Source organism: Oreochromis aureus, linkage group 12 (genome assembly GCF_013358895.1).
Source record: "Oreochromis aureus strain Israel breed Guangdong linkage group 12, ZZ_aureus, whole genome shotgun sequence".
Lineage (NCBI taxonomy): Eukaryota > Metazoa > Chordata > Actinopteri > Cichliformes > Cichlidae > Oreochromis > Oreochromis aureus.
Window position 1 is genome coordinate 11,224,477 of NC_052953.1, and position 72,089 is coordinate 11,296,565.

At 40.5% G+C, this 72,089-nt stretch overlaps 2 protein-coding genes and 1 pseudogene across 2 annotated transcripts; all 3 read left to right on the forward strand.

Annotated features, from left to right (window-relative positions):
* Positions 1-25,431: 25,431 nt before the first annotated feature.
* Positions 25,432-38,487, forward strand: LOC116329740 (granzyme A-like). The gene is made up of 5 exons (XM_039620684.1): positions 25,432-25,500; positions 25,706-25,847; positions 35,299-35,437; positions 37,448-37,705; positions 37,839-38,487. The coding sequence occupies exons 1-5, from the start codon at positions 25,437-25,439 to the stop codon at positions 38,001-38,003; spliced, it is 768 nt and encodes a 255-aa protein (XP_039476618.1). The 5' UTR covers positions 25,432-25,436; the 3' UTR covers positions 38,004-38,487.
* A 5,957-nt stretch (positions 38,488-44,444) lies between these two features.
* On the forward strand, positions 44,445-49,229 carry LOC120443045 (granzyme A-like). The gene is made up of 5 exons (XM_039620683.1): positions 44,445-44,513; positions 44,719-44,860; positions 46,484-46,622; positions 47,822-48,079; positions 48,641-49,229. Exons 1-5 carry the CDS (start codon positions 44,450-44,452, stop codon positions 48,803-48,805), a joined length of 768 nt encoding a protein of 255 aa, XP_039476617.1. The 5' UTR covers positions 44,445-44,449; the 3' UTR covers positions 48,806-49,229.
* Positions 49,230-57,377: 8,148 nt separating this feature from the next.
* Positions 57,378-59,002, forward strand: LOC120443046 (annotated as a pseudogene).
* The last annotated feature ends 13,087 nt before the right edge of the window (positions 59,003-72,089 follow it).

Sequence of the window (72,089 nt, forward strand, 5' to 3'; positions counted from 1 at the left end):
GAAATGTTGAATTCTATAAGGCCAAGCCTGAAATATGTGTGTCCGAGTCTCCTATCAAAAGTTACAGCTGTCTTTATGGACAAGGTGAAAATCGCCTTATTTCGGCGAGACAGTGCGTTTCTCGCCTGAAACACATTATGGGTTTTCATTTTGTGAATAACTTGAAAATCTTAGCTCACACAGCTGCAAAACCTATTTCCCCAGCATGGAAATGGTGAATTTATAAGGCCAAGCCTGAAATATGTGTGTCCGAGTCTCCTATCAAAAGTTACAGCTGTCTTTATGGACTTGGTGAAAATCGCCTTATTTCGGCGAGACAGTGCGTTTCTCGCCTGAAACACATTATGGGTTTTCATTTTGTGAATAACTTGAAAATCTTAGTTCAAACAGCTGCAAAACCTATTTCCCCAGCATGGAAATGCTGAATTCTATAAGGCCAAGCCTGAAATATGTGTGTCCGAGTCCCCTATCAAAAGTTACAGCTGTCTTTATGGACTTGGTGAAAATCGCCTTATTTTGGCGAGACAGTGCGTTTCTCGCCTGAAACACATTATGGGTTTTCATTTTGTGAATAACTTGAAAATCTTAGTTCAAACAGCTGCAAAACCTATTTCCCCAGCATGGAAATGCTGAATTCTATAAGGCCAAGCCTGAAATATGTGTGTCCGAGTCTCCTATCAAAAGTTACAGCTGTCTTTATGGACTTGGTGAAAATCGCCTTATTTCGGCGAGACAGTGCGTTTCTCGCTATTACATGCATTTGAATGGAGTTCTCGCCTGAAACACATTATGGGTTTTCATTTTGTGAATAACTTGAAAATCTTAGCTCAAACAGCTGCAAAACCTATTTCCCCAGCATGGAAATGCTGAATTCTATAAGGCCAAGCCTGAAATATGTGTGTCCGAGTCTCCTATCAAAAGTTACAGCTGTCTTTATGGACAAGGTGAAAATCGCCTTATTTCGGCGAGACAGTGCGTTTCTCGCCTGAAACACATTATGGGTTTTCATTTTGTGAATAACTTGAAAATCTTAGCTCACACAGCTGCAAAACCTATTTCCCCAGCATGGAAATGGTGAATTCTATAAGGCCAAGCCTGAAATATGTGTGTCCGAGTCTCCTATCAAAAGTTACAGCTGTCTTTATGGACTTGGTGAAAATCGCCTTATTTCGGCGAGACAGTGCGTTCTCGCCTGAAACACATTTTGGGTTTTCATTTTGTGAATAACTTGAAAATCTTAGCTCACACAGCTGCAAAACCTATTTCCCCAGCATGGAAATGGTGAATTTATAAGGCCAAGCCTGAAATATGTGTGTCCGAGTCTCCTATCAAAAGTTACAGCTGTCTTTATGGACTTGGTGAAAATCGCCTTATTTCGGGAGACAGTGCGTTTCTCACCTGAAACACATTATGGGTTTTCATTTTGTGAATAACTTGAAAATCTTAGCTCAAACAGCTGCAAAACCTATTTCCCCAGCATGGAAATGGTGAATTCTATAAGGCCAAGCCTGAAATATGTGTGTCCGAGTCTCCTATCAAAAGTTACAGCTGTCTTTATGGACTTGGTGAAAATCGCCTTATTTCGGCGAGACAGTGCTTTTCTCGCCTGAAACACATTATGGGTTTTCATTTTGTGAATAACTTGAAAATCTTAGCTCAAACAGCTGCAAAAGCTATTTCCCCAGCATGGAAATGCTGAATTCTATAAGGCCAAGCCTGAAATATGTGTGTCCGAGTCTCCTATCAACAGTTACAGCTGTCTTTATGGACAAGGTGAAAATCGCCTTATTTCGCGCGAGACAGTGCTTTTCTCGCCTGAAACACATTATGGGTTTTCATTTTGTGAATAACTTGAAAATCTTAGCTCAAACAGCTGCAAAACCTATTTCCCCAGCATGGAAATGCTGAATTCTATAAGGCCAAGCCTGAAATATGTGTGTCCGAGTCTCCTATCAAAAGTTACAGCTGTCTTTATGGACTTGGTGAAAATCGCCTTATTTCGGCGAGACAGTGCGTTCTCGCCTGAAACACATTATGGGTTTTCATTTTGTGAATAACTTGAAAATCTTAGCTCAAACAGCTGCAAAACCTATTTCCCCAGCATGGAAATGCTGAATTCTATAAGGCCAAGCCTGAAATACGTGTGTCCGAGTCTCCTATCAAAAGTTACAGCTGTCTTTATGGACTTGGTGAAAATCGCCTTATTTCGGCGAGACAGTGCGTTTCTCGCTATTACATGCATTTGAATGGAGTTCTCGCCTGAAACACATTATGGGTTTTCATTTTGTGAATAACTTGAAAATCTTAGCTCAAACAGCTGCAAAACCTATTTCCCCAGCATGGAAATGCTGAATTCTATAAGGCCAAGCCTGAAATATGTGTGTCCGACTCTCCTATCAAAAGTTACAGCTGTCTTTATGGACAAGGTGAAAATCGCCTTATTTCGGCGAGACAGTGCGTTTCTCGCCTGAAACACATTATGGGTTTTCATTTTGTGAATAACTTGATAATCTTAGATCAAACAGCTGCAAAACCTATTTCCCCAGCATGGAAATGCTGAATTCTATAAGGCCAAGCCTGAAATATGTGTGTCCGAGTCTCCTATCAAAAGTTACAGCTGGCTTTATGGACTTGGTGAAAATCGCCTTATTTCGGGGAGACAGTGCGTTTCTCACCTGAAACACATTATGGGTTTTCATTTTGTGAATAACTTGAAAATCTTAGCTCAAACAGCTGCAAAACCTATTTCCCCAGCATGGAAATGCTGAATTCTATAAGGCCAAGCCTGAAATATGTGTGTCCGAGTCTCCTATCAAAAGTTACAGCTGTCTTTATTGACTTGGTGAAAATCGCCTTATTTCGCGAGACAGTGCGTTTCTCACCTGAAACACATTATGGGTTTTCATTTTGTGAATAACTTGAAAATCTTAGCTCAAACAGCTGCAAAACCTATTTCCCCAGCATGGAAATGCTGAATTCTATAAGGCCAAGCCTGAAATATGTGTGTCCGACTCTCCTATCAAAAGTTACAGCTGTCTTTATGGACAAGGTGAAAATCGCCTTATTTCGGCGAGACAGTGCGTTTCTCGCCTGAAACACATTATGGGTTTTCATTTTGTGAATAACTTGAAAATCTTAGCTCAAACAGCTGCAAAACCTATTTCCCCAGCATGGAAATGCTGAATTCTATAAGGCCAAGCCTGAAATATGTGTGTCCGAGTCTCCTATCAAAAGTTACAGCTGTCTTTATGGACAAGGTGAAAATCGCCTTATTTCGCAAGCGAGACAGTGCGTTTCTCACCTGAAACACATTATGGGTTTTCATTTTGTGAATAACTTGAAAATCTTAGCTCAAACAGCTGCAAAACCTATTTCCCCAGCATGGAAATGCTGAATTCTATAAGGCCAAGCCTGAAATATGTGTGTCCGAGTCTCCTATCAAAAGTTACAGCTGGCTTTATGGACTTGGTGAAAATCGCCTTATTTCGGGAGACAGTGCGTTTCTCACCTGAAACACATTATGGGTTTTCATTTTGTGAATAACTTGAAAATCTTAGCTCAAACAGCTGCAAAACCTATTTCCCCAGCATGGAAATGGTGAATTCTATAAGGCCAAGCCTGAAATATGTGTGTCCGAGTCTCCTATCAAAAGTTACAGCTGTCTTTATGGACTTGGTGAAAATCGCCTTATTTCGGCGAGACAGTGCTTCTCTCGCCTGAAACACATTATGGGTTTTCATTTTGTGAATAACTTGAAAATCTTAGCTCAAACAGCTGCAAAACCTATTTCCCCAGCATGGAAATGCTGAATTCTATAAGGCCAAGCCTGAAATATGTGTGTCCGAGTCTCCTATCAACAGTTACAGCTGTCTTTATGGACAAGGTGAAAATCGCCTTATTTCGGCGAGACAGTGCGTTTCTCGCCTGAAACACATTATGGGTTTTCATTTTGTGAATAACTTGAAAATCTTAGCTCAAACAGCTGCAAAACCTATTTCCCCAGCATGGAAATGCTGAATTCTATAAGGCCAAGCGTGAAATATGTATGTCCAGTCTCCTATCAAAAGTTACAGCTGTCTTTATGGACTTGGTGAAAATCGCCTTATTTCGGAGACAGTGCGTTTCTCGCCTGAAACACATTATGGGTTTTCATTTTGTGAATAACTTGAAAATCTTAGCTCAAACAGCTGCAAAACCTATTTCCCCAGCATGGAAATGCTGAATTCTATAAGGCCAAGCCTGAAATATGTGTGTCCGAGTCTCCTATCAAAAGTTACAGCTGTCTTTATGGACTTGGTGAAAATCGCCTTATTTCGGCGAGACAGTGCTTTTCTCGCCTGAAACACATTATGGGTTTTCATTTTGTGAATAACTTGAAAATCTTAGCTCAAACAGCTGCAAAACCTATTTCCCCAGCATGGAAATGCTGAATTCTATAAGGCCAAGCCTGAAATATGTGTGTCCGAGTCTCCTATCAAAAGTTACAGCTGTCTTTATGGACAAGGTGAAAATCGCCTTATTTCGGCGAGACAGTGCGTTTCTCGCCTGAAACACATTATGGGTTTTCATTTTGTGAATAACTTGAAAATCTTAGCTCACACAGCTGCAAAACCTATTTCCCCAGCATGGAAATGGTGAATTCTATAAGGCCAAGCCTGAAATATGTGTGTCCGAGTCTCCTATCAAAAGTTACAGCTGTCTTTATGGACTTGGTGAAAATCGCCTTATTTCGGCGAGACAGTGCGTTTCTCGCCTGAAACACATTATGGGTTTTCATTTTGTGAATAACTTGAAAATCTTAGCTCAAACAGCTGCAAAACCTATTTCCCCAGCATGGAAATGCTGAATTCTATAAGGCCAAGCCTGAAATATGTGTGTCCGAGTCCCCTATCAAAAGTTACAGCTGTCTTTATGGACTTGGTGAAAATCGCCTTATTTTCGGCGAGACAGTGCGTTTCTCGCCTGAAACACATTATGGGTTTTCATTTTGTGAATAACTTGAAAATCTTAGCTCAAACAGCTGCAAAACCTATTTCCCCAGCATGGAAATGCTGAATTCTATAAGGCCAAGCCTGAAATATGTGTGTCCGAGTCTCCTATCAAAGGTTACAGCTGTCTTTATGGACTTGGTGAAAATCGCCTTATTTCGGCGAGAGACAGTGCGTTCTCGCTATTACATGCATTTGAATGGAGTTCTCGCCTGAAACACATTATGGGTTTTCATTTTGTGAATAACTTGAAAATCTTAGCTCAAACAGCTGCAAAACCTATTTCCCCAGCATGGAAATGCTGAATTCTATAAGGCCAAGCCTGAAATATGTGTGTCCGAGTCTCCTATCAAAAGTTACAGCTGTCTTTATGGACTTGGTGAAAATCGCCTTATTTCGGCGAGACAGTGCGTTTCTCGCCTGAAACACATTATGGGTTTTCATTTTGTGAATAACTTGAAAATCTTAGTTCAAACAGCTGCAAAACCTATTTCCCCAGCATGGAAATGCTGAATTCTATAAGGCCAAGCCTGAAATATGTGTGTCCGAGTCCCCATCAAAAGTTACAGCTGTCTTTATGGACTTGGTGAAAATCGCCTTATTTCGGGAGACAGTGCGTTTCTCACCTGAAACACATTATGGGTTTTCATTTTGTGAATAACTTGAAAATCTTAGCTCAAACAGCTGCAAAACCTATTTCCCCAGCATGGAAATGGTGAATTCTATAAGGCCAAGCCTGAAATATGTGTGTCCGAGTCTCCTATCAAAGGTTACAGCTGTCTTTATGGACTTGGTGAAAATCGCCTTATTTCGGCGAGACAGTGCTTCTCTCGCCTGAAACACATTATGGGTTTTCATTTTGTGAATAACTTGAAAATCTTAGCTCAAACAGCTGCAAAACCTATTTCCCCAGCATGGAAATGCTGAATTCTATAAGGCCAAGCCTGAAATATGTGTGTCCGAGTCTCCTATCAACAGTTACAGCTGTCTTTATGGACAAGGTGAAAATCGCCTTATTTCGGCGAGACAGTGCGTTTCTCGCCTGAAACACATTATGGGTTTTCATTTTGTGAATAACTTGAAAATCTTAGCTCAAACAGCTGCAAAACCTATTTCCCCAGCATGGAAATGCTGAATTCTATAAGGCCAAGCGAGAAATATGTATGTCCAGTCTCCTATCAAAAGTTACAGCTGTCTTTATGGACTTGGTGAAAATCGCCTTATTTCGGCGAGACAGTGCGTTTCTCGCCTGAAACACATTATGGGTTTTCATTTTGTGAATAACTTGAAAATCTTAGCTCAAACAGCTGCAAAACCTATTTCCCCAGCATGGAAATGCTTGAATTCTATAAGGCCAAGCCTGAAAAATATGTGTCCGAGTCCCCTATCAAAAGTTACAGCTGTCTTTATGGACTTGGTGAAAATCGCCTTATTTCGGGCGAGACAGTGCGTTTCTCGCCTGAAACACATTATGGGTTTTCATTTTGTGAATAACTTGAAAATCTTAGCTCAAACAGCTGCAAAACCTATTTCCCAGCATGGAAATGCTGAATTCTATAAGGCCAAGCGTGAAATATGTATGTCCAGTCTCCTATCAAAAGTTACAGCTGTCTTTATGGACTTGGTGAAAATCGCCTTATTTTGGCGCGAGACAGTGCGTTTCTCGCCTGAAACACATTATGGGTTTTCATTTTGTGAATAACTTGAAAATCTTAGCTCAAACAGCTGCAAAACCTATTTCCCCAGCATGGAAATGCTGAATTCTATAAGGCCAAGCCTGAAATATGTGTGTCCGAGTCCCCTATCAAAAGTTACAGCTGTCTTTATGGACTTGGTGAAAATCGCCTTATTTTCGCGCGAGACAGTGCTTTTCTCGCCTGAAACACATTATGGGTTTTCATTTTGTGAATAACTTGAAAATCTTAGCTCAAACAGCTGCAAAACCTATTTCCCCAGCATGGAAATGCTGAATTCTATAAGGCCAAGCCTGAAATATGTGTGTCCGAGTCTCCTATCAAAAGTTACAGCTGTCTTTATGGACTTGGTGAAAATCGCCTTATTTCGGCGAGACAGTGCGTTTCGCCTGAAACACATTATGGGTTTTCATTTTGTGAATAACTTGAAAATCTTAGCTCAAACAGCTGCAAAACCTATTTCCCCAGCATGGAAATGCTGAATTCTATAAGGCCAAGCCTGAAATATGTGTGTCCGAGTCTCCTATCAAAAGTTACAGCTGTCTTTATGGACTTGGTGAAAATCGCCTTATTTCGGCGAGACAGTGCTTTTCTCGCCTGAAACACATTATGGGTTTTCATTTTGTGAATAACTTGAAAATCTTAGCTCAAACAGCTGCAAAACCTATTTCCCCAGCATGGAAATGCTGAATTCTATAAGGCCAAGCCTGAAATATGTGTGTCCGAGTCTCCTATCAAAAGTTACAGCTGTCTTTATGGACAAGGTGAAAATCGCCTTATTTCATGAGACAGTGCGTTTCTCGCCTGAAACACATTATGGGTTTTCATTTTGTGAATAACTTGAAAATCTTAGCTCACACAGCTGCAAAACCTATTTCCCCAGCATGGAAATGCTGAATTCTATAAGGCCAAGCCTGAAATATGTGTGTCCGAGTCTCCTATCAAAAGTTACAGCTGTCTTTATGGACTTGGTGAAAATCGCCTTATTTCGGCGAGACAGTGCGTTTCTCGCCTGAAACACATTATGGGTTTTCATTTTGTGAATAACTTGAAAATCTTAGTTCGAACAGCTGCAAAACCTATTTCCCAGCATGGAAATGCTGAATTCTATAAGGCCAAGCCTGAAATATGTGTGTCCGAGTCCCCTATCAAAAGTTACAGCTGTCTTTATGGACTTGGTGAAAATCGCCTTTATTTCGGCGAGACAGTGCGTTTCTCGCCTGAAACACATTATGGGTTTTCATTTTGTGAATAACTTGAAAATCTTAGCTCAAACAGCTGCAAAACCTATTTCCCCAGCATGGAAATGCTGAATTCTATAAGGCCAAAGCCTGAAATATGTGTGTCCGAGTCTCCTATCAAAAGTTACAGCTGTCTTTATGGACTTGGTGAAAATCGCCTTATTTTCGGCGAGACAGTGCGTTCTCGCTATTACATGCATTTGAATGGAGTTCTCGCCTGAAACACATTATGGGTTTTCATTTTGTTAATAACTTGAAAATCTTAGCTCAAACAGCTGCAAAACCTATTTCCACAGCATGGAAATGCTGAATTCTTTAAGGCCAAGCCTGAAATATGTGTGTCCGAGTCTCCTATCAAAAGTTACAGCTGTCTTTATGGACTTGGTGAAAATCGCCTTATTTCGGCGAGACAGTGCGTTTCTCGCCTGAAACACATTATGGGTTTTCATTTTGTGAATAACTTGAAAATCTTAGCTCAAACAGCTGCAAAACCTATTTTCCCAGCATGGAAATGCTGAATTCTATAAGGCCAAGCCTGAAATATGTGTGTCCGAGTCTCCTATCAAAGTTGCAGCTGTCTTTATGGACAAGGTGAAAATCGCCTTATTTCGGCGAGACAGTGCGTTTCTCGCCTGAAACACATTATGGGTTTTCATTTTGTGAATAACTTGAAAATCTTAGCTCAAACAGCTGCAAAACCTATTTTCCCAGCATGGAAATGCTGAATTCTATAAGGCCAAGCCTGAAATATGTGTGTCCGAGTCTCCTATCAAAAGTTACAGCTGGCTTTATGGACTTGGTGAAAATCGCCTTATTTCGGCGAGACAGTGCGTTCTCACCTGAAACACATTATGGGTTTTCATTTTGTGAATAACTTGAAAATCTTAGCTCAAACAGCTGCAAAACCTATTTCCCCAGCATGGAAATGCTGAATTCTATAAGGCCAAGCCTGAAATATGTATGTCCAGTCTCCTATCAAAAGTTACAGCTGTCTTTATGGACAAGGTGAAAATCGCCTTATTTCGGCGAGACAGTGCGTTTCTCGCCTGAAACACATTATGGGTTTTCATTTTGTGAATAACTTGAAAATCTTAGCTCAAACAGCTGCAAAACCTATTTTCCCAGCATGGAAATGCTGAATTCTATAAGGCCAAGCCTGAAATATGTGTGTCCGAGTCTCCTATCAAAAGTTACAGCTGTCTTTATGGACTTGGTGAAAATCGCCTTATTTCGGCGAGACAGTGCGTTTCTCGCCTGAAACACATTATGGTTTTTCATTTTGTGAATAACTTGAAAATCTTAGTTCAAACAGCTGCAAAACCTATTTCCCCAGCATGGAAATGGTGAATTTATAAGGCCAAGCCTGAAATATGTGTGTCCGAGTCTCCTATCAAAAGTTACAGCTGTCTTTATGGACTTGGTGAAAATCGCCTTATTTCGGCGAGACAGTGCGTTTCTCACCTGAAACACATTATGGGTTTTCATTTTGTGAATAACTTGAAAATCTTAGCTCAAACAGCTGCAAAACCTATTTCCCCAGCATGGAAATGTTGAATTCTATAAGGCCAAGCCTGAAATATGTGTGTCCGAGTCTCCTATCAAAAGTTATTTGACAACAGGTGTTAAATTCAAGATTTTATTGTTTCATGTGTGTGCAACACCATGCAATACAAAGCTACTAATCTAAAGGCGATGTGTTATGTGGAGCCAGCCCCATAAATATAAACCGAAAATTGATACGTTTGCAGAGGAGCAGGACAGGCTGACTACACTAGAGAGCAGCACAATAATAATTTTATTAATAATAAAATCTATTTTGACAGGACCTTCGAAACCAAAGTTACAAAGTGAAAGTGTCATGTTTTGTTTATGTTTTGCTCTCTCTCTCTCTCGCTCTGTGTCGTGTGTGCATGTGTGAGCGTCTGGTGCAGGTGTGGGGAGGTGGGGAGGAGTGATTCTCTTTCACTGGTGTTTCTTTGGTGTCCTTTTTCGGGTGAGACAGGCAGCACTGAGCTTTTAGCTCGGTGCGATGGCTGAAAATCATGGGCTGGAGGGCTTTGGAGCCTCTCCCGTCGGCATGGTATTAAAATACCGGTTTGCACTGATTTTTCGGTTGAGGAGTGGGCTTGGCTGTAGGAGAAGTTGTTGGGTGTGAAAGTGTGAAGGCAGCATGTAGGATGAATAATGCAGTTGTTATATAATCGGCTTTGTACCACAGGCCTTCAAGCTGGCTGTAGTTAAATCTTTACTTAAAAAGCCATCTCTAGACCCAGCTATCTTAGCTAATTATAGGCCAATCTCCAACCTTCCTTTCATATCAAAAATCCTTGAAAGAGTAGTTGTCAAACAGCTAACAGATCATCTGCAGAGGAATGGCTTATTTGAAGAGTTTCAGTCAGGTTTCAGAGCTCAGCACAGCACAGAAACAGCTTTAGTGAAGGTTACAAATGATCTTCATAAGAAGATCATTTGTAACCTTCCCCGACATTTGTAAAAATGATGCTTCCCCGACATCATGCCAGCGCATTTTGGGGATGGCATAAGCACCGATTGGTTTTCTATTGCCCATTTGCTGGGAGTAAGGGCGCCCTCCGTTTGCTGCTTGCGGCACAGGGGGGAGAGGGGCGGGCGGCGGGGGATTCTCTGGCTGGCGGGAGCAGCTTCTAATAACCAACTCGCAAAATAAAACAAAATAAAAACCAACAAACACGAAAACACCAGACATCATGATACAGACTTATAATTTGCACCGATGTTTTTTCGAAATTCTATATGCAAAAAGTGAGCGCGAGAGCCCTCGGTGCGCCTGCTTGCTGCTGTGCTGAAGTCAAAGTAAACTTTGTCATCTCTGCTATATACAGTACAGTATATAGCAGAGACGCTCCAGTTACAGCAGTGCAAGTAAACAAACAATAAATTTAAGAAGAGTAAAAAAATAAATATACACTTTAGGATAAAGGGGCGTAAGGGGTGAAGGGATCAATAACAATTTAAAATTTATAATTTACAGTTTGATGATTTAAAGTCTCGCACACAACCTGTCGAAAGGGAGGGGGGGGGCACTGCTTCCAAATAGAGCACATTTCATTCATAATGTTGTAAATCCAAGCCCATTATGTATTCGTGATTTGAATCCTGGGTTGTGCGAAATCCCAGAAATAAACCCTAGACAAAGTGAATCTGTGATCTAAGGTGTAGGTCTATTAGGTTATGTTGTGGTGAACCTCGGGTTGGGGGATGGGTGTTCATACTGGAGTGCAAAATTAAAACCAATGGAAGACGGACAAGAAAAGTTCAAAGCCATCAGGTGCTCAGTTTAGAAAAAAGAGAAAAGAAGAGGAGAAGAAACGAGCAAAAGATACAGATAAGCAGGCGTGTCATTGGATAATGGCAGTTCATGTATCCTGAAACAATCACAATCATATTCAGAATACTTTATTAATCCCTAAGGAAATTATGTGGGTTACAGTTGCTCCAAGAAGAAATTCTAAAAATAGTAACAGTAATAGACTAAACTCCAAACAATACATTATGTTACAGATTCTCCACATTTAAGAACGAGCACTAATATAAACAGATCACTCATTATAAATATCAAGAATTAACAGAGGTGATTATAAATAAATCTCAAGAAAATTGACAAGAATATTACAGAGTAGAAAAGAGCGTGTGTAAAAAGGGTGTAGCTATTGCAGTGTTTACAGTGTATTAGATGGAGGAGTTGTACAGGGAGATGGCCACAGGCAGGAATGATTTCCTGTGTCGTTCAGTGGTGCTTTTTGGTAATCTCGGTCTCTCACTGAACGTGCTCCTATGACTAGCCAGTACGTCATGGAGTGGGTGGGAGGTACTGTCCAACATTGTCTTTATCTTGGACAACATCCGCCTCTCAGACACCACCCTAATGGAGTCCAGCTCCATCCCCACAACATTACTGGCCTTGTGGATCAGTTTAGCAGTTTTATTTAGTCTGTTGGCATCTGTGACCCTCAACCTGCTGCAACAGCATAGAGCGGGGGTAGGCAACCTTTTTGATGACGAGTGCCATCTAAAATTTCCTCAGAATTCAATGTGCCATATAATTGCATTGGCAATAAATTTAATAACGCTCTATATTAACAGTTGCTGCGCTGAGCGGAGAGCTCCTGAAGCATTTGAAGTGTCGAAATGTGGAAATTTCAACATTGCTTGAAAAAACTGAGAACTAGCAACATTCCTCTCATCAGTAGGCTAAGTGATTTTTAGCCAATTACAAATTGAATCTGGTAGTTGGGGTTTTTAGCTAAGATACCGTCATTAAGAAGCAGTACAACTAATGTGTCTATGTGAGCTAATTTGCGATGTGCACCGCTGCCCCGGCCATTTATTTTTTAATGCACCCTCTCAGATTAATTCACTGCGTGTCGTGCCCAGGGCTAGACTGGGACAAAAAAATCAGCCCGGGCATTTTGACTAGAGACCGGCCCACCAGGTATTAAAGCCATAAAGCCTTTGAATGAAAACAAACGCTGTTGTGACAGTGATGTACACTGTCTTGTTGGTATATGTATGATTTCTATACGTTGTACATCAGATAAAAACTTTGGTTGTAAGATTCAGATAATTGTTTAATAAAAGCTAGACATTTTAAATGAGAATAAGAAAGAAAAGTATTTCTTTGTGCCCCCCTTTCCCTGTCAATGCCCTACCTGGCCCCCCTGGCAAAACTTTGCTAGACCCGCCCCATTCACAGTTACCAGCTGTCAGCTACGTAGAAAAGGATCCTGGTGTTATTTGTCTCTCAGAAACAGTTCATAACTTCCATTCAACTCATTCATGTCACCTAAAAGGTAAACCTGTTTCTCCATCACCTGTTCAGCTCTGATGATTCAGTAAGGACATCTCCTGGTTTCATCTGCATGTTTCCCTCTCACCAGATATCCAAACCGACATCATGACCAGCAGCTTTTACAGCTGTGCTCCAGCAAACATCAGCTGATACTAGAAATTAATATTAAATAAATTCTAACAACAGCTGATCAAGCTTAAAGGTGCTGCTGTTGTTTAGCGCGACATCCGCTGGTTTCCTCTTTCTGGCGCAAAGTGGGCAATGAATAAACGAGAGACGGGACTTGCGTCAGAAATACCGATCAGCTGATCATTGATCAGTTTTATGATTAAATGAGAGAAAAAGAGGCAGCTGACAGCGTAAAGACAGAATAAATCCAGCTTTGTGTCTTTTTCCATTCTAGCTGAAGTCCGGGACAGACTGTGTTCCTTTTCACCTCAATACGAAACGCGTAATATTTTCTCTGAATGCGGGACGATTCTGTTTTTACGGGACGGTTGGCAACTCTACTAACTAACCTTATGAATAAAATAAAGTTCACTATCAGTAACATCATAGCACCCACCCAGCTGTATAGAAACTCCGTCATGCTAGCTAGTACGCAGTAGGAGTTATTGTAACTGACTGTAAAAACTCAGCACAACGAAAATAAACTACACCTGAACTTGGTTTATATCTGATCCAGACAGACTGCAGGTCATAACTTCTTACCTGAAGTTCAGTTCACCTGACACTCGGACCGGCGGCGCCTCGGGTCTCTCCTCCTCCTGCCTCACCATTCCCTCATCCACCTGCTGGCCTATTGTGGCAGCTCCGCCATAGCCACCACCAAACAACGGAGTTATTTTTACACATCTGCCAGCATCTGGCCAATCCAAAACCTTTCATTGTTTATAACGTTATAAAAAAAAAAAAATAAATAAAAATCATAGGCCCATAAAAATGAAAAATCACCATCGGCCCACCAGGCAAAGCCCCGGTATGCCCGATGGAAAGTCCAGCTATGGTCGTGCCATCAGTTAAGCCTTCGCATGTCAACTGTGGCACGACACGCGTGCCCAGGGTTGCCGACCCCTGGCATAGAGGATAGCACTGACCACAACAGAGACACAAAAAGATAACATTAATTAGTAGAGATAGTGAAAACTTCTGTTTATGTTTGTTAGCCACTTGGCTATGATAGTAAAGAGCAGACACTGATGTAGCTGACCGAATCTTTTGGACTGTTCAGCACAATATTAATTAGTCATTGTCAACTGCTGATTTGTCATATTCTCATTGTATGACTAATTATAATGGCTTTTTGTTAGCCGTTTGCATACTATGCATACTCTCTCCCTCTCTCTTCGTGTGTGTGTTTGTTTGTATGTTTATCTGGTTAAATTCAGTATGCTTCCAACAACAGTTTTTACAATAAAATAATAAAATATTATCTAATTTGCCGCCTTTCATCAGCGATGATATATTGCTGAAAGAGTTGTCACGTCATGGTCAGATTGTGTCGGCAATGGTTATGCTCCCCTTTGGGCGCAAATCTGCGAAGTTACGGCATGTTGTTTCATTTCGAAGACGGGTGTATATGATTCCAAACAATGAGAATGAGGAGCTGAATATAGTGATGAAATTTAAGGTTAATGGGTTTGAATACACAATCTTTGCAACGACAGAAACCATGAGATGTTTTGGGTGCAATCAGGAAGGGCATTCACTCTGTAATTGCCGTGAGAAGGTGCAAAAAAAGGCTGAAATTGTGCAGGGTTCTGAAAACGCAGGGGAGGGCACTTCAGCAGAAAACTTTCAGCAGATAAGGAAGGGAAAGGTGTTTCTGCAGGTAACGCAGAGAAAGGAGCTCCAGCAGTTACTGTAGGAGAGGAAAGGAAGTCCAAGGTTTCAAGGTATGAAATGCTTAGCAGCCAAGAAAACAGCGAGGTTGCCTCTACTTCTACTTCTGCTGAAGTATGTGATGAAGTTAGCCAAACTACACAAGAAGGAGTGCAGCAGGTTACGGATGTGGATGAAATGGCCCATAGGGAAGGGAATTTGTGCAGGGATGATGAAAGTATTTTTAAGGTACCAAATGTTAAAAGGAAACCTAAAGATTCTAAAGGGGTAAAACCAAAAAAGATGCAGGTGAAAGAAAAGTGTGGAAGAGAGAGTGAGTCTGATGTTTTATCGGATTCTGATTGTTATGCGACGGCTGTGTGCAGGCAGGAATAGGACCCAAAGTGCAGACAGTCAGAGACAAAAGGTGAACTTAAATACAGCTTTAATGCTGAACTCCAAAAAGTAACAAAGCTAAGACTCCAAGGTAAACTTATACAGACAGAACACACAGCTAGACAAGGGTAGATCGCAACAATGACAAACTGAAACACAGGGCTTAAATACATAGAGGGAGCAATCAGGGAATGGGCAACAGGAGGGAAACACAGCTGGGGCAAATCAGGCCTAACGAAACAGGGGAAGCAAAACCAGACACATTAACATAAGACACGAACCTCCAAAGTAAAACAGGAAACATAACACAGACTGAACTTAAAGACACAGACTCACAGGCAGGCACTGCAACAGGGGGAACAGAGACGTGGGACCAGGGCAGACACAGACACTGACTGAACACGGGGATATAGCAGACAGGGGAGACAGCAACTAAGGATTACACAGAGGCATAAACCATAAGAGAACTCCAACAAAGAAACCAGAGACTAGAAATGATAAATAACATAATAAACTCAAAACTCTGGGTCAATGACCCAGGCATCCTAACAGTACCCCCCCCCAAAGGGCTGGCTCCCAGACAGCCCAAACCCGAACAGCAAAACAAAAAACAACCCAACCAGGGTGGGCGGTGGGGGAAACAGGACGGAGGGACCGAAACAAACTAAACACAACCCAGAGATCAAAAACAGAGAACACCGGAGCCCAGAAAACAACCAAACAAAAACAGGCCTACGACAGTTCCAAAAAAAGTTCAGGGGGCCGGCCCGGAGGCTGACGGCACCAAAGTCCAAACCTGGGCAGTTTAGGAGGCCGGCCGTGCGAAAAGCAACGGCAGCGAGGCAAGCGAAAAAGGTCCGGAGGCCGGCCACGCAGAGGGCAGCGGCGGCGACCCAGGCGAAGGAGGTCCGGAGGCCGGCCACGCAGAGGGCAGCGGCGGCGACGAAGGAGGTCCAGGGGCCGGCCGCGACAGCAATGATGTCCAGCCAACGGCCTGGAAAGTGGCCGGACCGGACGAGGACGTGCAGGCGACACAGAGGCTGAAGCCGGACCAGACGAGGCAGGTGGCTGGACGGGCCCCTCGGACCCTCCAGGCGAGGCAGACGAAGGCTGGACGGGCCCCTCGGACCCTCCAGCGAAGACGAACAAAGGCTGGTGCGGTTCCCCAGAACCCTCAGCGGGAACAGAAGGCTGGACGGGCCCCTTGGACCCTCCAGCGGAGATGAACAAAGGCTGGTGCGGTTCTCCAGAACCCCCAGCGGGAACAGAAGGCTGTACGGGCCCCTCGGACCCTCCAGCAGGACCAGGTTGCAGAACAGATGAGCGAACAGGTGAAAACATAAATGGCCGAAAAACACTAACCTTTGCTTGATCCATAAGCTCTGCAATGCCAAGTCCCAGTTCTTTAGCCAACTTAGTTATGGCAGGTGGCACTCTGTTGCCAGTTCTATTTGCCAGCTGAGGCACGGAAAAAGTCATAGGCAGAGTATCTGCCAGAGGAACAAAAGGAGTCCTAGATATAACATCAGCCACAGGGGCTGGCCGGAACACTAAACAGTCACTTTCTCCCAAAACTGGGGTGTGCTCAGTCGTTCTGGAGTGGGAGTGGCGTGAACGCTGTTTACTCCGGGAAGGGGGAGCAGGCGAGCCGGGCCGCGAAGCCTCCAGCTGACCGGGCTGCAAATCCTCCGGCTCACCACACAGGAACAGTTCTCCAGAACCTCCAGCAGAAACACTGTCCTGCTGTGGCAAACGCAGCTGCTTTACAGTGAGCTCCGTCTGCTGCTGCTGCGTTGGTTTGGAGAGAGAGATAGCCAGCTCGCTGGCTCTGACGTGCTCCCTCCATGCAGCTATGGTATGGCTCAGATATGTGTCCATGGAGAACTGATGAAGCCGGGGGTTGGTTGTAATCATTGCCTCGACCGCGCTCAGTCCCACAGCCATAGCCTGTAAGCTATCGGCCTGAGCAATGCGGTCCAGCAAATCGACCAACCTCGTCATCTCAGCCTCAAAGTCTGAGGTGGAACAGTCTGTGGGGCCCATGTTCTGGTTAGTGATGGGACGTTCTGTATCGAGGCTTCGAAGCTTGTGTCGAGTAATGGAGGGGGCGTTTCCGCGATGCGCGTATCGAAGCTTGCTTCATTTATGGGAGGAGCTGAAAATGATGACGTCCGAAGCCTCGCTGCCCGGCTGTACCACGTGACTGGTTCAGGAAGTGGTTCGAACTTTGCCGCGAGCTATGACAGCGATATAAACCCCTCAGACTTCATTCATAATGTGGGTGTTTGATGGAGAGTTGCGGTTAGTGAGAGTTTGGAGTTTTAGGAGAGTGAGGAGAGAGACAGGAGAGAATGAGCCAGCTAAGAGGAGGATGTCCTCCCCTGTGTGGGAACATTTTGATCTTATTCCTCTCAACAAGGTATGTAAATTTCTACAGAAGATGTATTTTCATAATACTGATGGTGCAATACAATTTATGTTAAGCTGTCTTTACCTTTGTACAAGGTGAAGTGTTTGCTATGTGCCAGGGAGCTGGGATATAACAACAACACCTCATCCATGCTTAGGCACTACAGAGCTTTGCATGAGAATAAGGGGAACACCGATTGAGGAGCAAGACCAGGTGAGCCATCAAATGCCATGATAATATAGCATGCTGTAATGTTACTAAATGATATAACAATATTATACAACTGTAATAAATTACGTGTGTGATATTTATATTTGTGCTTTGTTTTTATTGTCTTTCCTCAGGAGAACAATCTCAAATAGATGAAGACCTGGTTAGCATGGTGATTGAGGACTCCCAGCCATTTAACATTGTGGAGGACAAAGGATTTAAAAGATTTGTTAAATCATTAAATCCTAGCTATGTTCTCCCCACTAAAAAGGTCATAAAAGCAGTGAAAATTTAGTTTTTACAGAATAAAATGCGAACAGGCAGGACTGAGGCTCAAAGCCTCAGTGTGTAGCTGTCCATACCTCAACGTTACAAAAGCACAACCACTGTCCATACCCCAACCACACCTCACCTCACAGTAAATGATCATTTCTATTTTAAGCATTTCCAAATAATCATTTTCCATACTGCCAGCATAAATATACACAGTATACTGCCATAACTACAATATACATGTTTTACACGCTCCTGTTGTTGTTGACATTTACAGGCTGTGTCCAAATTGCCACACTCTTCAAATTCATGCCAACTAATATTTTTGTACCCCGCCTCTCGCCCTATGACAGCTGGGATAGGCTCCAGCGCCCCCCGCGACCCTGAAAAGGATAAGCGGAAGCGAATGGATGGATGGATAATATTTTTACGTCCAGTAGATGTCCTACTAGAGCAAATGAAGCTTCAAGAAGCTTTGCGCTGGGGTGAACCAATTGGATGAAAAGCTTCAGTGCTTCATGAAGCTTCATCTGCCCATCACTAGTTCTGGTCGCGATCTTCTGATCTTCTTCTGATGGCTGTGTGCAGACAGTCAGAGACAAAAGGTGAACTTAAATACAGCTTTAATGCTGAACTCCAAAAAGTAACAAAGCTAAGACTCCAAGGTAAACTTATACAGACAGAACACACAGCTAGATAAGGGTAGATCGCAACAATGACAAACTGAAACACAGGGCTTAAATACATAGAGGGAGCAATCAGGGAATGGGCAACAGGAGGGAAACACAGCTGGGGCAAATCAGGCCTAACGAAACAGGGGAAGCAAAACCAGACACATTAATATAAGACACGCACCTGCAAAGTAAAACAGGAAACATAACACAGACTGAACTTAAAGACACAGACTCACAGGCAGGCACTGCAACAGGGGGAACAGAGACGTGGGACCAGGGCAGACACAGACACTGACTGGACACGGGGATATAGCAGACAGGGGAGACAGCAACTAAGGATTACACAGAGGCATAAACCATAAGAGAACTCCAACAAAGAAACCAAAGACTGGAAATGATAAATAACATAATAAACTCAAAACTCTGGGTCAACGACCCAGGCATCCTAACACTGATAGTGATAGAAAGGCATCTGACGTTTCTATTCCTGATGGCCAGAGAAGTGATGGGTACAGTCTTGAACAGATTAGAAGTTTTTTGGAAGTAACTAAAGGGAAACGAGATGTAGCTATACAGGATTTCTTCCGTGATCGAAAGTTGTTTCTTGATTCAGCTAAATGGTTAATAAGACAAAGGACTCCTGATGGCTTAAAGGACACTGAAGTGTATAGACTGCGAAAACTGATGCAAAAAATTAGAGCTCGAGTTTAATGTGGTTCCTGAAGGAAAAAGACAGCAGATAAGATGCTGTATACTCGTTTTTTTATGGCTCTTTTTTTGTGTTTCTATGAGTACCCTTAAAATCTCAACCTTGAACCTTAATGGTACAAGGGATATGAAAAAGAGGGCGATGTATTTTGAACATCTAAAATCTAAATGCATTGATATAGCGTTTGCTCAAAAGACTGAGTAATATTGATGTTGAAGTTGACTGGAAGAAGGAATGGGATGGAAACATTGTTCTGAGTCATAAAACCTCACTGAGTTCAGGAGTAGCAATTCTTTTCTCAAGAAACTTTCTTCCAGTTTCTATTGAAGTAGATGATATTGTACCTGGGAGGTTGTTAAAGGTCATTGTTACGTATGAAAATTTGAAGCTGACATTGTTAAATGTGTATGCTCCAGTCTCTCCACGTGTTCGATGTTTTCTTAGAAAAGTTAGCGAGTACGCTGTTAAGTTGTACATCAACGAATCATTTGATTTTAGGAGGTGACTTTAATTGTACAATTGATGATTTAGATAAGAATCACTTGGAGCCACATATACATTCAAGGAGGATTTTGAAACACGTTATTGAGACTTATAATTTGGTTGATGTGTGGCGTTCTAAACATGGTAAAACATGGGCTCATTGTACGGACAATTACATTTCTCTAGCACAATTAGTTTTATTGTTATGGTCATCATTTACAAATATTTAGATCATGCAACTTGTGTCCATTGGGCTTTTTTGATCATAGTATGATGCAAGTGTGTTTATAAATAGACTAAAACCTAAGAATGCGTACTGGCATTTTAATACGGTTTTATTAAATGATGGCTGTTTTAAAAAAAGGATTTTTCTTTCTTTGAAATCAATGGAGAACTATAAAATGTCAGTTTACTTCCATGCAGTAATGGTGGGATATTGGTAAAATAAAGATCCAGCAGTTCTGTATTCAATACACACAATGTCACAAGAAAGATGATAGAATCTAGGTGGGTCGCGGGTCCGCGATTTGTGTTTAAGGCCCTTTTTGCGCTAGATTCTGAAGCTGCAGGTTTTATCTCTCTCCAAACAATATTGACTGAACCAGCAGCAAAAGAAGATCCAAACTACGCTTCGTCTAAAAATCTGTTTTCTGCGTTATTCCCTTGCTTATTACGCACAAGCTGTTTACAGCGCTGTCAGCCGCTGTTTTTTTTTTTCCTTTTACTTACTTCCGAAAAGAAAGCCAAATTTCTGCCGTTCAATAGACTACTGAACTTTTTAAAAATTATGCAAAATTGCAAAATGCTTAGCTGTGTCTCTAATAAAAGCTCTGTAACTTTGCTCTGCTTCACTTTAGCAATATCAGGTAATGTTCATATGTTGATTAATGGTTTTCTTTCGTTTTTGATCTACTGCAGAATATTTTTAAGGTCATCTGCTATAAAATCCCAGCCCAGGAAAATCACCTTCATGTTTTTCTGTGTGTTATCCTCAGTTATTTTGACACAAAGGCATCTGCTGTGATGCTTACACCTTTGATAAAGTCTCGCAAGTGTCAGCTTTCTTTTTATAGATATAAAAATATTAAAATGTACTGATACTTGATCAGAATTATAATATTTCTGACACCCTGAAGCAAAATTTCCCCGATTCAATTAGAATCAAATCGTGGATTGAATCGATTCAGTGATGATACCCAGGCCTACTTATCATGTTTAACCTGAGTAACGAAAGACCGCGGGGGGTTTAAAAACGATTTGCCGGGAGTTCGCTGTTCTCGCCAGCTCTAGAGAGCCTTGAACCCCGGCTAGCTATCGAGCTGGTGGGTAACAGACGTCTCCGAAAATGTCGGCGCACTTTTGCAAATATGTGATGTCTTGATAAACCGAGCAGATATTTGAAGTTTACACAGCTACATTCTCGCCTGAAAATATGTTAAAAGTTTATTTTGTGACTCAGAAAGAGTAATAAGGCTAATATTAAAACTAAGTAGCTGCCGCCATTGCTGGAAACTGAAATTGGCTGGGCCGCGCTAGGATACACCCGACCCATCCTTCAAATCTGGAGAAATGAAGGACGCATTTGTTGGCCGCATTTGTAGGAGTCTACGAATTTGGACAGCCTTCGTTGCGTCGCTGTAACGTAATCGGCCTACAAAATGCAGCCTCCGAAGGACACAGCTACGATACCGGAGACTGCTTCTTCTTCGGCGTTTAACAGCAGCTGGCATCCTTGTAGATGCATTGCTGCCATCTTCTGTTTCAGTCCATTATTGCACTCTTAAATCCTACTACTTATTCCTGCATCTTTCCGGATCTTACAAAGCTTCAAACGACGCGCCGACTATGAAATTAGTCGTTGAGGATTTTGTTAGTCGAGTAATTGTGGCAGCCCTACTCTGGATAACTGTTTTTGTCATGTAATTGGATTGCACTTTGTCAGGCCTCTATCCTAAGACCTGACCAACTTGGGTGTCCCACCTGAAGGCTAAGCTTCTGCTGGTCAAGCTTTTATGGTCACTAAGGCGCGCAAACCCCCTGACCACGTTAAGGTGGCAATCCCTCAGGGGGAAAACAAAAATAAAATAAAATAAAATAAAATATTCCTCATCAGATTCTAACAACTAAAAACATGACATTTACCTTAATTGGATAGCTTATATCGAATATATTTGAAACCAACAATAACACTTTACACTATTGCCAATATTAACCAAACTAAAAAAGGTAGGCCCGGTTACAAAAAAGAGAATTCACAAAGTCTTGAAAAATAAAACTTAAAAATAGAAATAAAGAATAAAATAAAATAGCCATCCAGATCTTCACAACCAACAACATTAAATCTATCTTAATTGGGGGGCCTAATTGAAATAAATTTGCAAAATTAAGAATAAAATAAGACTGGAGTCCAACTTGAAGGCGCTGGCAAGATGCGTCGCTGGGATGTTTAGCTGGGGGTAGGGGGAGTTCTCTGCCAAGTGCTGTGTGAGCCTGCGCACAAACAGTGCACAGAGGCAAGGAGCGTATGAGACGTGAAACCTATCCTATCATTTAATTTGTGCCTTTTCTAGCAGATTTTTCAGCTACTGTAGTAAATCTTGTCCATATTCAGTTTGTGGGTAATCTATTATTTTCTTTCTAAACTTCTAAAAGTTTGACTTAAGGGGGCAGAACGTTTGTTTAAGGGGGCATTGCCCCATCTTGCCCCAGCATATAGCTGGCCCCGCTCCCAACACAGGGGAAACAAGTTCTGTCAGGGATACCTACATTGGCACTTGTGTAGGTGAGCCCAAAGGCAAGATATGCTTCATCATATTTTCTAGTCTTTGGCTTGGAAGGAAGCTGGTTTGGAAACATACTTGGTGATGCTTCATCTTCTGCTTTGGGTTTGTGTCGGAGCCCCGTCGCGTTTGTGTGCTAGCAGTGTCCAAGCAATTTTTATTCATCCCGCGCCCCCCCTGCAATGGCTCTGCGCCCCCCAAGAATGGCTCTGCGCCCCCCCGCAATGGCTCTGCGCCCCCCCCCTCAGGGGGCATGCCCCCACTTTGGGAACCTCTGGTTTAAATCAATTCTGACAAGTTTGTTAAGTTAACATGTTATTTATTTCTGTTAATTTTAGTATGAACTCACTTTACCTACCTTTGTTCCAGGTTTAAAAGGAGGAAATGTAGCTTCACTTCCTGTATTTATAGTTTCCTGGTTAGTCTGAGGTCACAGGAAGAGACCAGGTGAAGAAGGGGGAGAATCCTTGTATTTTAATAAAGTTGATTTTAGAGTGTGTTTATAGAGAAATTGATTTATTGTTCTAATATGTATTGATTACACTGTAGAGTTTTTATTGCAAGTAAAAATAGCAGTATAAGATTGATAGGGAAATGTTTGTCTTACCTACATAATGGAATAGTCCAGGGGTGAGCTTGTTTGGTTAAGTGGACTATTTATGCAGAAGAACGTAGGTGTTCGAGGAGAAAGGACCAGGTCAGTGTAGCTGTGTGCATATGACCTTAATTTCTGTTGATTCAAGTTCAGTTATGTTTATTTGTACTGAGTTGATCCTATGGAGTTGATCCTTATTTATTGTTGTACATATTGTTTGGTCACAAAAATGGTGAATAAATCACTCGCTACACTGGACAGCATCTGTCTCCTGTCCTTCTTTAGCTGCTTAGGTCAAGTTCTACCACAAGCATATTACATTTGACCACAATCTTATCAGAATGCATCAGTTTCCATTTCTCTATTTTGCTTACTCATGGTTAGACCACATTTTTTGAGCTCAACATAACAAGCTTTGCACGACATTGGTTGTCAGTGCATTCAACGCCTGATAAACGAGAGATACGAAGAAATGTTCTGTCTGAGAAATGTGGATGCATTGATGATTTCTCTGAGGTGTTGTATTTCCATCAGAGATTCACCATACAGCATACATCTATAATGAGTTGGGTTCAAAAGGTTAAATTTATTTCCAAGTTTCTCTAATCCACGCGAGGTCAAAATTATACATACAGACTCAAATATATGCAGATGCCACACGTCAACCAGATGCTTTTTCTAGCCATCAGCTACATCAGCTGTGTGTGTGTGCGTGTGTGTGTGTGTGTGCGTGTGCGGTGTTGGGGAGTAACTGAATGCATGTACCAGAGTTACGTATTTAAAACACAAAATATGACTAACTGTATTCCGTTACAGTTACCGTTTAAATAGGTGGTAATCAGAATACAGTTACTTTGTTGAAATAAACAGAATACACAGCAGTCATTTCCTGTTTCATATGTTAGGCTATCCTCTCTCCATGCCTTCTCCAGTTTTGTTGATTAAACGCTCTTGGGCGCAGGTTTAGCTCAGTTCGATGAGCATGTAGTCATATGTTGCATGGTTGTAGAGTGGCAGGCCTGGGTTTAAGTATGACCTGCTGCCATTCTTTAATTTTTTTTTTACTCAATTTCCATTTGGAATAATACAGTTTCTCTGATTCTGATTGCTGGAAACCCAAACAAAACACGCAATAAGAGGCTCTAATGTAAGCGTCCTGTTGGTGCCATCAGTTACACAATGGACCCAGAGCCAGCACAACAGAGCCAGCAGTGCACGGGCAGGAATGCATTTCTGACACCACTTCATAAGAAGAACGGGATGGGTGAAACTTCAGTATCTTGTTTGCCCTGGTGCAGGTGTGTCGCAGCGGTCATGTCAGTGCAAGGATCTGGGAGTTTCTCTGTGAATGTCACATTCCTGTGGCAGCGTGCTCGGTGCTTGCTTGGAAGATAAGGGGTTTTTCGCTTAAAATTTTTTTTTCTTCCCACGCAGTGTACAGCGGATGCTAATGTTTTTGTCACATTTTACGGAATCAAACTCAAGGTAAAGTCAGTACTTGCACACTTTAAACGCTGCACGGTCATATGCTGTCCATTGTTGATCTGCACACAGCTGTTGCCACGAACATCGCACTCGCTTACGTCATTGTCATAAGACATTCTCACCAAAAAATCACAGTTTTAGTAACACAGTAATACAGCGTGCTTACGGGAAAGTAACAGTAATCCAATTACCTTTTTTGCAATAGTATTCCCTTACTTTACTCGTCATCTCATGCATGTTTCTCTTCATCATCCAGCCAGGCAAGTAATGTCTTCTATTTAATTTTAAAATAAAACATTTTTTCTACATCAGTAATGTGTGAAACATATATTACTATATTACAATGTCATACACCATATGACGTGTAAAACACACACTACATATCTATTATAAAGCAGTTGTCACAGGGTGTTCGTTTCACTCATCTGTTCTTGATTCGATTACACATTCCTCTCAGTTGTCCCATAAATTTGAATGACAATATGTCATGAAATATGGAAGTCTTTAAAGCACAGAATGAAAATTACAATAATCTAAGTTTAATTTAACAGTCATACAAGTACATTGAAGTATTCATCCATGAGAAATACACCGAGTCAAATTTCTCACGATCAAAAAGTGTGTAAGTATATGTGTGTGTTGCTGTTGTTATTGTTGTTGGCGGTAGTGGTGATGGTGAATGGGGTAAGGTTGTTAATGATATATTTGATAACAACCTTAGAAGCGTTTAGGAGCCCATTTTGCAGACTTGTTCATTTCAGTTGTCAGACCACATCCTTTCAGCTCTCTATATAAAGCTGAGCATCACAGTTTCAGTGCATTCAACATCTATGAGAGACAAAAGGCAAAATGTTCTGCAAGAGTTATTTCAGTGTTTTTGTTTCATGCATGCTCCTCATGATCATCCAGCCAGGTGATTCATATTTTTCTATTATACTTTAATTAACTTGTAGACAATTTTCTCATTCATTTAAATAAGCAGAATGCATAGTCAGCATTATTGATATGTTTCAGCATTACAAAAGCAGTTGGTGAAGGGTGTTTGTTTCAATCATCTGTTTTTGACTGTATCATCTGCTGATTTTGTTATGTGACTGGATATTTTCTTTTTGCTTTAGGTCATGGTTCTGAGATTATTGGAGGGAAAGAAGTCAAGCCACACTCGTTGCCTTTCATGGCTCGTGTGACAAGTGATCAGTCTTCGTGTGGCGGGACATTAATCCATCCACAATGGGTCCTGACAGCCGCCCACTGCACTGAGTAGGAACGCTTACTTTTCTTAAACTTTCAAATCAAAATATTGCAATATTTATGTTTAACTGACTGTGTGAAAAATAATAAGTAAAGAGATCTAACAAGAGGTCACAAGGAAAAGGTCTGTAAGGCATGACTTGATCTGACAGCTTGGTAGATTAATGAAAACAGAATGTAAAGAGTAAATATTTGAACAAGACATTCTTCAGGCGAAATAAAGACACTCAAGACAGTTTAGATGGTAACAACGTGCGCACGCTGGGTGAGCGCTGCTGTCTCAGGCTCACAACCAGCGTATGCGGCAGTTCTTTATTTATAGCGTTTCAGAGTATGTGTGTGTGTGTGAAGTTTATGATCTCAGAGTGTGTGTGTGTGTGTGATTCTGAAGAATGGGCCCCTCTTTGTATTTGGGAGTGTAGATAAGAACATCCTGCTCTCCCCTTCCTGGGAGTGAAACGGCTCGTAGAGAGCCAGGTACAGAGGAGATGTACTGGGTGAATCATATCTGAGAACACTATGCCTTTGTCTTTACTTCAGCTTCACTTCTAGTGAAACAGTAAAATCATAAAATACAATTAAATGGAAAGAATAAATGGGTAAACAACTATTAACACTAAAATTAAAGATAAACTTTCAATAACATATGAATAGAAGTGGGAAATCTCTTAACATATCCCTCCTGTTGTTAATTTGTTTTACCCATTTTAACTTTTATCAGCATACAGTCTCTTGACAGTGCATTTTTAACTGTTGCTTCATTATTAACAGGAGTGTCTTTTTTCTTTTAGTTACAGGTTGTTTCTTCATCTTCGTCGTCGGTGTTTGAGTCAGTGTCGGCGTGCTCCAGCAGTGTCATAATTTCTTTTTGGCCGACAGGGTCCGGTGTAATAGCTGTGGCTATCAGTCTGTTGATCATGGATCTTATGCAGGGAATACAACAACAGCCACATAGGGTCAATATGGCTGCAAAAACAGCTATTGACACTAGGATTGATGACACTAGGCTGCGGTACTTTCCATATTTTCTGGCGCCGGCTAAGTCTGTACATCTTATACAGAAAGTGCTTCGCTTTCTTCTGGTGATTTCTGTCACTCTTGCTTCTGGCACTAGGGTGGCTTGTCCTGAGCATGTTATGTTTGGTTGTCGTCGGTAGATGCTGGGGCAGTGCGGGTCGCAGGGGTTGCCTGTGCAGATATTATTTATAATCACAAGGGTAATTGCCAGGAACACGGACCAAATGAACATGAAGCACAGGGTCATGACTGCTGTCAACTGGCATCCTCTTGTCCAGTATCGACGTCGTCTATGTGGTCTTTCATTTAACATTTCCATCTCCATCCGGTCTCCCTCTGTGAGCGTTTCTCCTCTTCTCGACCGTGGACACACCCTTGGCCTCCAATGAGTAGACACCCAGCAAGAGGAGCGAGTGTCTCAGTGTTGCCACTGATAGCCCTTCTCCCCACCGAGTGAACACCAGAGGTTAGAGCGGTCTGCAGTCTAGACTTTACTGCTCACTTTTCTATTCGGGAGATTGTGGTTCTCGGATTGGTTCATTAACATATGACATCTTATATAGGTATGCATGTGAACAAAGAATACCCTGAGTGTGTGTATCTATGTGTGTATGGGGTCAAGATGTAACCCCAGGAAGACTCCCCAAAGCTGGTGCCAGGAGTCTAGCGGTACATCTGAACAAAAGGCTCTTAGACTCAAACAGATATACGTGTGTTTGCTATACCATATATCAGCAGGAGAAGATACGACCTCTCCTAGGAGGTGTGTGATCTATGCCAGAACACTCTGAAGAGGAGTGAACGCACTCCCCTCTTCATGCTACACAGAGTTGTTACAGACCTCCTAGGATGAGACATTCTTTCAATCTACAAATGATTATATACTTCTAAGCATAAATGACAATCACAATACAAATCTAACATTTCCCCCCTTTTGGCAATTATGCTAGAAAAGTACCCAGTTATGATCCCGTCATGTCTGACAGTGTCAATGCAAACATTTTTATACTCAGCATATGTAAACGTACACAGTTTGACAAATATATTAGCAGTTATCCAAGTTCTCATTGATCTCATTCAATGGTAAACTGCATCCTACAAGCAAACAAATGAATTGTTAATGGTCATAAGAGAAATTAACATTTTCAAGATCACTCCAGCTTGGTTGTGCTCCTCTGCAAGACATGTAAATCACACGTCTCTCTGCAGAGTGGTTTAAGTTCTGCAGGGCGTCATAAATGTCTCTTCCAGTTGTTTCCATCACTGTTCATAGAACCAGAGTCCAAATGTATGTAGAATAGACATTCAGACATACCAGTTGAGTTTGCCGTTTGTCAACATGGGTCTCAGCTATTGTGAGAGCTGCAGACCTCTTCAGCACTCTAGTTTTATGGCCTCTGCCAACCCCCATCACCTCACTTCAGGCCCCTGTCCTGTGGGGGATATTTATGCCTCCTCCATTGTCCTCTGCAGGAGAACCCTCTGTGGAAAGGGTGCTAGATCCAGTTATCTTGCTGCTGTTATGATCCCAGCAGTCTTCAGTGTGCCATCGTGTGCAGTATATTGACACAGCATTAGGTGATGTTCATAGGAAACTGCTGTCATCACCACCATAGCTTCTGGTTCCTGTGCTTTTCACAGAATCATGATGCCATTCTTGGACTCCCCCTGCGCTGTCGATGGAGCTTGGCACGCTCCCCTCATCCTTCAGGTGCCCGTATGTCGTCCACAATCTCCTCTGTTGGCCTCTGGAAAGCCCCCTTGGCACAGCTCTCATTCCAATGCAGCTTCGTGGTCCTTGCTGTGGCTGTGGAATCTGATCTCCCAATGGGCCCCAAACAGCTCGACCTTTGACCTCAACCACTGCCTGGGCTGTCAGCTCTGCCTGGAATGAGTTCTCGCTTCTCACTGGGCCTCTGAAGATTTCTCAGGAGATTCCTTTCGGCAATACTTTAACTGCTGCACCTATATTTCCTTGCTAGGAGGAAAAACTTCTATTTGGAGAGCATGTCAATCATCATCAAACCACATTCTTTAGTTCAGTGAGCTTCATTTATGGACCATCAAAGCCTCATCTGAACACAGATGCACCACTTACATAGGTTTAATACCCGTAAATGAACTGTTAATCACACAAATCACACAAAAATCATAAAAAAAAAACATAGTTTAGAAAACATAGAAAACATAGTTTCATGTAATTCTGGACCCCTCACTCTTGACGCATGGACACTCCCATGAGTCAACTCATCAAACCTAGATTCCTGTCTGAAAGAAAAAGGTTAGCTAGATCATGTCCCAGGCACCCTCAGGGCTTCACCTCCTCTGGAGTAGCTCTGTAACCCTACAATAAAAGATGTTAGTGTGTCTTGTATATTAAGTTTGCTTAACATCTGGCTCCGCCTGGAGCCATCATACACACCATCATGGCCTGGAAAACAAGATCTGGAAGTAAAATCAAACTTCACACTTATAAACAATTGTATCATTAGAGTAATAAAGCATCAACAGGACAAGTATCATGTGCAGGTTTTCTCAAATCAGTAGACTACAATTATTGGCATAATTAAGCCCCAAACATGGATCATCCCATGTACTCAGTTAACAGTAATGTAATCGGTGACTTCCCTCAAGCAAAGTCACTCCATGTATTTAACACTAGGAGCTCAGTAGTGGCCAGCTAATGAGCCCCATATCAAACTATTTCACAAACACTGCATCTCTTATTTGCTTTCTCATGTTACTTGTCCGTCTCTGCTGAATCCTCTACATGCACTCTTAGACAAACAAACATCAGCAACACACATGGACAATCCTGGTGGTCAGGCACAAATTGACAGGGTCCAGAGGTGCTATAAAACGACCATAAAGACCATAGCTGTGGACAGAAGTGGCACTAGTTTCAACACAGGGAATGTTTTACATGTTATTCACATCGTCAAAGTAACCTTCACATTTCTCCAACAACACAGTGTAACAGCATCACCAACTCATAACCTGTAAACGCAGTTTTCTTCACACGTAAACCCAGAAATCCTGTAGTAGAAAACATCAACCAGCTATCCTGGTATAAATCACATGATCAAATCACATGAAGAACTGTAATGCTGTAGAAATGTTAGCGCTGCGCGCAGTGTATACACACTTTCTCACAGTTACCTCTGTGAACAACACAAGGTAGTGAATAACACCCTGGTAGATGCACAGACACAGAGAGTGGCATTTAAAAGGCTAAATCGTCACGCAACCTCGAATGTTGCTGTCATCTTTCTGCTCCAATAAAAGAAACACACATAGATTCATCTGCACCTTTGTCAGGTGGGGGTTAACTTCACACAGTGATGTCAGTCAGTCTGTCAGCTTCTGTCCGCTTTTACCAGTCAGTCAGTTTTATTTTCTCTCAGTCATTCATTCATGCATTCATTCATTCTTTCTTTGCTGACAGTGGAAATTATTGTCGCATTTTCATTTCCACTTCTCAGCAAAATGACGTCATTTCAAAAGAAAAGAAGAACTTTATATGGGATTATCTCGCTTAATCCTTTTTTGGGTAGGGACCTATTTTCTAATTGTCCCATATAAGTGGCTTTCCCCAGAGCCCATTGTAATCTTTTGGAGAAACTCACTTGCAACAATTTTCTCGACGACGCATCGTATAGCGCTTCCATTCTAATCGTGCAGATCTGCTCAAACAGAGATTATCAATAAAACTTTCAGTGCACTGTGAAAGTATCAAAATAAAAAGGCCTCGTTAAGTCATGACACAGGCTCCTCATCTCAGGAGGGTAAATCATACCATTAGCCACTATACTAATTGGCAGGCTCGACTTCACAACAAAAAAAATCATCAGCTAGATTAATTCAAAACCAACCATCAGCCGCACAACACACAACATAAGTCTCATGTCTCATTAGCTATGAATTTTAATCCCCAGGACTGTACTTTTTACTCATTTAGGCCACAGATTTTATTTAGTTTTTCCTTTTTCCCCGTCATCATAAAACATGTGACATGTTGTCATGCATTTCACAAAAGACGTTTGTTATGTATTCAGAGTTTGGTATCTGGGTGCAGGATTCACTCGCACATCACAACAGGAACCTCAGTGTTTTAGAGTCTCCATTCCAACACATCCCATTCACTCGTACTAGAATTCAGTCACCTTTCATTAATCTAAGAACCATCAACCAATTTGCATATCAGCTATTAACCCACTAAGCTGACAGGACAACAGAAATGCATGTTCAAAATATTATCACAAAAATAGAATTTCCCTCATACAGTAAATTACTTGTGCTGCATCAGTCAGGCAGAAAGCATCTCCCATTTTACTATATTAACAACTAAATTTATTGTCCGATCACTGGTTGGTCAAACCAGAATCTTTGTTTTTTTCTCACAAAAGTTAAACTGTTGTCCTGCAACATAGTTAGTTAACTGTCAGCATTGGATAAATTCAGCATTTGATAACAAGTGTCTGTTAAATTTACACTATTTTAACACTGATGAGAGATAACAAGCTGATTTTCATTGCATGTGTGTTTGTGTTATTAGGCAGGTTTAATCAATGTGTCTGGAGCTGCATCTCCAGCAGGGCATGTTCTTAAAGCTGCCTTTCCTACACACTTTTCTGCTATTATTTGATCATCATTTTCAACTAATGTGCTATGAGTCCACTGATCTTTGCATCACACTAAGACTTGGACAAAATGATAAACAGACTCACATGCTTAAGATCCTGTCTAATCTTCATGAGCTCTCTTTTGTTTGTGTTAGTAGGGTTAATGCATGTTCTGCTTGTGTGTGTGATTTTGTATATGTTTCTTTTTGCAGTGTTTCAGATTCCTTCACAATTTTCCACTTAAGCAGTCAGTTTTCCTTTCCCCAGGTTTGCTAACCCAAATTTTGATTTCCCACATTAAACAACAGCAATTCCTCTGTGTTCTCACCTACTGCTCTCACTCTGTTGTCCTCTCCCACTTCAACAGTCCAACAGCCGGCAGTTCTCCTTCAGCTTTGTCCTGTGTTCCACTGTCTCTTCTTGCCATCTTGCTCCGAAAGTGGCAAATATCAAACTCCAACAGTCTCCTCAGTTCTCCTCAAACGTTCTTTTCACAAGCACAGTGAATTTGCAGCTTGTTGGAAACACAGTGTCATTCATCCAATCAGTCAGGATGATGGGTTTGCTCTTCTTCTCCACTGCTGTTTGTCCACACTGCTGCTGCTTGCTGGGACTCTTTGCTCAGGACTTCGCTGCTGTCTCTTTATCTGCCATGTTATTGCTCTTTGGAACTGCATTCCTTGTCTTCAGGGAGGAGTGAGAGCTCACTTGTGAGGATGAGGGACACATGGAGCTGTAAATAAGTCAGCCAGAAATTGGCCTGAACATTTCCAATGGTGTTAAACTATAACTTTCTTCCGACTGCTGCATATGGGAAATTGATCCAGGTCTGCGTTTCATCTGAAAGTGACAAAACTAGGACATTTCCATTATTATTCTCATTACTTAACCGACACACAGAACTCTCTCTCTGTTTTTGTGCTCTCCTTTCTTGAAAGCAGAAAATGAGATTGTAGCTGTTCTTGGCTAATAAACACAAAACCTTTTTCCTATGATTTTCATCTACAATGTAGATTCTGTCTCTTTTTTACTCTTTTTTCCTTTACACTAGCTGGTGACCTGCAGAATCACCGCTCTCACAATTGGAGACAATTACGTTTACACAACGCACACACACACTGCGACGTCAGACACATTCACACTCACTTTTTTCATCTGCATAAATAAAACATATGGCTGATGATATGTGCCATGGTGATCCATAAGTATGATCACAAGTTTTATTTAATTATTTTCAACCCAACAAAACAAATAAACAACAACATGATGTTGATGCTATGAACACTCTACACACATGAATCAAGATCCAGGAAAACTGCTGCGCATCTGAAAGAAGAAGCTGAACTCACGGATACGCTACATACTCGAGTTATCATAGTTCTCTTCCCCTTTCTTTGATCAGTTCTCAGCCAGCTCCTGATCTGACAATGTGTAGCTTGCTCATCAGCTCAGAAGAGACAGCAACACAACCTCACACAGTGGTTGCGTGCTTTGCCCACAGTGGCAAAGACTTACACTTTCATATTCAATTCAGCTTCTCCATCATGTAGTTTTCAGCTGTTTCACACAGGGTTCAGCATAATAGTTGTTTTCATAGGCGTACTCTATATCTCAACAATGGCTCATAATAAGATGACAGTTTTCAAACAGGTCAAGTGCCTCTATGCACGCGTCATTAGTTAAAATATTTGCCTATTTTTTTTTTGGGCTTAGAGTTATCAATAATATTTTATTGTAAATTGCTTATAATTTTATTTTTCCTATATTTTATTTTGATTTATTGTATTTGGAAACACCTTGTTTTGCTTTTATTTATTAATACTGCCAACATACACTCTGTGTGACCTTCGCTGATATTAGAGTCGGGGGAGGTTATTAAGGCAGCCTTCTACCCTGGTCTAGACCCAGGGCGGCCTTAATTTTATGCGTTGATGCGCAACCTTGGACCCCTTCTCACCAGTACATCGGTCAACACAGGAAACAGTAAGAGTGGTGCAGAAACCTGTTGTTTCTATTCAAAAGGTCACTCACTCTTCAACAACACATAAACTTCACACGCGGTACTATAATCCTATTTTAATTGACACGTTCTTTATTTACCATTCACTCTTAGAGTGAGATCCCTGACTTCCAGCCTTTTAATTACGGAACGAGTCTCCCAGGGGACTGCCAGTTCCGTCTTACAGGCGAGTCTTAATACCCGACTTCCAGTCCTTAAAGGACGAGTCTTTACCCGACTTCCAGTCCTTAAAGGACGAGTCTTTTCCCGACTTCCAGTCCTTAAAGGACGAGTCTCTTCCCGACTTCCAGTCCTTAAAGGACGAGTCTTTTCCCGACTTCCAGTCCCTAAAGGACGAGTCTTTTAAGAACCGTGTCAACCTAAAAACCAATTGTAGCCGCAATGTGTTCTTGAGTGTTTATATTCACCTGGTTCGAATGAAAATGCCGGTCAGAGAGAATCCTCCTCGCTCCCTGGGATCGTGGACCTCTTGCTAAAAACGCTGGCCAACGGCGAATTCACGTAGTTGGTCTTTACTGTTTCACTAGAAACAGGCTGACAGACTTTGCAGCGTGGGTTCACGAATCCAGGAAACGACGAGGTCACTCTGTTGGAGCACAAAATTAGTTAAAATTCAATGTCCAGAATCCGGCTCGGAGGACCAAATAAATTTAAAGAGTAAATATTTGAACAAGACATTCTTCAGGCGAAATAAAGACACTCAAGACAGTTTAGATGGTAATAACGTGCGCACGCTGGGTTAGCGCTGCTGCCTCAGGCTCACAACCAGCGTATGCGGCAGTTCTTTATTTATAGCGTTTCAGAGTATGTGTGTGTGTGTGAAGTTTATGATCTCAGAGTGTGTGTGTGTGATTCTGAAGAATGGGCCCCTCTTTGTATTTGGGAGTGTAGATAAGAACATCCTGCTCTCCCCTTCCTGGGAGTGAAACGGCTCGTAGAGAGCCAGGTACAGAGGAGATGTACTGGGTGAATCATATCTGAGAACACTATGCCTTTGTCTTTACTTCAGCTTCACTTCTAGTGAAACAGTAAAATCATAAAATACAATTAAATGGAAAGAATAAATGGGTAAACAACTATTAACACTAAAATTAAAGATAAATTTTCAATAACATATGAATAGAAGTGGGAAATCTCTTAACATAGAAGTTGATTACACTCCAAGAAATGACAAAAAGCATTTCTAATCCAGCCTTTAAAATATTCATAAACATGTATAAAAGGTGCCTTTAAAATAACAAATATACAAATAATCCTCTTTAAAGGTATTTTATGTTACCCTTGCTTCAGAACTGGAACAAGAAAGTAGACACTAAAATGTGTCAGTTTATTTTGTCCAGAATGTTTTCAAGCATCATATAAAACACTTTATTATAATTATTAATGTAAAACTGCTTAATGATTGGAGAGGATGAATATACAATATTTGCAGCACTGGGAAATAAGTTATTGTTCATTTTTTATTTATAGTTTATCCATTTTATTGTATGTTGTATCTTCACAGAGTATTTTGTTTGCACTAGTCATTGTCCGAGAGACAAAATTGCACTCAGTTAAAGAATAACAGACAGCACAGCTACATACACATGAAATATGAGATAGATTTCATAATCTAAAACATTTTTATAATGTTGAAATTTTCATTCAGCTGTGGGAAAATATCATGAAATTCATTTAAGGCTCAGTAACAGAGCGGGTGAAATTTTCCAAATATAATGAGGCAACTATGATTATTTTATGATTGTTTTACAAACTCCTGACCTGTTACCATTTTATATACGTGAACTGTTTTTGTTTACAGTATGACTCTAGTGATACTGGGAGCACACTCCCTCAGGAAAGTGGAAGTTGATTCTTGGCAGGTCAGAGTGGTTGAGAAACGATTTCCTCATCCTGGCTATGACAGCGTAACCGAGGTCAATGACCTCATGTTGCTCAAGGTAAGTTGATAATTCACTGTTCAATACCAAGTGAAGCAAAAGATACCCTCCTGAAACCCAGAAGAAAAATAGTTTGATAATTTGATTTTATGTTTAGATGATTTAAATATTTTGTTTCAAAGTAACATGTTGTATCTTATTTATTGTTATTAATTTATCTCCTGTCTCTTGAAGTGGACATAAAGTCTTGTTAGATCACAAAATGATATGATGAAGCAGAGTCATATTAAGAGCTGTCAGGGCCTGACATTAGAGCAGGGCTGTCCAAGTCCAGTCCTCCAGAGCTACTGTCCTGCAGCTTTTAGATGCATCCTTGTTCCGACACACCTGAATCAAATGAATGGCTTGTGTTCAGGCCTTTGCCAAACTTGATGGCATGCTGAAGAGGTAATCGAATCATTTGATTCAGCTGTGTTGAGGTAGAGATGCATCTAAAAGCTGCAGGACTGGAGTTGGACACCCCTGCATTAGAGCAACAAGGTGAAAGTTCAGAAGGAGGACATACCAGCTTTTGAGGACCCTGAGAAGGGGCAAAATGAGGACAGACAGTGTCCATTGTGGATAAGAAGTATTGTATGAGCTGGGGCTTTGAGGTTCTGGAATTTGGTTTATCAACCACAATACAGAAGACAAGCCTGTGAAGAGAAACGTCTTTTCAGGCTACTCAAAAGTTGATATTGTCACGGTCTGGCTGGCAGACCGTGGGGAGGTGGGGAAACAGGACCCAAACGCCGGACTCTTCAGTGCAACAGTGTTTATTTACAGAGGTGGTGAAGTAAACAACAATAAATTCCCCAGTTTCCCAGACTCCCGTGTTGTGTCTTCTTCCCCGAAAAGTCCCAGTGTAGTGCTCTCTGCTCTAGTGTCCCTGCGCTCCCCGTGCTCACTGCTCCTTCTCGTCCCACATTCCTCCTGGGGGAAAACAATAGAGGCAGTCGTTACACACTTTATCCCAGCAGGCATACACTCACACTCTCTATGTTTGAAGACTGACGTGAAGTCAAACGCAATAATCCAGCGTCGGTGGAAGCTCCATCGCTCCTCTAAATAGCTCCCCTGACGAGCCCAGATGAGGAGCAGGTGTGTGGCAGGGGCTTTGGGTGTGGCCATCCTCAGGCCAGGCCACGCCCCTCAGGCCTGAAGATGCCTGTAACTTGGCCACAGAAAACAGCAACACACATACACACACCAACCTGCCTACATACAGATGAGGACAGAGATCAGAGGCAGTGCAGACGACACACCAAATGATGATAATAATAATAATAATAATGATAACTGTCCCCAGTGCTCACAGACCCCGAGTCCCCAGAGCCGGGTCCGTGACAGTTATGTCCTCTGAGTTTTCACCTTCCTGCTCTGATGTCTGGTCTCCCTTCACCTCAACCCCTAACAGTAGGAAGACAGACTCCCCTATTGTATGTTTCTCCTTTTCTCCCTAATCTCCGATTTCCTGAAGTATGGACATTGGTTGGAAATGTGAGGTAAATCCTGCTGTCCACTACAAAGGACAATGAATAAGTTTTGTTTTGGAAGGGGTAAAATTACTGTGCATTTCTGAAATCGTACTAAATCAAAGGTGAGGCTCTGAAATTGAAGAAAAAAAAATTAAGTTTAACTAGCAGAATTATAATATCTGTTTAAAAAAAAAGTATCACTTAACTCCCCCCTTTGGCATAAAATATAGATTGCATAAACAGTGGTTGACAGTGCAGTCTCAGACTCATGTCCCTTACAGAGGACAAAAATTAATTGCTGGGTATTACAAGGAGGATAAAAAGTAAAAGCAGACTTATTCTCTTTAATGTATTTTTGTGTGTGTATAATTAGACTTTTCAGTAAGTTACAACACCTATTTTCCATTTACAAAACAAAATGTATAAATAGATGAGTGGGGGTTCAAGACTTTAGCACAGTGCTGCATGAATATTTACGTTATGTCCTGCTCTGTAAAGGTCAAAATAGACAGTCATTATCAGTATGTAACATGTCCATTTAATTATTGTTCAGCTTAAAAAACCAGTGATGCTAACCAAGACAGTGAAATGTCTCCCGTTGGGCAACACCGTCAAGGAGCCTCCAGCTGGCAGCAAATGTATGGTGGCTGGATGGGGACTAACTGAAAGCGACCAACCATCTGATGTCCTCATGTCTGCCAATGTGACTGTGATCGACAGACAGAAATGCAACTCTTATTATGATGCTGCTATCACCAGTGACATGATATGTGCTGGTTCAACTGGTAAAAAAAAGGTTGATGCCTGTAGTGTAAGTATATAGAGTGTGTGTGTATTTTTATTAGTTTTCTGAATTAAACAGGCATTCAGCTCAACACCCTTTTGATTTTTTCACATCCACAAGTAGTCAAAGAATGACTACCATGTATTTGTTCTTGCTGCAGGGGGATTCAGGAGGGCCACTGTTGTGCAATGGGGTGCTGGTTGGAGCTACTTCTTTTGGAAGCGACTGTCAGAGTAAAGAGAACGTACCGGGAGTCTACGCATTCGTCTCAAACAAACAACTCAAGTGGATCAAAGAAACAATGAAGTCATATGAAATGCCATGAATCCACAGGCATCAATACATATGAGCTAAGCAAGACAAAAATCTTTGATGCTTTTACGCTTAAATCTGTCACTGCTTTCACCATAGAGACTACACATATATGATATCAGCCATCTCATGGTTAGTGCTATCCACTGCAGAAACATAAAGCCAGATCCTCTTTGTAGCCTTTCTCTTGGACAATCATTGTAAAGGTTTGTGGATTATTTAATTTTCCAGAATTGCGTTTTGGCCGCTGTAACTGTAGAGTCTACATAAATGTGGTTATTTCTGAAAGAATTTCGACAAGAACAGTTCCTAAAATAACTTTTTCTTGCAGTGAAAAATGAACTTTACCCTCTTTTTATTGTCTACTTGTGAAAAGATAATACTTACTACTGTTAACTAGAAAATTGACATAAAAATCTTGTTTATGAAAACCCCCAAGCAACATTTTTATATACCTTTTACATTTTCTACTTTCTAATAAAGCTAACAGCATGAATAAAAAAGATTTCTTTCTTTCTTTCTCTCTTTCATTGTTTGTACTGCAATTCTTTCAAAATTTTGTCTTTTTACTCTAACTCTTAAACCTTTAAAAATGTTTGTGATCCAGAACTGATAGTTTAGTCTTTTATTTTTAGTATTCAAATTTAGTAACTTTTAATGGCTAAGAAACATTTTGGTAATTGTATTTTCAGGAAACAAACCAGCAGATGCAAAGTAATCTTCTGCGTATCTATGTCTGTTTTAGGCTAAGTGCCTTTTGTTTAGATGAACTGTTGGACTTCCAGACCAGCAGGTTTAGGGAAGTCTTTACACACACACACACACACACATGCATCCACATTCCAATGTAATGAACAAACACGCCCACCGATGTATATAATAAAGACCAGGGCAATGGGAGAGCAGTCACTGACTGGAAGGGGAAAGCCTTCAACATGTGCAACTAAATGTTTTAAGATTTGTATCAATTAGTTAGTTTAAAGTTGATACAAAGAGCAAGAAGAAAATAAGTGAAAAGAAGTGAAAAAGTATCATTTTTCTTAGGCCTTCTCAGGAGATGTATTCTAAGACACTTCTTCAGCTGCGAATCAGAGAGGAGAAACACACAGTTTTTTACTTGCAGGGGAGCTCTCAGAGCACTCGCACGGAAGTGAAGGCTCCAAGAGTCCGCAATATACAGATGACTATCTGAAGTAATACAGATAATAAAAAACAAGGTAAAAACTAGAGATGGCACGATACCACTTTTTTATGTACGATACCGATATCATAAATTTGGATATCTGCCGATACCGATATGAATCCGATATAGTGTATTTTTTAATCAATAAAACTGTTTTTTGTTTTTTTTTTATATCTTACTGCATTTTGTACAAGTTCATACTCAAGTTTAAAAAAAAAACACTAAAGCTATTCTGTTAAACCTGTATGCAAAAAATACACTGCACCCAAAATATTTCATAGCTCAGCAATACTGATCAATCTAATAAACTTAAACCTACTCCATCCTCCCTATTCTGGTATTTTAAAGAGTGCTTAGTGGAAATATTAAGCAACCTAACTAATAGGGTGGTCAACTCCCAGCAAAAAAAATATAGGGAACCACCCCCCACCCCCCGCCTCGTGATGCTTAATCAACATAATCAACTTTAATTTGATGCAGTGTGAAAAAAAAATGCACAGAAATCAATTATTTTTCAAGAATAATTAAATAGATTCAACATCTTTCTTCAACAGAATTGCTGACTGCACAGATGGTACCTTCCCAAAGGAAAAAGTACTATAGCTTACTAGGGTATAATAGACTTAACAGTTACTATATACAGTAATGAACTTCTATACATTTTACATCAGATTAAAACTTTGGGTGTAAGATTCAGATAATTATTTATTAAAAGCTAGACATTTTAAATGAGAATAAGAAAGAACAGTATGTCTTTGTGCCCCCTTTTCCCTGTTAATGCCCTATCGGCCCCCCTGGCTAAACTTTGCTAGACCCGCCCCTGCACAGTTACCAGCTAGAAAAGGATCCTGGTGTAGAAAGTAATATTAAATAAATTCTAACAACAGCTTATCAAGCTTAAGCGTGCTGCTGTTGTTCAGCCACTGGTTTCCTCTTTCTGGTGCAAAGCGGGCCAAAAACAAACAAGAGAGATGGGAGTCGACAGAAAAGCTGATCAGCTGATCATTGATCAGTTTCATGATTGAAGTAGCAGCAGGAGAGGGAGAGGGAAGAGGCAGTCGCTCCATAAATCGGTTGTTAAGCTTAACGTGGGAATGCGTTACAAACATTCAGAGGTGAACTTACACCCTTGCTTTACTTCTTTCTGGGACAGTTTTCTCTGAGATGAAATGCCGGTTTGGAAGCACTTAGTGAGGCTCCAAATGCTCAACCATACCGCCGACAGGTCTCACACGCCACAGCCGCTCTATCACGTGACGCATACTGCTCCGACGTGCTAAGGTTATGAGCTGAGTTACGCCATGTCGCAAGTTTTGTGAGGTGCTTTCGTGATATTTAATGGATTACATTTTTTATTTCTCTCAGATATCCGATCCAGTAATTTAGGTCAGTATCAGACCAATACCGATACGTAATATCGGATCGGTCCATCTCTAGTAAAAACACAGTTCATAGTACGGTAATATGCATATTTTATTTCTCTCCTTTCTAAAACATCTAACACTGCTATTCTGAAAAAGTAATTTACACCAGTTGCAAATCATGTTATTATGCACATGTTCTCTTGTGAATATGAGTGTGAGTGGTTGTCTGACTCTCTATGGTAGCTCTGTGATTAATCCCAGCTGTGTTTCCCTCCTGGTCCGAATTCCAGTTACCGCTCTGTGTATTTAGTCCCCTGTTTTCCTCTGTCTGTTGTCAGTTCGTCTGCTTCTCTTTCCCCGTTTCCAGTTTTCGTGTTTCATAAAGTGTTTTGTATTTAGCTTTCCAAGTTTAGGTTTTGTTAGTTTGCTTCCTGCCTTTGGTTTGTAATGTTTTGTGCAGCCCTAAATAAAGTCTCACTTTTTGTTAGAATCCTCACTCTGTCTCCATCGTCTACACTTAGGTCCACACTCTCTCCTCTCCACGTGGTCATGACAAACACTACTGACCCGTTTACCTCCACAAATTCTTATCTATTTTTACAATTTTTTGTTACAAGTGTAGCTAAAAGTGTCAGTTATATACATACATGTTTGCATCCACTGTGCTATAAATGGTTATTATTTAAGATAAATTGCAACATTTGACCACAGGCTTTGAAATAATGAAGCATCATTTTCCATTTTTCTCTTTAGCTTGCACATTAATTTTCATGGTTAAACTGCATTCTTTAAAATAAAATAAAAAAGCATTGCTTGTGCATTATGGTGGTTTTCAGTGCACTCAGGGGCCCACTGCTGTGATAAAAGAGAGATGTGAAGAAATATTCTTCTTGAAAAAGCAGAACATTTCTGCACACACAGACAAGTAACACTGTGGACCAGTAAAAAAGCAATACTCCTCACAGATAAAGGATCACTATGGGTTTTCACTTGGGCAGCAGTCGTCCTTCTCTCCTGGATTGCCTGGAGATTTCTTAAGGTGCCTTCCCGGCTTTGACAAATGTCCAGTTGGGATAACCACATTTACTCAGGGCCTTCTTGATATGATGTTCTTCTGCTTCCCTGGCCGCTGTGTCTGTGGGGATGGTGTTTGCTCTGTGTTGTAGTATCCTGATGAAACCCAGTTTGTGCTCCAGTGGATGATGAGACTCAAACCTTAAATACTGGTCCATATGCGTAGGTTTAGGTTTAGGGTACATCAACTTTTATACAGGGAGTGCAGAATTATTAGGCAAGTTGTATTTTTGAGGAATAATTTTATTATTGAACAACAACCATGTTCTCAATGAACCCAAAAAGCTCATTAATATCAAAGCTGAATGTTTTTGGAAGTAGTTTTTAGTTTGTTTTTAGTTTTAGCTATTTTAGGGGGATATCTGTGTGTGCAGGTGACTATTACTGTGCATAATTATTAGGCAACTTAACAAAAAACAAATATATACCCATTTCAATTATTTAGTTTTACCAGTGAAACCAATATAACATCTCCACATTCACAAATATACATTTCTGACATTCCAAAACAAAACAAAAACAAATCAGCGACCAATATAGCCACCTTTCTTTGCAAGGACACTCAAAAGCCTGCCATCCATGGATTCTGTCAGTGTTTTGATCTGTTCACCATCAACATTGCGTGCAGCAGCAACCACAGCCTCCCAGACACTGTTCAGAGAGGTGTACTGTTTTCCCTCCTTGTAAATCTCACATGTGATGATGGACCACAGGTTCTCAATGGGGTTCAGATCAGGTGAACAAGGAGGCCATGTCATTAGTTTTTCTTCTTTTATACCCTTTCTTGCCAGCCACGCTGTGGAGTACTTGGATGCGTGTGATGGAGCATTGTCCTGCATGAAAATCATGCAGACTTCTTCCTGTACCACTGCTTGAAGAAGGTGTCTTCCAGAAACTGGCAGTAGGACTGGGAGTTGAGCTTGACTCCATCCTCAACCCGAAAAGGCCCCACAAGCTCATCTTTGATGATACCAGCCCAAACCAGTACTCCACCTCCACCTTGCTGGCGTCTGAGTCGGACTGGAGCTCTCTGCCCTTTACCAATCCAGCCACGGGCCCATCCATCTGGCCCATCAAGACTCACTCTCATTTCATCAGTCCATAAAACCTTAGAAAAATCAGTCTTGAGATATTTCTTGGCCCAGTCTTGACGTTTCAGCTTGTGTGTCTTGTTCAGTGGTGGTCGTCTTTCAGCCTTTCTTACCTTGGCCATGTCTCTGAGTATTGCACACCTTGTGCTTTTGGGCACTCCAGTGATGTTGCAGCTCTGAAATATGGCCAAACTGGTGGCAAGTGGCATCTTGGCAGCTGCACGCTTGACTTTTCTCAGTTCATGGGCAGTTATTTTGCGCCTTGGTTTTTCCACACGCTTTCTTGCGACCCTGTTGACTATTTTGAATGAAACGCTTGATTGTTCGATGATCACGCTTCAGAAGCTTTGCAATTTTAAGACTGCTGCATCCCTCTGCAAGATATCTCACTATTTTTGACTTTTCTGAGCCTGTCAAGTCCTTCTTTTGACCCATTTTGCCAAAGGAAAGGAAGTTGCCTAATAATTATGCACACCTGATATAGGGTGTTGATGTCATTAGACCACACCCTTCTCATTACAGAGATGCACATCACCTAATATGCTTAATTGGTAGTAGGCTTTCGAGCCTATACAGCTTGGAGTAAGACAACATGCATGAAGAGGATGATGTGGACAAAATACTCATTTGCCTAATAATTCTGCACTCCCTGTACGGTGACCTTGAGTGTTTTGAAAGGCGCTTTCAAATAAAATGTATTATTGTTATTATTATTATTATTATAAAAAGTTACACATGATGTAGTAGATTTTTTTAAAGAAAAAAAGATAATTTAAAAAAGTATCTTGGCAAAATTCGCTTTTACGTATCATCTGTTTCATAATGTCTACAAAGCTTCATACAGTTAAGCACAATCTCTACATGACAGAAACACAAAAATACATTTTAAAAGTAACCTTCCCAAAACTCTGTGTGTGTGTGTTTATACTTGACCACATATTATTAACCATTTGTGTGCATATGTTAATTTTGCTGATTCATTAATTCTGTGGTCATACCATATCCTTGTAGTTCAACATATAAAGCGGAGCATCACAGTCAGTTTCAACATTCAACATCTGATCAAACAATTTCGAAGAAATGTCCTGCCTGAGGAATTTCAGTGTTTTCTTCTCATGCATGTTTCTCTTCATCATCCAGTCAGGTAAGTAATGTCTTCTATTTTACTTTACTTTTAATTTTAATTTTAAAATAAAACATTTTGTCCAACTTGGAATCGATTAAAATGTAATACATCAATAATGTGTGATACATATATTGCTGTATTACATATCATACACCATATGACATGTAAAACACACTACATATGTATTATAAAGCAGTTCGTTTCACTCAGATGTTGATTACACATTCCTCTCAATTGTCCCATGAATTTGAATGACAATATTTCATGAAATACAGAAGTCTTTAAAGCACAGAATGAAAATTACAATAATCTAAGTTTAGTTTAGCAGTCATACAAGTACAATGAAGTATTCATCCATGAGAAATACACCGAGTCAAATTTCTCATGATCAAAAAGTGTGTAAGTATATGTGTGTGTTGCTGTTGTTATTGTTGTTGGTGGTGGTGGTGATGGTAAATGGTGTAAGGTTGTTAATATTTGATAACAACCTTAGAAGCGTTTAGGAGCCCATTTTGCAGACTTGTTCATTTCAGTTGTCAGACCACATCCTTTCAGCTCTCTATATAAAGCTGAGCGTCACAGTTTCAGTGCATTCAACATCTATGAGAGACAAAAGGCAAAATGTTCTGCAAGAGTTATTTCAGTGTTTTCGTTTCATGCGTGCTCCTCATGATCATCCAGCCAGGTGATTCATATTTTTCTATTATACTTTAATTTACTTGTAGACAATTTTCTCATTCATTTAAATAAGCAGAATGCATAGTCAGCATTATTGATATGTTTCAGCATTACAAAAGCAGTTGGTGAAGGGTGTTTGTTTCAGTCATCTGTTTTTGACTGTATCATCTGCTGATTTTGTTATGTGACTGGATATTTTCTTTTTGCTTTAGGTCATGGTTCTGAGATTATTGGAGGGAAAGAAGTCAAGCCACACTCGTTGCCTTTCATGGCTCGTGTGACAAGTGATCAGTCTTCGTGTGGCGGGACATTAATCCATCCACAATGGGTCCTGACAGCCGCCCACTGCACTGAGTAGGAACGCTTACTTTTCTTAAATTTTCAAATCAAAATATTGCAATATTTATGTTTAACTGACTGTGTGAAAAATAATAAGTAAAGAGATCTAACAAGAGGTCACAAGGAAAAGGTCTGTAAGGCATGACTTAATCTGACAGCTTGGTAGATTAATGAAAACAGAAGTTGATTACACTCCAAGAAATGACAAAAAGCATTTCTAATCCAGCCTTTAAAATATTCATAAACATGTATAAAAGGTGCCTTTAAAATAACAAATATACAAATAATCCTCTTTAAAGGTATTTTATGTTACCCTTGCTTCAGAACTGGAACAACAAAGTAGACACTAAAATGTGTCAGTTTATTTTGTTCAGAATCTTTTCAACCATCATATAAAACGCTTTATTATAATTATTAATCTAAAACTGCCTAATAAATGGAGAGGATGAATATACAAAATTTAAAACACTGGGAAATAAGTTATTGTTCATTTTTTATTTATACTTTGTCCATTTTAGAATAGAATAGAATAGAATAGAATTCAACTTTATTGTCATTGCACATGCACAGGTACAGGGCAACGAAATGCAGTTTGCATCCATCCAGAAGTGCTTTAGTGATATAGATATATTACAATATATGTTAGCAATAATATAGATATGCAAGTATATTACAGAAATGGGTCTATTGTGGTATGTTATAATGTACACGGTATGAAGTATGTTGTGAATATTCTATAACTATAGGTATGTACAGGCTGTAGTGAGTACAAGCTATTTACAGGATATGAACAGGATATAAATATGAAAAACTATACAGAGTATGAAATAAATAACTTTACAGAAATATGAGATATACAGTTATACAGAAATGGGAACTATGCAAGTTGTAAACAGTTGTAAGGTTAAAAATTATTGTATGTACAGAATGATTATTTACACAGAGCTATACAGTAGTGCAGTTAAGATAAGTGAGGGTGTGGATAATTTCTACAGAGGCTGTCAGATGTCAGGAGGCAGAGTTCAGGAGTCTGACAGCTGTGGGGAAGAAGCTGTTCCGGTACCTGGTGGTCTTAGTCCGGAGGCTCCTGTAGCGCCTCCCAGAGGGCAGGAGGGTGAAGAGTCTATGTGATGGGTGACTGGGGTCTCTGATGATTTTCCCAGCCCTTTTCAGACACCGCTTCCTGTAGATGTCCTTTATGGCAGGAAGTGGTGCTCCGGCGATGCGCTGGGCAGTTTTCACCACCCTCTGCAACGCCTTCCGGTCCGAGGCAGAGCAGTTCCCGTACCAGACTGTTATACAGTCTGGTATATACTGTTATTGTATGTTGTATCTTCACAGAGTATTTTGTTTGCACTAGTCATTGTCCGAGAGACAAAATTGCACTCAGTTACAGAATAACAGACATCACAGCTACATACACATGAAATATGAGACAGATTTTATCATCTAAAACATTTTTATAATGTTGAAATTTTCATTCAGCTGTGGGAAAATATCTTGAAATTCATTTAAGGCTCAGTAACAGCACAGGTGAAATTTTCCAAATATACTGAGGCAACTATGATTATTTTATGATTGTTTTACAAACTCCTGACCTATTACCATTTTATATACATGAACTGTTTTTGTTTACAGTATGATTCTAGTGATACTGGGAGCACACTCCCTCAGGAAAGTGGAAGTTGATTCTTGGCAGGTCAGAGTGGTTGAGAAACAATTTCCTCATCCTGGCTATGACAGAGTAACCAAGGTCAATGACCTCATGTTGCTCAAGGTAAGTTGATAATTCACTGATCAATACCAAGTGAAGCAAAAGTTACCCTCCTGAAACCCAGAATAAAAATACTTTATTAAATTTTATTTTCAGATAATTTAAATATTTGGTTTCAAAAAAACATGTTGTATCTTTTTTATTGTTATTTATTTATCTTTTGTCCCTTGAAGTGGACATAAAGTCTTGTTAGATCACAAAATGATATGATGAAGCAGAGTGATATTAAGAGCTGTCAGGGCCTGACATTAGAGCAGGGGTGTCCAAGTCCAGTCCTCCAGAGCTACTGTCCTGCAGCTTTAGATGCAGCCTTGCTCCGACACACCTGAATCAAATGGACACCCCTGCATTAGAGCAGCAAGGTGAAAGTTCAGAAGGAGGACATACCAGCTTTTGAGGACCCTGAGAAGGGGCAAAATGATGACAGATAGTGTCCATTGTGGATAAGAAGTATTGTATAAGCTGGGGCTTTGAGGTTCTGGAATTTGGTTTATCAACCACCATATAGGAGACAAGCCTGTGAAGAAAAACGTCTTTTCAGGCTCCTCAAAAGCTGATATGTCCTCTGAGCTTTCACCTTCCTGCTCTGATGTCTGGTCTCCCTTCACCTCAACCCCTGACAGTAGGAAGACAGACTCCCCTTCCGTAGTTTCTTTCTGCTTTTCTCCCTAATCTCTGATTTCCTGAAGTATGGACATTGGTTGGAAATGTGAGGTAAATCCTGCTGTCCACTACAAAGGACAATGAATAAGTTTTGTTTTGGAAGGGGTAAAATTACTGTGCAATTCTGAAATCCTACTAAATCAAAGTTGAGGCTCCCAAATTGAAGAAAAAAAAAAAAATTTAACTAGCAGAATTATAATATTTGTTAAAAAAAAAGTATCACTTAACCCCCCTCCCCCCCACTCTCAGACTCATGTCCTTGACAGAGGACAAAAATTAATTGCTGGGTATTACTACGAGGATAAAAGGTAAAAGCAGACTTATTCGCTTTAATGTATTTTTGTGTATGTATAATTAGATTTTTCAGTAAGTTACAACACCTATTTTCCATTTACAAAACAAAATGTATAAATACATGAGTGGGGGTTCAAGACTTTAGCACAGTGCTGCATGAATACTTACATCATGACCTGCTCTGTAAAGGTCAAATATAAACAGTCATTATGAGTATGTAAAATGTCCATTTGATTATTGTTCAGCTTAAAAAAAAAGTGATGCTAACCACGACAGTGAAGCGTCTCCGGTTGGGCAACACCGTCAAGGAGCCTCCAGCTGGCAGCAAATGTATGGTGGCTGGATGGGGACTAACCAAAAACAACCAACCATCTGATGTCCTCATGTCTGCCAATGTGACTGTGATCGACAGAGAGAAATGCAACTCTTATTATCGTACTGTTATCACCAGCGACATGATATGTGCTGGTTCAACTGGTAAAAAAAAGGTTGATGTCTGTAGTGTAAGTATATAGAGTGTGTGTGTATTTTTATTAGTTTTCTGAATTAAACAGGCATTCAGCTCAACACTCTTTTGGCTTTTTCACATTGTCATGTATTTAATATATATACTTAGTGCTTATTTGCTTATTATATTGCTTTATGTGTAGGCCTTTATAAACCAGAAGAACGAGGTCAAAGGGTGATAGGTTGCCTTGGCAACAGACCTCAGAAAGGGGAAGTTATTGTAAGCTGCACAAGACGTTTTAGTGCACAGGCATATTAATAAATCAGACACAGAAAAGAGGAACTTGTTCCATATAAGGGTTTGTTTGTATCGAAACTATGGGTGACGTGTTGCAAAATATATATAGCGAGACAGGCTCCTGATGCCCCAGAAGTGAGCTGGCGTTTGTGTGTGTGCTCAGTCTCCATTTTCCGGAAAATGTAAAATTAAAGATCATTTTTGAGTTAGACCATTTTGAGCCGTGTCTTTCTTTGCCTTAAAGAATACAAAGAACTGGGATTTAATAACATCCACGAGTAGTCAAAGAATGACTACCATGTATTTGTTCTTGCTGCAGGGGGATTCAGGAGGGCCACTGTTGTGCAATGGGGAGCTGGTTGGAGCTACTTCTTTTGGAAGGAAGTGTGAGAGTAAAGAGAACGTACCGGGAGTCTACGCATTCATCTCAAACAAACAACTCAACTGGATCAAAGAAACAATGAAGTCATATGAAATGCCATGAATCCACAGGCATCAATACATATGAGCTAAGCAAGACAAAAATCTTTGATGCTTTTATGCTTAATCTGTCACTGCTTTCACCATAGAGACTACACATATATGATATCAACCCTCTCATGGTTAGTACTATCCACTGCAGAAACATAAAACCAGATCCTATTTGTAGCCTTTCTCTTGGACAATCATTGTGATGGTTTGTGGATTATTTCATTTTCCAGAATTGCGTTTTGGCTGCTGTTGCTGTAGAGTCTACATAAATGTGGCTATTTCTGAAAGAATTTCTACAAGAACAGTTCCTAAAATAATTTTTTCTTGCAGTGGAAAATGACCTTTACCCATCTTTTATTGTCTTACTTGTGAAAAGATAATACTTACTACTGTTAACTAGAAAATTGACATAAAAAATTTGTTTATGAAAACCCCCAGCAACATTTTTATATACCTTTTACATTTTCTACTTTCTAATAAAACTAACAGCATGAATAAAAAAGATCTCTTTCTTTCTCTCTTTCGTTGTTTGTACTGCAATTCTTTCAAAATTGTCTTTTTACACTAACTCCTAAATCTTTAAAAATGTTTGTGCCCCAAAACTAATAGTTTAGTCTTTTATTTTTAGTATTCAAATTTAATAACTTTTAATAACTTTTAACTTTTAATTTCTTTTAAAGAAACATTTTTGTAATTGTATCTTCAGAAGGCAAACAAGCAGATGCATGATGTGATTATTCTCTGATCTTATTGTCAGAGTTATATTATTGGATTGTCATTTATGCTTAGATTTTCGCCATTCAAACTTTAAAAAACATTCTGCTATTTCTGCTTATGTCGGTTATGACTTTTGGTGCTCATAACTTCTATACTTTTTAGGATATTGAATTTTTTTTGCAATATTTTTTGCCCATTTCTTCCACATTATCAGTGGGGTCACTGATTTTGCTCGCCGGGCTTAGCTGTGTTTTAGCTCAGTGAGATGAGCAGCCATTCTCAGACTGGGAGGCCCGGGTTCAAATCCCGCTTGTGGCAACAATATTTTCAGTACTCAGTTGAACTTTTTAACTCTTTTCAACACAGATTTCAGCTGCTTCACCCCTTTTCAGCACAAATTCCAGCTCTTTCAGCTGTTTTCACCAAAAACCTCTTTACAGTAGAAATTCTGCTGATTCACCTCTTTTCAGTGCAACGTTCTGCTTCTTAACCACTTTTCAGCAGAATTTCTGCTGATTCACCTCTTTTCAGCAGAATTTCTGCTGATTTACCTCTTTTCTGCAGAATTTTCAACCATTTCACCTCGTATCAGCATTATTCTCAGAAGCTTCTGCTCATTTCAGCATAATTGTCAGTCTCTCCATTTCTTTTCTTGTGAGAATGAGTTTGGCTCAGTGAGATGACTAGCCGCGTTGCGACCAGGAGGGCCGGGTTCGAATCCTGCTCATGGCAAAATTTCTTTTCACCTCTTTTCAGTGCAAATTTCAGCTTCTTTACCCCTTCTTGACCCACATCTGGGTCAGTCTGACCACTTGTCACTGTTTCTAATCCCTGCATATGCCCCCCTCAAGAAAACTGCTCCTACCATCACAAAGAATATTACCATATGGCCAGAGGGTGCCTCTCAGCAGCTGCAAGACTGTTTTGACAGGACTAACTGGGATATCTTTGAACATCAGGACTTGGAAATGTTCACAGACAGTGTTCTCTGCTATATAAAACACTGCATAGACACTGTTACAGCAGTCAAATGTATCCGGGCTTATCCCAACCAAAAGCCCTGGATGACCCGGGAGGTCAGGTAGCTGCTGAAGGAGAGGAACATTGCATTCAGGTCTGGCAACAGGGATCAGTACACCGCAGCCCGATCCAACCTGAAGAGATGCATCAGAGAGGCGAAGGGGGACTATAGGAGGAGGATTGAGGACCATCTGGAGAGTAACACCTGCCGGCAGGTGTGGCAAGGCATCCAGCACCTAACCAACTATAAGGTCAATCTCGGAGCTGCGGACAGTGACCTGGAGCTGGCAGAGGAGCTGAATATCTTCTTCGCCCGCTTTGAGACCATGGTACCGGAGGTATTGGAGCCACAGCAGCAACACGCCACCCATAGCAGCACCACCCTCACCCTGGAAGAGCACGAGGTGAGGCGCATGCTGCAGGCTGTTAACTTGAGGAAGGCGGCGGGTCCTGATGGTGTGCCAGGTTGAATATTGAGGGATTGTGCAGAACAGCTGGCTGGGATCTTCACCAGGATCTTCAACAAATCCCTCGCACAGGCGACTGCCCACTTTGTCTGAAGTCCTCCACCATAGTCCCCTTGCCTAAGAAGCCCCACATCACCGGCCTGAATGACTACAGACCGGTGGCACTCACCCCAGTGGTAATGAAATGCTTTGAGAAGCTGGTCCGCAGACACATCACAGCAGCCCTGCCCCGCAGCCTGGATCCACACCAGTTTGCCTACAGAGCAAACCGGTCCACGGAAGACGCTGTAGCCACAGCACTCCATGCTGCAGTAACACACCTGGAAGAGCATGGGAGCTATGTGCGGGTGCTCTTCGTGGATTACTGCTCAGCTTTTAACACCATCCTTCCACACAAACTGGTGGCCAAGCTACAAGACCTGGGGCTTCCATACAGCACCTGCATGTGGATCAACAGCTTCCTCTCGGGCCGTAGACAGAGAGTCAGAGTTGGCCATCACACATCCTCAGCCCTGAGTCTCAGCACTGGCTCACCCCAGGGCTGTGTGCTCAGTCCACTGCTCTACTCTCTCTATACACACGACTGCACTCCTCGCCACCACAGCAACATCTCTGTGAAATTTGCAGACGACACCACAGTGGTGGGGCTCATTTCCAAGGGAGACGAGTCGACGTACAGAGACGAGGTGGAGCAGCTGACGTCATGGTGTAAGGCCAATAACCTCCTCCTAAACACTTCAAAAACCAAAGAACTCATAATAGACTTCAGAAGGAAAAAGGCAGAGATCCAACCACTATTCATTAATGGGGCCTGTGTAGAAAGGGTGGCAAGCTTCCGCTTCCTGGGAGTCAATATAGAGGAGAACCTTTCCTGGAGTGTGAACACCTCCGAGCTGCTGAAAAAGGCCCAACAGAGACTGTACTTCCTGAGAATTCTCAGGAGGAATAACATCACACAGAGACTGCTGGTGTCCTTCTACAGAGCCACCATTGAGAGTGTTCTAACCTACTGCATATGCATTTGGTACACTAGCTGCACAGGGGCTCAGAGGAAAGCACTCCAAGGGATCATTAACATCGCCCAAAAGATCACTGGCTGCCCTCTCCCCACACTGGAAGTTCTACACAACATCCACTGTCTTAAAAAGGCCCACAACATCATAAAAGACACCTCACATCCTGGCCACTCCCTGTTTGAACTGTTGCCCTCAGGCAGACGGTTCAGGGCAATCAGCGTAAGGACAAATAGACTCAAACACAGCTTTTATCCAACTGCAATAGCACATCTGAATACTACAAAAAAATATCCATCACGCCACTCTTGTGTTAATCTATGCACAGTCTGAAGTATGTATGTGGGAATGTATGTGAATGTTTACTGTTACGTCTTATTAGTATTTTAAGTATTCTATTTTATTTATTGAATTTTATTGTTTTTATTTATATTTTGATATTGCTAGGGATGATGCAATGATCGGGGACCATTCTTAATTTCGTTTTCCTGTGACAATGACAATAAAGTTCTGATTCTGATTCTGATTCTGATAAAAATGGCTATAAACGAAGAAGGAAATATAAAAAACAGGAAGGATTTTTTAAAAATGTCTGTGACAATCCAGGAGATATCGGGACTGTCCTGTGGTCTTACAAAAGCTGCAAACCTCTGGAATAGCTGCTCTCTGCTATCTTATTTGGACTACTGATCGCTTACTTTGTACCTCAGGCCTTTAGAGTTTGAGTATATTCTTAAGGGATTATGGCTGCCTTCTTGCTGGTATACTTTCGAAGAAAGCACTAAAGGCTGAGTGAAAAGCATTGTGGATTTTCACATTATGGAAAATGGAACATACACATGATGAGGACTGAGGGACCATGACAGAAACACTGGAATTGACGTTTTTCCTTTGTTGCCCTGTTATATTCGTATTTGTGAAAAAGATTTTTTTTTTAATCAAATCTTATTTTCGCTTTTTCCAAATAACTTTAAATACCTCCAAGTGGGCCTTCTTTGTGACATATACCTAAAAGTGCTCTGATAAACCAGTGAAATGGGATTTTTTTAATGTACACAGAAAATTCATAAAAATAAAACAACAAAGTCTGATTGTTCAGCCTGTCAGCCAGACAGTTTCACCACTTCCTGTAAATCAAAAGTGATGCTTGTGAACATATTTTTAATACAGATAAATTTTTGTATTTATCTGAGTATTTGAGCTTGAATTTTTTAATATCCTTTCTTCTATTTTTAACTTTTGAACAAAGGAAGGCATTAATTTTTCATGTCATCAAGAATTTATATTTCATTTGTTTGATTTTAGAGTTCAAACTCAAACCCGCCAGTGCCTACGAAACAACATTTTTAATGTTTTCTTCCTCCATTTTAGTTTTCTCTAAAAAGCAATTTAATTAAGATTAAAAAAGAATACTGCAGACAATTTGAATTTTGCACTCTTCCTATATGAAGAGTCTAATATTTGCTCACCACAATCTCATTATCACGGTAAATATTGAATGAAACATGATGAAACATTTTCCTTTTATGACCTACCACTAGGTGGTCCTCTCTGCTATGTTTTGTGACCACAGTGTGATTTAAACCCATCTGTTCTCTTACAGTTATACTTATCAGAGTCATTGCTGCCAAAGAATGAGAGGCAAGATACACCCTGGACAGCTCGCCAGGGCTAACACAGAAAGACAGACAACCATTTGCACTCACATTCACACCTACAGGCAATTTAGAATTGCTCATTAACCTAACCCCACCAGCTGCATGTCTTTGGACTGTTCGAGGAAGCCGGAGTACCCAGAGAGAACCCACGCAAACAGAGGGAGAACATGCAAAGTCCACATAGAAAGGGCCCAACCAGAAGGTGGATTTGAACTCGGGATCTCAGGACAACAATGCTAAACACCAAGCCACCATGCTGCTCTGATTTAAACAGTAAAACTAACAGTTAACAATGATACTAATAACACATATTTCACAGAATTTAGTTAATTCAGTTAAAAAAAAAAACTAAACTATTGAGAAAAAAAATGAAAATTATTTTGGGAATTTGGAAAACTAACTAAAACAAAAAATAAATATAGAGGATATCCTTAGATTGAATGTTTGTTAGTTTGGTTAAATTAATGAACACAGGTTGCCCTGCACATGTTTATTGAGACTGTTGGTCAACTATATAAAAAGGTTTTTATTGTAACACCTATGCTGAGTTTTTAAAGCCTTGCCTGTGACATACACGCCACAAGCAGTAATGAAATAAACTAAAACTATATATTTTCAAACAGCAAAAGTTGATCCTCATGTGTCACTCTTGACAGTGACAGATGAAAAGGTCCCTCTACATGTACTTAATAAATACAGTGTAATTAATGAAGCAAAGCCCAGTCCTAAGATTAGAAAAGGCTGACCATGTTTATTAATCAGGCTATATAGTATTACTATTATTCACTGTATATATACCATGAAGAATAATATATAATAATAGAATATATAAACAGTGTGAATGATAAATGTGCACAGCCTATCACGGTGGGCAACGCTGGTGTGTTTATTCAGTGGGCCCAAAAGCAGACACGGGAGAAATTAACTGATGTTTAAACAAAAAGTGAGCTGTTTATTTCAGGTTAATATCCAAAAACAAAAAAACAAGGCAAGGTGAAAGGGGCGAAACTAAACTAAAACCTAAACTGGGAAAGAACTAACAAACTATGAAAACAATGACGAGAGACAAGAACATGAAGCTGAACAGGAACATAAACGTGAAAAAGTCTAAACATGAGCATGGGCATGAACCTGAGTGGTAGCCAAACCTCTGTGACTTGAAGTGACCTGGGGAGACACAGCTGACACAAATGTTCATGGCGCCACAGGGTAAAGTAAAACTAAACACACTGAACATGGAAACAACAGACCTTTCAAAATAAAACAGGAAACATGGAGAGACATGAACTGGGACACACAAGCTTGACACAAGAGACAGAGAGAGGGAGCGAGAGAGGGACACAGAGGAGAGAGACACACAAGTGGAACCTATAGCCGAGGAGATAACGCATGACAAACAGAAAAAGACTCATAAACAAGGAGACATAGGTGAAACATAAACTAGACTAGCTGTTTTGCAAAGAAGAATGGGCAAGGATTTCAGTCTCTAGATGTGCAAAGCTGGTAGAGACATACCCTAAAAGACTGGCAGCTGTAACGGCAGCAAAAGGTGGTTCTACAAAGTATTGACTCAGGGGGCTGAATAATTACGCACACCCCACTTTGCAGTTATTTATTTGTAAAAAATGTTTGGAATCATGTATGATTTTTGTTCCACTTCTCACGTGTACACCACTTTGTATTGGTCTTTCACGTGGAATTCCAATAAATTTGATTCATGTTTGTGGCTGTAATGTGACAAAATGTGGAAAAGTTCAAGGGGGCCGAATACTTTTGCAAGCCACTGTATGTCACGTGTGCTCAGGGTGAACCTGCTCTCATCTGTGAAAAGCACAGCCAATTCTGATATTCTTTTTCAAATACTAATCTGGATAGTGAGCACAAGGCCCACTAGAGGGTGTCGGGTTCTCAGTCTACCCTCACAAAGTTTGTTTCTAATTGGTTGGTCAGAGACATTCACACAAGTAACCTGCTCGAGGCCAATTTGCAGGGCTCTGGCATTGCTCATCCTGTTCTTGCTTCCACAAGGAAGCAGATACCCCACTGATGGATTAAGGACCTTCTACGGTCCTGTCCAGCTCTCCCAAAGTAACTGCCTATCTCCTGGAATCTCCTACATGTTCTTGAGACTGTGCTGGGACACATAGCAAACCTTCTGGCAAAAACATTGATGTGCCATCCTGGAGAAGTTTGACCATCTTTGCAACCTCTGTAGGGTCCAGGTTTCGCTTCATGATGTCAGCAGTGACACTAATGCTGGACAAATGCAAAACTAATGAAAAATGGCCAGAAAAGATTAGGAGAGAAAATGTCAGTGGCCTTCATCTGTAAATCCAATCTGGTTTTAGCAGTTATCGCATTGTTGCCCCTCTAGTTGTTAATTTCATTAACACCAAATCAGCTGAGACTGATTTAGTGTTCCTTTCATTTTTTGGAGTGTTATATTAAAACATTATGTCTTTTGTGATCATTTACCTCCACAAACACAGTTTCATTTTTTCAACCAGCTCTATAGTTTTTCTGAATATAACATAGCTTTTAGTAACCCTTGTAAGTATAGCTGAAAATATCAGTGATATACATACACTACACCCAGTGGAAATGTCACATGTAAAGAATCTCCATCACACAGTCATTAAAAAAGGTTGTTATTTATGTTAAATTTGACCACAAGCTTATCAGTTCATGCATCAGTTCCATGTCTCTATTTTGCTGACTCACGGTTACGGCACTTCCTTTGAGCTCAGCATAAAAAAGTTTTGTGCCAAATTGGGTTTCAGTGCATTTAACACCTGATAAAAAAACAAGATAAGAAGACTTATTGTGCCTGAGAAATTTGGGTGTTTCAATGACATATTCGAACTGTTCTGCTCTGCTTGGAATTATTCAAAGAGTTCATTTAAAAATTGTTGGCTTCTTGGCATGGACCTTAAAGCACAATCTACAAATTTTTTATAGGATTGATGTGTAGGAAGGCTAGGTGTTTGGGATCATTGTTTTGTGATTAAACAACTGTGTTCAAGCTGAAATTGAAGAATTTAGAGGTAGTCCTTTGTCTTTATTACATCCACCTTGTGCACCAGTACCACTGGCTGAAAACAGACCCAGAGCATGATTCCACAACCACCATGCATATTTGAGCGTGGGTGTATAAATGTTAAAAGTTTCAGTGGCACACAGGCATATCTGCACCCCCTGAAACTGTGAGCGCCATCATTACATAGCAGCATTACATAGTTTGTAAGTGTGTGTGTGTGTGTGTGTGTATGTGTGTGCATTTTTCTATCTTGATGGTGTCCATGACCTGAAAAATGAACCACCCCACGGGGACCGGTTTTTACTGTGGGGAATGAAAATTGCCCATGAGTACAAGCATTGCATTCAATAGAAAATAGGCTGCTGATATGCTTGGTGAAGTTAAAAAAAGGGTTCCCAGGAAGTTGCTTTTCATGATTCTATGTATGGCCTACAGGCCATGGATGGCATTATGTGGGAATTTGCACCTGTGGGAACACTGTAGACTGGGTGTTGTGGGACAGATATTAATGATATATTTAACCACAGACTTTGAACGGTTGGGTTTGATGTGTTGATTTTGTTGACTAATCAATTTCCAAGGTCAAACCACAGCTTTCAGCTCAACATATAAATATGTGCATCACAGTGGGTTATAATGCATTCAGCGTCTGATCAAAGAGAGATAAGAAGAAATGTTCTGGTTGCGCAATTTCAGTTGCATGCTCCTTTTCATCATCCAGCCAGGTTAGTAATGTCTTTTGTTGCACTTGAATTTACTGTTTGGTAATTTCGACTTTCATGTAAATCAGCAAATGCAATGTCACATTACTGATGTGTTTTAGTATTGCAAAGCAGTTGGTTCAGAGTGTTTGTTTCACTCGCCTGTTCATTACTTTCATTACTTCATTGCTGTTCATTACTTGATAGTCTGCTCGTTTTGTTATGTGACAGGATTTTGTTGTTGTTGTTTTAGGCCATGGTTCTGAGATTATTGAAGGGAAAGAGGTTGAGCCACACTCGCTGCCTTTCATGGCCTATGTGGAAAACATAGGCCATGTGAGACCCTGGGAGCACACTCGCTCAAGAAAAAAGAAAAAGCTTCTAAGCAGGTCCAAAAGGTTGATAAACGTTTTCCTCATCCTGACTATTACCAGACAATCAAGGGCAATGACCTCATGTTGCTCAAGGTAAAGTGATAATTAATTGTCCAAATGCAAGTAAAAGAGAGATGCATTAATGTGAACAAGTTTGTTTGTAATCTTATATGATTTATTTCTGTGCATGTATGGACATATTTGAATAAATTGCTGTGCCTATTTTGGATTTTCCAAGCAGAATACAAATAAATGAGTGGTGTTTCAAAACCTTACAACATTGGTGTATATATACTAAATACTAAAATTTAAGGCCAGCTCTCTAAAAGTAATGTAGTCATTATCAATATGTAATATTTCTTTTATATATATTTTTTCAGTTGAAGAAACCAGTAAAGCTAACCAAGACAGTAAAATGTCTCCAGTTAGCCAAAGTTGTCAAGGACCCTCCAGCTGGAAGCCAGTGTCTGGTGGCTGGATGGGGAAAAACTGAAAACAACAAAACATCAGATGTTCTCCTGTCTGTCAATGTGACTGTGGTCAGTAGACAGACATGCAACTCTCGTGATTATTACAGCCACAACCCAGTTATCACCAGTGACATGATATGTGCTGGTTCAAATGGTGAAAAAAAGGCTGATACCTGTCAAGTAAGTATATAGAAAGTATGTAAGGAAGTAAATATCTATATTAAAATATCCATCCAACTCAACACCTTTTTGGTATTTTGTCAGGGGGATTCAGGAGGACCTTTCGTGTGCGATGGAGTGCTGGTTGGTGTCACTTCTTTCGGACTAGGTTGTGGTATCATTAAAAAACCTGGAGTCTACTCGTTTCTCTCAGAGAAACAACTCAAGTGGATCAAAAAAACAATGCAATCCTCAGAAATGTTATGAACCCACAGGTGTCAATCCATACAAGCTGAGCAAGAAGGAAATCTTTTCTTTGATATCAAATGTCCATGCCTTTAATGTAGACTGCTTACATGACCATTATCCATTTTATCATTTCATGTTCTATTTTCTGATATTTCAGTTTCTGTTAGCTTGATGAATTTTTTTTTTAGCTATGACAAATATTTTTTTTTTGAACAAGCTCTGTTGTTTATTTTTCATTCCATCTATTTCTGCTTAAAACCCCCTATAAGATACTTGTATAAACATTCTACTTTATAATAAACCTAGAGGCAATAATTCTTCTCTCTTTCTTTCATTGTTTGTAACTCTTACCAAGCATCATCTTTTTACTCCTACACCTTCTACACCTTCTATAGGCCACAAGACTATGACTTGCACATTTTCAGAGGACATGACAGCACTACATTCATGATTTCAGTATATGCCCAAACACCCTTTCAATTATCATTTCTTACCTCCACAAATCTTACCTCCTTTTTTTCTGAATAACACAGCATAGTTATTATTCATTATGATACATTTGACCACAGGTGTTAAATTCAAGATTTTATTGTTTCATGTGTGGTGCAACACCATGCAATACAGAGCTACTAATCTAAAGGTGATGTGTTATGTGGAGCCAGCCCCATAAATATAAACCGAAAATTGATACGTTTGCAGAGGAGCAGGACAGGCTGACTACACTAGAGAGCAGCACAATAATAATTTTATTAATAATAAAATCTATTTTGACAGGACCTTTCGAAACCAAAGTTACAAAGTGAAAGTGTCATGTTTTGTTTATGTTTTGCTCTCTCTCTCTCTCGCTCTCTGTCGTGTGTGCATGTGTGAGCGTCTGGTGCAGGTGTGGGGAGGTGGGGAGGAGTGATTCTCTTTCACTGGTGTTTCTTTGGTGTCCTTTTCGGCAGCACTGAGCTTTTAGCTCGGTGCGATGGCTGAAAAATCATGGGCCGGAGGGCTTTCGGAGCCTCTCCCGTCGGCATGGTATTAAAATACCGGTTTGCACTGATTTCTCGGTTGAGGAGTGTGGCTTGGCTGTAGGAGAAGTTGTTGGGTGTGAAAGTGTGAAGGCAGCATGTAGGATGAATAATGCAGTTGTTATATAATCGGCTTTGTACCACAGGCCTTCAAGCTGGCTGTAGTTAAATCTTTACTTAAAAAGCCATCTCTAGACCCAGCTGTCTTAGCTAATTATAGGCCAATCTCCAACCTTCCTTTCATATCAAAAATCCTTGAAAGAGTAGTTGTCAAACAGCTAATAGATCATCTGCAGAGGAATGGCTTATTTGAAGAGTTTCAGTCAGGTTTCAGAGCTCATCACAGCACAGAAACAGCTTTAGTGAAGGTTACAAATGATAAGAAGATCATTTGTAACCTTCCCCGACATTTGTAAAAATGATGCTTCCCCGACATCATGCCAGCGCATTTTGGGGATGGCATAAGCACCGATTGGTTTTCTATTGCCCATTTGCTGGGAGTAAGGGCGCCCTTCGTTTGCTGCTTGCGGCACAGAGGGGAGAGGGGCGGGCGGCGGGGGATTCTCTGGCTGGCGGGAGCAGCTTCTAATAACCAACTCGCAAAATAAAACAAAATAAAAACCGACAAACACGAAAACACCAGACATTATGATACAGACTTATAATTTGCACCGATGTTTTTTCGAAATTCTATACGCAAAAAGTGAGCGCGAGAGCCCTCGGTGCGCCTGCTTGCTGCAGTGCTGAAGTCAAAGTAAACTTTGTCATCTCTGCTATATACAGTACAGTATATAGCAGAGACGCTCCAGTTACAGCAGTGCAAGTAAACAAACAATAAATTTAAGAAGAGTAAAAAAATAAATATACACTTTAGGATAAAGGGGCGTAAGGGGTGAAGGGATCAATAACAATTTAAAATTTATAATTTACAGTTTGATGATTTAAAGTCTCGCACACAACCTGTCGAAAGGGAAGGGGGGGGGGCTGCTTCCAAATAGAGCACATTTCATTTATAATGTTGTACATCTAAGCCCATTATGTATTCGTGATTTGAATCCTGGGTTGTGCGAAATCCCAGAAATAAACCCTAGACAAAGTGAATCTGTGAACTAAGGTGTAGGTCTATTAGGTTATGTTGTGGTGAACCTCGGGTTGGGGGATGGGTGTTCATACTGGAGTGCAAAATTAAAATCAATGGACGATGGACAAGAAAAGTTCAAAGCCATCAGGTGCTCAGTTTAGAAAAAAGAGAAAAGAAGAGGCGAAGAAACGAGCAAAAAATACAGGTAAACAGGCGTGTCATTGGATAATGGCAGTTCATGTATCCTGAAACAATCAGAATCATATTCAGAATACTTTATTAATCCCTAAGGAAATTATGTGGGTTACAGTTGCTCCAAGAAGAAATTCTAAAAATAGTAACAGTAATAGACTAAACTCCAAACACTACATTATGTTACAGATTCTCCACAATTAAGAATGAGCACTAATATAAACAGATCACTCAATTATAAATATCAAGAATTAACAGAGGTGATTATAAATAAATATCAAGAAAATTGACAAGGATATTACAGAGTAGAAAAGAGCGTGTGTAAAAAGGGTGTAGCTATTGCAGTGTTTACAGTGTATTAGATGGAGGAGTTGTACAGGGAGATGGCCACAGGCAGGAATGATTTCCTGTGTCGTTCAGTGGTGCTTTTTGGTAATCTCGGTCTCTCACTGAACGTGCTCCTATGACTAGCCAGTACGTCATGGAGTGGGTGGGAGGTACTGTCCAACATTGTCTTTATCTTGGACAACATCCGCCTCTTAAACATCACCCTAATGGAGTCCAGCTCCATCCCCACAACATTACTGGCCTTGTGGATCAGTTTAGCAGTTTTATTTAGTCTGTTGGCATCTGTGACCCTCAACCTGCTGCCCCAGCATGCAACAGCATAGAGCGGGGGTAGGCAACCTTTTTGATGACGAGTGCCATCTAAAATTTCCTCAGAAGTCAATGTGCCATATAATTGCATTGGCAATAAATTTAATAACACTCTATATTAACAGTTGCTGCGCTGAGCGGAGAGCTCCTGAAGCATTTGAAGTGTCGAAATGTGGAAATTTCAACATTGCTTGAAAAAACTGAGAACTAGCAACATCCCTCTCATCAGTAGGCTAAGTGATTTTTAGCCAATTACAAATTGAATCTGGTAGTTGGGGTTGTTAGCTAAGATACCGTCATTAAGAAGCGGTACAACTAATGTGTCTATGTGAGCTAATTTGCGATGTGCACCGCTGCCCCGGCCATTTATTTTTTAATGCACCCTTTCAGATTAATTCACTGCGTGTCGTGCCCAGGGCTGGACTGGGACAAAAAAATCAGCCCGGGCATTTTGACTAGAGACCGGCCCACCAGGTATTAAAGCCATAAAGCCTTTGAATGAAAACAAACGCTGTTGTGACAGTGATGTACACTGTCTTGTTGGTATATGTATGATTTCTATACGTTGTAGATCAGATAAAAACTTTGGTTGTAAGATTCAGATAATTGTTTAATAAAAGCTAGACATTTTAAATGAGAATAAGAAAGAAAAGTATTTCTTTGTCCCCCCCTTTCCCTGTTAATGCCCTACCTGGCCCCCTGGCAAAACTTTGCTAGACCCGCCCCATTCACAGTTACCAGCTGTCAGCTACATAGAAAAGGATCCTGGTGTTATTTGTCTCTCAGAAACAGTTCATAACTTCCCTTCAACTCATTCATGTCACCTAAAAGGTAAACCTGTTTCTCCATCACCTGTTCAGCTCTGATGATTCAGTAAGGACATCTCCTGGTTTCATCTTCATGTTTCCCTCTCCCCAGATATCCAAACCGACATCATGGCCAGCAGCTTTTACAGCTGTGGCTCCAGCAAACATCAGCTGATACTAGAAATTAATATTAAATAAATTCTAACAACAGCTGATCAAGCTTAAATGTGCTGCTGTTGTTTAGCGCGACATCCGCTGGTTTCCTCTTTCTGGCGCAAAGTGGGCGATAAATAAACGAGAGACGGGACTTGCGTCAGAAATACCGATCAGCTGATCATTGATCAGTTTTATGATTAAATGAGAGAAGAAGAGGCAGCTGACAGCGTAAAGAAAGAATAAATCCAGCTTTGTGTCTTTTTCCATCCTAGCTGAAGTCCGGGACAAACTGTGTTCCTTTTCACCTCAATACGAAACGCGTAATATTTTCTCTGAATGCGGGACAATTCTGTTTTTACGGGACGGTTGGCAACTCTACTAACTAACCTTATGAATAAAATAAAGTTCACTATCAGTAACATCATAGCACCCACCCAGCTGTATAGAAACTCCGTCATGCTAGCTAGTACGCAGTACGAGTTATTGTAACTGACTGTAAAAACTCAGCACAACGAAAATAAACTACACCTGAACTTGGTTTATATCTGATCCAGACAGACTGCAGGTCATAACTTCTTACCTGAAGTTCAGTTCACCTGACACTCGGACCGGCGGCGCCTCGGGTCTCTCCTCCTCCTACCTCACCTTTCCCTCATCCACCTGCTGGCCTATTGTGGCAGCTCCGCAATAGCCACCACCAAACAACTGAGTTATTTTTACACATCTGCCAGCATCTGGCCAATCCACCACCTTTCATTGTTTATACCGTTATAAAAAAAAAAAAAAAAAAAAAAATCATAGGCCCATAAAAACGAAAAATCACCATCGGCCCACCGGGCAAAGGCCCGGTATGCCCGATGGCCAGTCCAGCTATGGTCGTGCCATCAGTTAAGCCTTCGCGTGTCAACTGTGGCACGCGTGCCCAGGGTTGCCGACCCCTGGCATAGAGGATAGCACTGGCCACAACAGAGACACAAAAAGATTATTAATCTGTAGTAGGGATAATTAGTAGGGATAGTGAAAACTTCTGTTTATGTTTGTTAGCCACTTGGCTATGATAGTAAAGAGTAGACACTGATGTAGCTGACTGAATCTTTTGGACTGTGTTCAGCACAATATTAATTAGTCATTGTCAACTGCTGATTTGTCATTGTATGACTAATTATAATGGTTTTTTGTTAGCCGTTTGCATACTATGCACACTCTCTCTCTCTTCGTGTGTGTGTGTGTGTGTTTATCTGGTTAAATTCAGTATGCTTCCAACAACAGTTTTTACAATAAAATAATAAAATATTATCTATCTAATTTGCCGCCTTTCACCAGCGATAATATATTGCTGAAAGAGTTGTCACGTCATGGTCAGATTGTGTCGGCAATGGTTATGCTCCCCTCTGGGCGCAAATCTGCAAAGTTACGGCATGTTGTTTCATTTCGAAGACGGGTGTATATGATTCCAAACAATGAGAATGAGGAGCTGAATATAGTGATGAAATTTAAGGTTGATGGGTTTGAATACACAATCTTTGCAACGACAGAAACCATAAGATGTTTTGGGTGCAATCAGGAAGGGCATTCACTCTGTAATTGCCGTGAGAAGGTGCAAAAAAAGGCTGAAATTGTGCAGGGTTCTGAAAACGCAGGGGAGGGCACTTCAGCAGAAAACTTTCAGCAGATGAGGAAGGGAAAGGTGTTTCTGCAGGTAACACAGAGAAAGGAGCTCCAGCAGTTACTGTAGGAGAGGAAAGGAAGTCCAAGGTTTCAAGGTATGAAATGCTTAGCAGCCAAGAAAACAGCGAAGTTGCCTCTACTTCTACTTCTGCTGAAGTATGTGATGAAGTTAGCCAAACTACACAAGAAGGAGTGCAGCAGGTTACGGATGTGGATGAAATTGCCCATAGGGAAGGGAATTTGTTCAGGGATGATGAAAGTATTTTTAAGGTACCAAATGTTAAAAGAACACCTAAAGATTCTAAAGGGGTAAAACCAAAAAAGATGCAGGTGAAAGAAAAGTGTGGAAGAGAGAGTGAGTCGGATGTTTTATCGGATTCTGATAGTGATAGAAAGGCATCTGACGTTTCTATTCCTGATGGCCAGAGAAGTGATGGGTACAGTCTTGAACAGATTAGAAGTTTTTTGAAAGTAACTAAAGGGAAACGAGATGTAGCTGTACAGGATTTCTTCCGTGATCGAAAGTTGTTTCTTGATTCAGCTAAATAGTTAATAAGACAAAGGACTCCTGATGGCTTAAAGGACACTGAAGTGTATAGACTGCGAAAACTGACGCAACAAATTAGAGCTCGAGTTTAATGTGGTTCCTGAAGGAAAAAGACAGCAGATAAGATGCTGTATACTCGTTTTTTAGGGCTCTTTTTTTGTTTCTATGAGTACCCTTAAAATCTCAACCTTGAACCTTAATGGTACAAGGGATATGAAAAAGAGGGCGATGTATTTTGAACTTCTAAAATCTAAATGCATTGACATAGCGTTTGCTCAAAAAACTGAGTAATATTGATATTGAAGTTGACTGGAAGAAGGAATGGGATGGAAATATTGTTCTGAGTCATAAAACCTCACTGAGTTCAGGAGTAGCAATTCTTTTCTCAAGAAACTTTCTTCCAGTTTCTATTGAAGTAGATGATATTGTACCTGGGAGGTTGTTAAAGGTCACTGTTACGTATGAAAATTTGAAGCTGACATTGTTAAATGTGTATGCTCCAGTCTCTCCACGTGTTCGATATTTTCTTAGAAAAGTTAGCGAGTACGCTGTTAAGTTGTACATCAACGAATCATTTGATTTTAGGAGGTGACTTTAATTGTACAATTGATTTAGATAAGAATCACTTGGAGCCACATATACATTCAAGGAGGATTTTGAAACACGTTACTGAGACTTATAATTTGGTTGATGTGTGGCGTTCTAAACATGGTAAAACATGGGCTCACTGTAAGGACAATTACATTTCTCTAGCACAATTAGTTTTATTGTTATGGTCATCATTTACAAATATTTAGATCATGCAACTTGTGTCCATTGGGCTTTTTTGATCATAGTATGATTGAAGCAAGTGTGTTTATAAATAGACTAAAACCTAAGAATGCGTACTGGCATTTTAATACGGTTTTATTAAATGATGGCTGTTTTAAAAAAAGGATGTTTCTTTCTTTGAAATCAATGGAGAACTATGAAATGTCAGTTTACTTCCTTGCAGCAATGGTGGGATATTGGTAAAATAAAGATCCAGCAGTTCTGTATTCGATACACACAATGTCACAAGAAAGATGATACAATCTAGAGACTGACAAATTGAATCTTCAAAATTTGAGTGAGTCCACAGGAGATCGAGGCCATTTTCAGGCACTCAAAAGTAAAAACACTGGGGAGCTCTGGTCAGTTTACGTTTTCAAAATATTGCTGAAATGGATGCTCCCTCTAAATCTTTTTTCAGCTTGGGAAAAAAAAAAAACGGACAAAATCACCTTATTCACTGTATTCGATCTGAGGATGGGAAAGAACTGACTGAACCCACTGAATTATGAAAGAGTTGTGGATTTTTTTTCAAAGCTGTCTGTAGTTCAAGATTCAAGATGGCACCTGTGTATACGGCAGGCCGTCTCCGTCTCAGTCTTCTCTGCTCCTGTATTCTGTTCGTTATCCTTGTCTCTCTGTGCTGCACTGATGTCTTCACGTTACTGGTCTACAATTGTCAAACTCTTTTGAATCTCCAGCCTTTGGATCACCAGTGTCGGCGTACTGATGCCGCTCCCGATCTATTTTCTCTGACCTGGTGAAAAACCAAAACGAACGACTCGAGACAGACTTCTTCAATTCAATCAACTTCTTTATTTAAACCCCTGTGTAGGAGCCATAACTAAATATATAGAATTTTGATGATCACTGGGTTTTCATTTGTTTGGTTGTTATGGTGCTAGCGGTGACATAAGAGGGCGTTGTCAGTCTGTCATTCACTGGGTTTGATTTTGACAGAGAGGAGGGCTGGGTAGCCGTAGTTTTTGTTGACCGCTGCACAACATGTTTTGCTTTGTTACATTAGAGCCTGTGACGTTGTAAGAGTCCAAATCGTGAGATGATCACATTACTCTGTAAACTCTCAAAGCACTTTAATAAATAAGCAAACAATTCCACCTCTCGCATTATTGCGTAAAGTTGACAGCGCGTCAGGCAAAGAGGCAAGCTCCATCCCCGGCCTCTAGCGACTGTGGAAGTCGCTACACCCTGCGCAGGAGGGAATCAGCTCAGCATAAAGCCTCTCGTAGATTCGAAGGGCAGTCCTTCGAACTGTTACATTTATATTATTCCAAAGTTCCTTATTTACCTCCCACCTTTCCTGTTATTCTGATATCACATTCGCCTATACATCACACAGTTTCAATCAAAACAACTACTTTCTCATCTATCGTCTTCTACCTTTCTTTTTAAGGTCTTGCCCTATCTTTAACTCCTTTCTTAAATGCACGTCTTAATTGTTTATGTGTGTGTGTGTGATGTGCATGTCTCTATCTGCAATATGTGTGTGTGTGTCACTGTAGGTGGGCGTGTGTGCGGGTCATGTCAAGTGTCATGAGTGTGTACTCTGTATGTGTCAAGTGTGTGTTGCGCAGGGGGTTTACGCGCTCCTCCTTAGTTCTGCTTTTCTAGTCTATACTTATCCAAGGTGTTAAACTATTTTTAACGCTGCCCTTTTGCCTCCTCCTTATCTACTCCAACTTCTGTGCTATTTCTTAGTATCTCGCCTATGCATCTTTTTCCTGTGATGTTACTTCAACTATTCTTGCTCCTAAGATCACACAGGGGCCTGCTTAAAAGTATAATGTTTAAACAGTACAATGCTAAAAAGTATAATGCTAAAAAGCTATATAATGCTATATAATTCCACACCAGACACTCAACTTGAAATGGAAATCTGTGAATCCTCCTTCTTCCTTGTTGGATTATCCTGATCACCTACAGTACCTATCACCTACCCTCTCATTAAGGAAACGTTCACGCAGATTGGGTAAACTGGGTGGTATCCATGTTCACCTTAAGGCCTACTTTAACTCACATGTTGTGACAAATCATCTCATACCTTTGGACGTCCTACCTTCATTCTCTGCTCTTTGAGACTCCACTAACCTCAGACTGTTTGTCATCGTTGGATTCACCCTATTAAACTTCAGTCGTGCCCGGAGCTGCTGGCTGATCTTCCACCCGTTTGCTGCTGGGCGCGGTCCCCCAGGGGTGGTGTGAATCATGGCAACCTTCGTCTGCTGCAACGCTCTCCAACCAGCAACAGCAACACCACTCTCCATACGGCCTTGTTAAACACGATGTCACTGGCTAATAAGACTTTGTCTTAAATTATTTTATTCTCTCATCCGGGCTTGACTTCTTATTCTTGACTGAAACTTGGCTTCGCCCTGGTGAGTTCTTTTCTTTCTCAGAGCTGCTCCCACCTAATTTCACCTTTCTGAGCTCACCCCGGACCACTGGCAGAGGTGGAGGGCTAGCTTCAGTTTTCAATAACAAATTTCGTTGTCGGCAGCTGTCATCTATTCTGCACCCCAGCTTTGAGGTGCAGTTATTGGAACTGAACTGCGTCCCCCCATTTCTCTGTGCTGTGGTGTATCCCCCCCCGAAATTCGTTAAGGATTTTATTTCTGAATTTGCTGACTTACTTGCTAGGTCCCCCCTTGTTTTACAAGAAAATCTTCACCCCCCCACACACACACCCGCACAAACACATCCTCCAACCACACACACCCATACTTTGTTTTCAAGCTCCATAGCAGTTATTTCGCACCTTAAACCTTTAGTAAACAATTAAACAAATACAAGTAAATAAAAGTAAATAATAAGCAAATAAAAATAACTACTAACTCTTTTACGCTACGTCCACACCTACACTGGTACTTTTGAAAAAGCAGCTTTTTCTATGCGTTTTGACCTTTCGTCCACACGTAAACGGCGTTTCGAATCACCGAAAACTGAGATATTTTTAAAAGACTCCTGCCAGGTTGGAGATTTTCGAAAATGTTTACGTGTGGACGAGTGGAATACGGAGTTTGTCACGCAACATCAAAGGTGTGTGCCTTTTTCACATCATGCTGTGGGCCACATTATTGCTTACATGAGATGAATTTCTACAATGGTGGATAGATTCAAAATACTGTTACAGTTAATCTTACTATCTGCAGTTTTTACACGCTTACATATACACACGCAGCTACTGTCCCTCCATTTAGAAAGGAGAGGCGTCATGGTGTAATTATTTGTAGTTTTTTTTCCTGTGTAATAATATTCAACATTGCTATCAATACATTTTTCAAAAAATGCCTCTCTGTGCAAAATTGGTTCAAAAACACAAACAACTGTGGGATACTGTTTGTCCGTGGTTTGGACAGCCCAGTGCGTGCTCCCAACCAGAGCCGGTTCTAGACAGGCATATATGAGGGGGCAGACAGAAATGTAAAGGGGGCACATAGTTTCAATGGAGGTGAGAAAGGTGTGGGGGTTGGGTGGGGTGCTCTGGATTAGGGCTGCCAAAAATGATTATTCTGATAGTCGACTAGTCACCTATTATTATTGCGATTAGTCGACTAATCAGATCATGCGTCCGTTGGACGTAAAACATACAGCTTATTGCACAAGGATGCATCTGCTCTTATGTAACTATTATTAGCTCACAGCTTGAAGTGTTTAAGGTATGTGCTAACAAAAAGTAAAGATAAGATGATAGTTTATTAAATTTTAATGAAATTTGCAGATTGTCTCGGTGGAGTTTAATAAACTCAGCCGTCTGCTCCTTGCTATCTAAAATATAACAGGACACTGGAGTAAATTATCGACCATCTCACACTTCTGTGTAATCAGTTTTCTGTTTGACATTTGTTTAGCTGTATAAAATCTATAACTTTAATCTCAGCCAAACCGATTTACTCAGGAACAAATAAAACATTGGAAAAAGCCAAACAATAACATGTTTAAGATATCTAAGTGACTTATATATGGGGGTGGGTTTTGATTATCGATTTAACGATTAAAATCGATTCTAGCTTGGAAACGTGATATCCATTCCTTAAAATCCTGAATCGATTTTTAAATATACACTTATTTTGCCCGAAACACCAGAATCTCAGTTTAAACCTCACAAAATTTCAACAACCACCAAACAGCTAAAACAGTAAATGAGAGCAGGAAAACAGATTCGGCACAAAGATGTAAACACAAAGTGCAGACCCACCGACGGATCAGAATCAGTGAGATGTCGCCTTTCTCACCCGACGGCACGGACACGGTCGGGCTGAAAGCCGACATCTCACAGATTCTGATGTTTCGGCGGGGCCGTGATTGTTTTGCGCTAGATTCTGAAGCTGCAAGTTTTATCTCTCTCCAAACAATATTGACTGAACCAGCAGCAAAAGAAGATCCAAACTACGCTTCGTCTAAAAATCAGTTTTCTGCGTTATTCGCTTGCTTATTACGCACAAGCTGTTTACAGCGCTGTCAGCCGCTGTTTTTTCCCCCCTTTTACTTACTTCCGAAAAGAAAGCCAAATTTCTGCTGTTCAATAGACTACTGAACTTTTTAAAAATTATGCAAAATTGCAAAATGCTTAGCTGTATCTCTAATAAAAGCTCTGTAACTTTGCTCTGCTTCACTTCAGCAATATCAGGTAATGTTCATATGCTGAGTAATGGTTTTCTTTTGTTTTTGATGTACTGCAGAATATTTTTAAGGTCACCTGCTATAAAATCCCAGCCCAAGAAAATCACCTTCATGTTTTTCTGTGTGTTCCTTGAATCCTTGTATTTTAACAAAGTTGATTTTAGAGTGCGTTTATAGAGAAATTGATTTATTGTTGTAATATGTATTGATTACACTGTAGAGTTTTTATTGCTAGTAAAAAGTAGCAGTATAAGATTGAGTAGGGAAATGTCTCTCTTACCTACATAATGGAATAGTCCAGGGGTGAGCTTGTTTGGTTAAGTGGACTATTTAAGCAGAAGAACGCAGGTGTTTGAGGAAAAAGGACCAGGTCAGTGTAGCTGTGTGCATATGACCTTAATTTCTGTTGAATCTAGTTCAGTTATGTTTATTTGTACTGAGTTAACTATGGAGTTGAGTTCCTTATTTATTTTTGTACATATTGTTTGGTCACAAAAATGGTGCATAAATCACTCGCTACACTGGACAGCATCTGTCTCCTGCCCTTCTTCATGACCCTGCTTAGGTCATGTTCTACCACAATCATATTACATTTGACTGCAATCTTATCAGAATGCATAAGTTTCCATTTCTCTATTTTGTTGACTAATGGTTAGACCACATTTTTTGAGCTCAACATAAAAAGCTTTGCACAACATTGGTTTTCAGTGCATTCAACGCCTGATAAACGAGAGATACGAAAAAATGTTCTGTCTGAGAAATGTAGATGCATTGATGATTTCTCTAGGTGTTGTATTTCCATCACCATACAGCATATATCTATAATGAGTTGGGTTCAAAAGGTTAAATTTATTTCCAAGTTTCTCTAATCCACACGAGGTCAAAATTATACATACAGACTCAAATATATGCAGATGCCACACCTCAACCAGATGCTTTTTGTAGCCATCAGCTACATCAGCTGTGTGTGTGTGTGCGTGTGTGGTGTTGGGGAGTAACGGAATGCATGTACCAGAGTTATGTATTTAAAATACAAAATATGAGTAAGTAATCAGAATACACTTACTTTGTAAGTGTATTCTTACAAAGTAAGTGTATTCTTACACTTACTTTGTAAGTGTATTCAATAACCCAAACAAAACACGCAATAAGAGGATCTAATTTAAGCGTCCTGTTGGTGCTGTCAGTTACACAATGGACCCAGAGCCAGCACAACAGAGCCAGCAGTGCACGGGCAGGAATGCATTTCTGACACCACTTCATAAGAAGAATGGGATGGGTGAAACTTCAGTATCTTCTTTGCCCTGGTGCAGGTATGTCGCAGTGGTCATGTCAGTGGAAGGATCCGGTGCTCTGGGAATCCATCCTACCGGACAAACCATCCTACCCGTTGTTTCTGCGCATGCGCACAACACGAAATTAAGTGGCGAACCGTCCTACCTTTGTGAATATTAGCTAGAAAAATACTCTGACGGGTAAAATTAAATGCCAAACCATCCTACCTTTGTGAATGTCACCTACAAGCATACTTTAACAGCTAAAATTCAGTGGCAAACCATCCTACCTTTGTGAATATGAGCTACAAGCATACTTTATTGGCTAAAATTAAGTGGCAAATCATCCTACCTTTTTTAATAAGACCTAGAAACATACTCTGACGGGTGAAATTAAGTGCCAAACTATGCTACCTTTGTGAATGTTACCTATAAGCATACTTTAACAGGTAAAATGAAGTGGCAAACCATCCTGGCTTTAAGAATATAAGCTACAAGCATACTCTGATGGGCAACGTTAAGTGGCAAACCGTCATACCTACTTAAATTTGTGGTGGAATTACTCTGTGACAGCAGAAATGTGC

Excerpts from the sequence above, each read along its gene's own strand:
- LOC116329740 (XM_039620684.1), top strand. The coding sequence starts at position 25,437 with ATGTTCTGCAAGAGTTATTTCAGTGTTTTTGTTTCATGCATGCTCCTC. Across the intron at positions 25,501-25,705 it reads CCTCATGATCATCCAGCCAG|GTCATGGTTCTGAGATTATT; the intron begins GTGATTCATATT and ends TTTTTGCTTTAG. Across the intron at positions 35,438-37,447 it reads ATGACCTCATGTTGCTCAAG|CTTAAAAAACCAGTGATGCT; the intron begins GTAAGTTGATAA and ends ATTATTGTTCAG.
- LOC120443045 (XM_039620683.1), top strand. The coding sequence starts at position 44,450 with ATGTTCTGCAAGAGTTATTTCAGTGTTTTCGTTTCATGCGTGCTCCTC. Across the intron at positions 44,514-44,718 it reads CCTCATGATCATCCAGCCAG|GTCATGGTTCTGAGATTATT; the intron begins GTGATTCATATT and ends TTTTTGCTTTAG. Across the intron at positions 48,080-48,640 it reads AAAAGGTTGATGTCTGTAGT|GGGGATTCAGGAGGGCCACT; the intron begins GTAAGTATATAG and ends TTCTTGCTGCAG.